General features: G+C 42.3%; 3 non-coding genes across 3 annotated transcripts; all 3 read left to right on the forward strand.

Moving 5' to 3' along the window:
* Positions 1-35,224: 35,224 nt before the first annotated feature.
* LOC136511620 (small nucleolar RNA R71) lies at positions 35,225-35,331 on the forward strand. Its single transcript, XR_010772775.1, has one exon. It is a non-coding gene; the product is annotated as a small nucleolar RNA R71 (small nucleolar RNA).
* Positions 35,332-44,952: 9,621 nt separating this feature from the next.
* Positions 44,953-45,059, forward strand: LOC136511630 (small nucleolar RNA R71). The gene has a single exon (XR_010772780.1). It is a non-coding gene; the product is annotated as a small nucleolar RNA R71 (small nucleolar RNA).
* A 6,571-nt stretch (positions 45,060-51,630) lies between these two features.
* On the forward strand, positions 51,631-51,739 carry LOC136511451 (small nucleolar RNA R71). The gene has a single exon (XR_010772712.1). It is a non-coding gene; the product is annotated as a small nucleolar RNA R71 (small nucleolar RNA).
* The last annotated feature ends 20,350 nt before the right edge of the window (positions 51,740-72,089 follow it).

A 72,089-nucleotide genomic window follows, 5' to 3' on the forward strand; every position in this document is an offset into this window, starting at 1 on the left:
GTGCCATTTTGACATCACCTTCCAATGCATGGAGGGCCTTGTCCATCATGGCCTTCTCCGCGTCCAGACCTCGGCCTAGGAGTGGTTGCTGCCCGGCGACGAGGATTCACTGTCGCCGCCCCACAGCTAGATGGTGTCATTCGCCCACTTCCATGAACATGGGCTCACAACCCCACCCACAAATTCCTCTAGGGGCTACTGCACTTCTACAAGATTGAGCTATAGCATCTCAATCCCAATGGGATCTAGCACATGGCAGCATTCGTCACGCTATGCGAAGGATTTCTAGGGATCAGCCCCCACTTTGACTTATGGAGGTATTTCTTTGCTGTCAATCTCTAGAAGAAGAGGGAAAAAGGCGGTAGGGAGGAGCTGCACATGCCGATGGGGAGTGCTGACATCCAACTTTAGAACAATTAGGTCAGTGAGTACCCATCCATTCAGCTCATGACATCCAACAAGGGGTGGTACTCATAGTGGTTCTACCTCTAGAATGCCGGAGTTCACTGGGCGCCTGATCAAAGAGGCCTCGGAGCAGTGGAGGAAGTGGGGCATCCCGAAGAAGAACAAGAAGAAGATCTGAGACCACATCACTGCCATCCACATCTTGAAGGATAATGGACTAAAAGGGTCATGCATCATCAGGGCTTACCACATGAGGAGGGTGGCACCATTGATGATGCACGCGCTCCTGCTATATGTGATGGCACCCGAGGCGTCGTTCAACGAAACGGTGCTCACCGAGGGAATGCTCCCCAACTTCGAGATCACACAACGCATCAAGGAGGTGATGGAGCCTTTACAGGATGACATGGGTGCCACCCTTGACTTCGTCTACCTAGAGCCGAGGCATCCTCCGATGCGGCTGGAGCCAGGCTACGTTGTCTTTGTAAGTTTCCCTTTCTCTTGCCCTCTCTTCAATTGATTTCTTGACCCTATGAGACTAACTTTGAGAGGGGTAGGACCAATCGAGGGACCTCATCCTCATGGATCATTCAGCTCCACTACCGAGGGGTACAACCATGAGGGCAGTGAATCGCACCAAGGGCGAGCGGCTAAAGAAGGCAAAGGAGGACAAGAAGAGGAAGAAGTAGCAAAAGCTATGAGCGCGGGAACGATGGGAGGACACTAACAATAATGATAATGATGACAATGGTGACGACGATGAGGAGATGGAGGAAGAAGAAATGGTAGTCGACGATATCAAGTGGGACAACCTAGAGAACGAGGATGCCTGACAGGGATCGGTTCATCCTTGCAAGCGCCGAGACCTTTTCCATTCCATGGAGGAGAGGGTATGTCAAGAGAGCCAGCAGAGGCAAGACGTATCATCAGCCTACCCTAGGAGCCAATAGAGATGGGTGGCTCAGCCATCGCACCTGCAGTGCCAGTAGAGGTAGGCAGCTCCTTTGTCATGCCCCAAGAGCTAAGGGGAGCAGGGTATTCTGCCAACGTGCCCCAGGAGCTACCCGGGGTGAGCCCCTCTGCCCAAGAGCAGGGGGTGGGCTCAAAATAGCCTCATTCCAATGAGGCAGAGCAAGGGTCAAGGGGTTCATCCCCCAAATGCATATGCCGCCCGAGGCACTTAGGTGGATTATCAATTCCTCTATTTTTCCTGTTTTAGTCGGATTTCATCATGACTTATGTTTTTTGTCCCTTGCAGCGTTGGCAGGCAGCGGAATCCTATGGTGCTAGCATCAAAGAAGAGCATCACCCTCCAATCGATGTGGAGGCCATCAGCTGGTGTCGCGCCCATTTTGGGTGCGAGCGGTGCCAGTGTGACCATGTCGTTGGCCGATTAGGCACCGCCCATGGTGGCGCCTATGCCCTCGGTAGGATGGGCGGACGCAGGCATTCAAGGGGCACCTTCAAGGGTCATGGAGCAGCAGGTGATGGCCACGATACTGCTACCGGCGATGGGGCAGATGGGGCTACCGATCGTGCTCATGGCACCGACTATGGCAGGCGCGATGCAGCTGGTCATGACCCCACCAATGTAGGTGGAGGTGGTGGCAGCGGCTATGATAGATGGGTCACATCTGAGTGCAAAAGCAGTGTCACCTGAGGCATTGGCATGACCCATGCCATCGACGGCCCAAGCGATGGTGCCTGGCATGGGCTTGACGGAGGTGGACATGGCCGAGGGATCCCTGGGAGTTGTTGTGCTAGGAGAGAGGCTCATGTCTGCATCGTTGACCCCTTCCATCGCCGGAGGGGGTGTCCTAGTGGGGACATCATGGTGAGAGGGGTCGGGGTGCTTGGGGCCAGTGAGGAGTCATCCCTGACCTTGACATTGGTGGGCAGTGGCTCGCTCGTGCAGGGTGAGACCCTACTCTAGTGGATGGATCCACAGGATCTGATGTCGATGCTTTTTAACCTTGACGACGCCATAGAGAGCATGGAGTGGGAGAGCCTCGACGTAGGGACCATGTCCATGCTCAAGGCCCTGGACCATGCCACGGGCACATTACGCGACGTTGTTGTTCCCTCCGGTTGGGTATTGTTTGGTCCTGTGTCTTGCCCTTTTCTTCCTCTATATACTTTTTGTATCCTGACCATCATTAATAGAAGGAAACCTAGGTCTGCCTCATCAAGGAGGCATAGCTACATGGGGAGGTGATAGCTCATCTCGTTGCCGCCTAGTAGAGGGTGGTTGAGCTAACTCCCCTCATCAAGGAGGTGGCAAATTTTCTATCATGGGTGGCTAAGGCCTGTCTGGATGCTGATGAGGCGGAGAAGGTTTCGAGGCCTTGTCAATGAGGTTGTGGAAGGATGATGAAGAAGCTGCTAGTGTTTGGAAGGAGAGGGATGAGTTGCTCCAAAAGGATGCCAAAACCCACCAGTGGATCCTTGACCTTTTGGGAAGGTTGAGAAAGAAAGGGATCTGAGGTTGGGGGCTGAGAAGAAGCTTGTGGCCCTAGAGAAAAGAGCAAGCCTAGATGCCGCGACAGTTGCTCAACTGCGCAAGGAGCGGGATGAGCTGATCCAAACCATGGAGAGGCTCTGCTCAAAATGTGGCGTGGCTCATGAGGAGCACAACTAGTCTTTTCGAGAGCTTGACCAGGCCTGCCAAGAGAGCAATAATGCCTAGCAGTAGGTCGGCTCTCTAGGTCGAGCTCAAAAGGGAGATGACCTAAAAGCTAGAGGCTGAGGGCATTTCTGCTAGGCTAGCAATGGATCTTGTCAAGGAAAGGAGAAATCTTTAGGCAGAGAGTGATGAGCTCAGTATCCTAAGCGTGGCCCTCATAGTGGTCTGCGATCACCTTGAGGTGGAGCGGTCGGAGGGGACCAGCTCGCTCGTGGTTTGTGCCATCGAGATCATGGCTCAGGTGCACTAGCTCGAGAGGATTGCCCTTTGCACTAGGGTCAATCAGTCCTTCATGATTGCTCATTCTCATTATGGGGACAACATCAATCTAAAGGCGATGAGCCATGGCTACGCGCTTGGTTATGAAGTCTAGGAGCTAGAGGAGATGGAAATGGTGGTGGCTCCCCTTTTGTAGGACCTGGCAGATAGGATAGAAGGCATAGTTCTCCCCTAGAGGGGCTAGTTAGTTAAATAGGTTGGGCTGTTATTTTTGTAATAAGCAGACAAGTTCCAACCCTTGTGTTTCATTTAAACAAGCATCTTATTTCATTTGAACAAATTTGTGCTTTCTTCCTTTTTATGTGTAAAAAGGGGTTAATGCGTTCTGAGCTTTCTTGTTGTTAAGACCGTGGAGCTTGAGGTGTGGGCAGAAAACTCTGGTCATGCTAGTAAGAAAGAGTGCCGTAGCCGCTGGGGCATGGGTTTCTTGCAGTCTGACTAGTTTTTTTCGGCGTTCATTTCCGAAAAACCTTGCCTCTAGTTTTTTAACATGAGAAAGGGTCGGGCGCAATGGCTTTTTTAGAAATGGTGTATACATTCCTTATCATCCCTCGAGCGAGACCCAACCCCTTGCTGTTGCTGGGGTCAGGTTTCACTAAAGATTGAGGGGACGATAGTGAAAACTAGTAGGAGAAAGCGTCTCTTGTTTTAAAAATGTTATGCTTAGTTTTCGTACGTACCCCCTCCCTAGGATCCAAGCCATCATTCTATGACCGCACATTCGGTCTCCTTTCGAGTCCAACTTTCCTCGATCTCCTATGCATAGTGGGGGTCCAGTCAAGGGTTGGCTCATCTTTGTGATCATCACCCCGTCTGCGGTTTTCACAACCGGAGGAGTTGAGCTAACGTCACTTGCCTCGATGGCTTGAGTGTCACGCTCGGTGAGCTTGCTAATAGGCATGTTCGAGTGGAATCTGGGTCTATCATTTGTAACAGGGTTGGCATAGCCCTCATGTGGTATTCCACTGCTCCTTAACCCACCTCCCAGCAGATGCCTGAGTCATTCCAGACACCAATTTAGGTGGCCCGCTAGCCTCTCCTCGATGGAGATTCTGTGGGCATGGCTTGAGGTTAGGATCGAACAAGAAGGTCAAGATGACCATGTCTGCTTCTAAGCGGGTTAGGCGAAGGCCGCTGAGGCTTATGTGCGTTTTCTCCCCTAGCTCTTTGACGTGAGGTGGCTTGGAGCCCTTCACGGGTTGGCCTTTGAATCCCGGTCGGTTGTCGCTCATGTTGAATGAGATGACTGTCGCATCATGTCACGATGTGAAGCGTCGTGATGCAATAATTTCATATGCAATGCTTGGATGTATGAGAATAGATGCAAGCTCATGCACTAGAAAAGTAAAGTGGGGGTTGGTAAAGTTTGGGGAGCTCTTACTGGCTATGTCTGAGTGAAATCTGGGTCTGTCATTTAGGATGGAGTCAGCATAACCCACATGGGGCATTCTACTGCTCCTTACCTTTCTCTCGGCAGTGGCCCGAGCCATTTGATCGACTTGGGTGACCCGTTGGCCTCTCCTTGATGGAGATTTCACTGGTGGGCCCCTCCAAACTCTTCCTGGGAAGGCAGAGGCTAAAGCTCAGGGTGCGGGCAACAAACTCTGATCACGCTGGTGAGCAAAAATGTCATAGCCACTGGGGCGTAGGTTTCTTGCGGTCTGACCAGTTTTACTCAGCATTAGCATAGGTTTCTTGCAGTTTGACTAGTTTTACTCAGCATTTGTTTCCACAAACCTTGCCTTTAGGTTTTTTAACATGATAAAGGGTCAGGCATAGAGAATGTCTACCGAAGAGACACTCTTACCAGCCCCCAAGTGAGGCCGAAGCCCTTGCTGTTGCTAGGGTCGGGTGTCACTTAGAGATCGAGGAGTCGATAGCGAAACTAATAAGAGAAAACATGCATAAATTAAGGGTGACCCACTAGCATCGGACTTACCTTGATGGCACGAGTGACTAGTTTAGGTAGCTCTTACCGGCTATGTCCGAGTAAAATCTGGGTTCGTCGTTCGTGATGGAATCGGTATAACCCACATGGGGCATCTTACTGCTCCTTACATGTCTCTCGTCAGTGGCCCAAGCCATCCGATCGACTTGGGTGACCTGCTAGCATAGGACTTACCTACAGCATAGAGGATGAGATCATCCTCCCTAAGAAATTAGTTAGGCAGATAAGCCAGGTGGTGAACTTGTATTAAGTGGACAAGCTCTTAAATTTTGTTATGGCCAAACAAATTTTAGCCCTTCTCCCCTTTTTATCATTAAGTGGATAAGCCAGGTTAGTGCGTTCTGACCCTTTCTATCATTAAGGTTGTAAAGCTTGGGGTATGGGTGAACAAACTCTGATCACGCTAGTGAGCAAAAATGTCATAGCTGTTGGGTCATATGTTTCTTGCAGTTCGACTAGTTTTACTCAGCGTTCATTTCTGCAACCCTTGCTTCTCGGTCTTAATGTGAGAGAGGGTCGGGCACAGAGAATGTTCGTCAGGTGGATATACTCTTAAATGTGCTCCAACTCTTTTCATAGTTAAGACTTAAGCAGCTCAGGGTGCGGGAAAAACTCTAATGATGATGGTGAGCAAAAATGCCATAGCCGCTAGGGCGTAGGTTTCTTGCAGTCCGACCAGTTTTACCCAGCGTTTGTTTCTATGACCCTCGCTTCTAGGTCTTAACGTAAGAAGGGGTCGGGCATAGAGAATGTCCACTAGATAGATATGCTTGTATCAGCCCTTGAGTGAGGCCCAACCCCCTGCCATTACTAGGGTCAAGTGTCACTAAAGATCAAGGAATTGATAGCAAAACTGATAAGAGAAAGCGTGCGTATATTAAGGGTAAAAGTGACGTAGCTGTTCGATGTTCTAGGTATTAATGAAGACTTCACTGTCGATGGTTTTGAGCTTGTAGGTGCCTAGTTGGAGCACCTCTATGACCATGTATGGTCCCTCCCATGGCAGAGAGAGAGCTTGTGGTGGTTCTTGTGGCTCAGGATGAGGTGGAGCACTAGGTCCCCAACGTTGAAGGCCTGACCCCGCACTCGACGGCTATGGTTTCGGTGCAACACTTGCTGGTACATGGCTAAGCAGAGGAGGGCAACATCATGTGCTTCATCTAGCTAGTCCATGGCATCCTTGAGGGATGCCTCAGCTCCCTGTTCATTGTATGCCCTGACCCTTAGCACTCCATAGTCGAGGTCAGTTGGGAGGATAGCATCGGAACCATAGACCATGAAGAATGGTGTGTAGCCGGTGGCCTAGCTAGGGGTTGTCCTCAAGCTCTAGAGCACCGTGGGAAGCTCCATGACCCATCGTCCGCCAAACTTGATCAACTGGTTGAAGATCCTAGGCTTGAGGCCTTATAGGACCATGCCGTTTGCATGCTCGACTTGCCCATTCATGTGGGGGTGCGCCACAGTGGCCCAATTGACACAGATGTGGTATTCATCGTAGAATTGGATGAACTTCCTTCCTATGAACTATGTGTCGTTGTCCATGATAATAGAGTTTAGGACTCCAAAGCGATGGACTATATCAAGGAAGAACAGCATGGCTTGCTTAGACTTGATCGTAGAGATCAGTTGAGCCTCTATCCACTTTGTAAACTTGTCTATGGTGACAAGCAAGTGCATATAGCCCTGGGTGCCCTCTTGAGAGGTCTGACCAGATTGAGCCCCTGGACTACGAATGGCCATGTGATGGGGATTGTTTGGAGTGCTTGGGCCGGTAGGTGGGTCTGCCGAGCATAGTATTGACACCCTTCGTAGGTGTGCATAATATGTTCAACGTCGGCTACCGTAGTCGGTCAATAGAAGCCTTGTCGAAACTTGTTTCCAACTAGGGTTCTAGGCGCGACATGGTGACCATAGACCCCACCGTGGATATCGCTTAGCAACTGCTTCCCTTGTTCGATAGGGATGCAGCGCTATAGGATCCTAGTGTGGCTTCGCCTATAGAGCTCGCCCTCAATAAGGACAAAGGACTTGGCATGACGTGCGAGCCGCCAAGCCTCTATTTTATCCATTGGTAGCGCCTCATGGAGGAGGTAGTCGAGGTAAGGCGTCCTTTAGTCGGCCAGAGGGTCGGGCTCTGTCACTAGATCCTCGTCAAGCTCCTTGACTTTGGGGTTAGATGGAGCCGATGGTTGGTTAGCCCCTTAGCCCAGGGCAGGTGGCCCATCACTGGCTTGTTCTGACTCCTTGTAGTGGAACAAGGGCTTGTACTGATCATTGGCAAAGATGCTTCTCGGCATCGGCTCTCAGTCGGACACCATTTTGGCTAGGGCGCCGGCCACCTCATTGAGACACCTTGGAATATGATTGAGCTCGAGACCATCAAACTTGTCCTCTAGCTGGCGGACTTCTCGGCAATAAGCAGCCATCTCAGTGTTGTGGTTGCTTGACTCCTTCATGACTTGGTCGATGCCCAGCTTGGAGTCACCCCGAACATCAAGCCGTCGGATACCCAACTCAATGGTGATGCGTAGGCCATTGATGAGTGCCTCATATTCGGCCACATTTTTGGAGAAGGGGAAATGGATGCGAACCATGTACCTCATGCATACCCCGAGGGGGAAACAAAGACCAGCCCCACACCGGTGCCTTTCTTCATCAGCGATCCATTAAAGTACATTGTCTAGTACTCTTGGTCGATGACTGCTGGCGGCATTTGGATCTCGGTCCACGCTGCAACGAAATCAGCCAGCACTTGGGACTTGATGGCCATCCTAGGGGCATATGAAATGCCTTGGCCCATCAGCTCAAGTGCTCACTTCGCGATTCTTCCCATGGCATCCTAGTTTTGGATGACCTCACCGAGAGGGAAGGACGTCATGACCGTCATCGGATGTGACTCGAAGTAGTGATGCAACTTCCTCTTGGCAATAAGGATGGCATATAGGAGCTTCTGGATTTGGGGGTAGCGGGTCTTGGAGTCAGACAAGACCTCGCTAATGAAGTACATAGGACACTACACTTTGAGGGCATGTCGCTCTTCTTCTTGCTCTATCACTAGGGCGGCGCTGACCACTTGCGTGGTGGCTATGATGTAGAGCAGAAGTGGTTCCCTGGCAGTCGGGGGGACTAGAATTGGGGCCTTTGTCAGAAGCTGCTTGACCATATCAAGTGCCTTCTAGGTCTCGAGCGTCCATTCAAAATGGTTGGCCTTCTTCAGGAGCCAATAGAGGGGGAGACCTCATTCACTGAGGCATGAGATAAAGCGGCTGAGCGTAGCGAGGCACCCTGTAACTCACTATACCCCCTTTATGTTCTAAATCGAGCCCATCCTAGCGATGGCTGAGATCTTCTCTGGGTTGGCTTTGATGCCATGCTCGGAGAAGATAAAGCCCAATAGCAAACCCCTTGGGACCCCAAAAATGCACTTCTTGGGGTTGAGCTTAATGTTGCATGCTTAAAGGTTCGCAAAGGTCTACTCTAGGTCGGCTATGACCTAGTCATCCCGTTTGGACTTGACTACGATGTCATCCACGTAGGACTCAACAGTTCGCCCGATGAGGTCCCTAAAACACTTGAGCATACAATGTTGGTTCATAGCCCTGTGTTCTTAGACCAAACAACATTGTGACATAGCAGAATGATCCGAATGGGGTGATGAAAAATGTCGTGAGCTGGTCGGACACTTTCATCGTGACTTGATGGTACCCAAAGTACGTATCAAGGAAGCAAAGGGTTTTGCACCCTGAGGTCGAGTCAACTAATTGGTTTATGCGTGGCAAAGGAAACAGATCCTTTGGACCCTCTTTGTGGAAATGTGGGAGAGTAATTACTACCAAATGATGCTAAGGTGTATAGAGTAAACCTTTGAAGTGTGATACCAATCGAAGTTGCACCTTTAAGTTCATCCTTAGCACCATGGTTAGCTAGATTACACTTGGAAATAAAAAGCACTAGATACCTTGTGAGATCAACATTAAAAGCAAGGTACTAGCATTACTTGAAAAGCATACCAAGTGTCTAGCTATCATCCTATGCATGCTAGTTTTCATTTCATTAATCAAATTCTACAACTAGCATACATCACACAAGCATGCATATTGAATTTAAGAACTTATGCAATGCAAGCAAGCACATGAATATGCACATATCAAATGCAATCAGTCAAAGTTCATGAGCTTGCTCCCCCTACTTGTGTGCTTCTCTTGTCCAAGAATTTTGATCCATCTCTTTTCTTCAATGTTGCTCCCTCTTTGTCCATGTCCACGTCCAACCTCTACTTCTTTGTCTCAATCCTCTCCCAAGGCTTTCATATTTATCTCTCCCCCTTGTACAATCTCAATCTCAAGGCTTTCATATCTTTGTACAATCTCTCCCCATTTGTCATCAATTTCCATAAAAGGTGTGCTTCTCATTGATGCAAAGGTATGCATTTTGGGATACATGGTTGAGGCTTGAATCTTGCATTTTTGATGGACATCACTTGATTGTTGGAATGACACCACTTGTAGATACCACTTGTAACTACTACTTGTATCTTGTGTAGGGCTTCTTGAGATACCACACATAGAATCTTTGATCTTGATATCAATTTGTGTGACACCTCCCCCTATGTGATAGCATGGGTCATCCATTTGATACACTTGAGCTCTTGTAGGTGAGGGATGCATTCTTCATTTGATGATCACTTAAATTTGAGGATCACATGTGGAACCATCGCCTTACATGATTGATACCACGTGTAGATGTGATACCACATGAAAGCATTTTCGAGTATGGAACCACTTGTTGGATTTATCAATAAAAGCCATTTCTTAAACATTTGCTATCTTTATGAGTACCACTTATAGGATATCACTTGTGAGTTGATCTAGACATCACTTGTGAATTTGATGAAATACTTGAGTCTAGATACTTCTTGAAACAAACAAACTAGATATCCATTTGCATTGTTGTTTTGTGCTTGTACTCTTATCATTATCATGAGCTTCTAATGTTGACTTGAACTAAATTGATTTGCCTAAGCTTCCAAGTCTGGTTTGAACCAATGACAAGCTTCTTCACACCTCTTGCAAGGGTTATCTTGCCAATGTTGTGCTTGTCACTTGTTAGCAATCCAAATTAAGTTAAGTAGTTGGGTTCACTAGCTCATGAACAAATTCATATACTAACCACTAGATCAAGTAATCATTCAAGCAATAGTGATAGGCTATGAATTTAAACATTTCATCTGTTATGCATGATCCTATGAAGCATATACTATATGCACTAACCACATACTAGTAAGGGATGAAATGATCATGCACATTACAATGATACCTTTGTTATGTTGGAGTAGAGGATAGTCACATAGATTCTAATTCATTACTCCAATAGCAATGTGAAGTCCAATTATAAGCTTGGTGAAGACCAATAGACACCATTTTGAATTCCACTCTTCACCCATATGAAATGAATACCACTTATGATCAAGTACACTTCCTTGTTGTAGTTGACTTGCTTCATCTTTTCATCTTTATTTGCATTAGAGCATCAATTTGAGAATACCACTTGAAATATCATGACTAGATCTCTTTTGGGTGTTGCTTGATTTTCTTGGTCAACCCTTTTGATTGCTTCAACTAAGCATCTCAAATATTTCTTGGATCACCACTTCCATGTTAGCCTTCTAAGTACCACACTTGGTTTACCTACTCATAGGCGGTAAGCCCCTGCACTAGGGAGAAGTGACCTCTCTCCAGGAACCATTCTTGATACTCACTTGAAATAACTTGATTGATTGATCCAAGTCATGGACTTAACTTGATGAGTAACCTCGATTACTTCTTTAAGTCCTTTTCTTTCTACTTGTTTAAGCCATTTTCTTTCTACCAAATGATTTTCCAATAGTCACTAGAACTTAAACTTCATCTTCATCTTGAGTTTGATCTTGATCTTCCAATTTGAGTACCGAATGTGTGCAAAGTACACTCCACAATCAAATGGCTTTGTACTCTTTGCTTCTCATGCTTAAAGATCATCTCAAAACCAAACTTAGGTACCTCAAACACTTGTAAACATGTTTCCAACTTGAGGACCTTTCAATCAAAGTGACTCTAGATCAATCCAATATTTGTCACTTTTCTAGCAGATTTTGTACCCTTCAAAGAAATAAGCATATCTCCCAAAGTACAAATCCAAATATCACTAAATTTGGTGGAGATGTGCTTCACTAAGTTATCTAGCAGGTGTAAATTTTTTAGCTTTGTTTGACTTCTAGATTGCTACCAGATTTCAATTCTTCCACCGCTGCTACATGCTGAAAACTGCTGCACTATAGCTGACAAGATCCACTCCAAAATAGAAGCATTTCTTATCCAATTCTCATGAAAATTGTACAGCATCTTATATCATAAGTCTAGAGCATGTAAATCAATTTTTATGTCAATTTAATAAGTTTTGATCACTCAAACATGGCTAAGATCACAGCTAGCTCAGATTTTGCAATATAGGACAGATTTCAACAATTGAGCTATACTTCATCAAATATGAATCAAACTTAAAACTAACTTGTTTGAATACTTTCACAAGACATATATCCATTCAATCACTCACTAAAAGTCATCTCATGAATTTATCCAACAAATCAATCCAAACTTGACTACTAATCAATTTATACATTCAAATATCTTATAGCAAGCAACATTGTATATTTATCCAATTCAATCAACTCATATGCACCCAAATGGAATGATCAACAAGAGATATACCTTGGCTAGCTCATGATCATCCAACTTTCCCGGCATGAGTACCACTTTCTCTTTGATTGAGCCTTCTCTTCCTTGCTCATGTGATGCTTCTCATTGCCTTACCTCTCATGGATTGCTTGAGCCTTCTTCTCAAGCTTGGTAGGACACTTAGAGGCAAAGTGTCACATACTTCTACACTTGAAGCACTTGATGTGAGCGTAATCTTTATTCTCATCTTCATTCTTGCTCATCATCTTGATATCTTGAGTTTGCATTGTATGCCTTGCCTTTCCACCCCTTCTTGTTTTCTTCTTCTTTATCATCAAATCACCACTATCTTCATGGTTGATCTTGATTTTCTCTTGGGGTGTCTTCTCTTGCTCAACTTGTGGATTTGGTTGAGTCTCTTCTAGTTGCTTCACCAATTGCTTGGATGGGCACATTGAGGTAAGGTGACCCTAAGTGTGGCACTTGAAGCACTTCACATGCTTGAGCCTCTCTTCTTTTATCTTCTTGAGCTTCTCAATGTTAGGGCAACCATTTGCAAGGTGTCCTGCTTCATGACACCGGTAGCACATGGTATGAGAGAGCTTTCTTTGTTGTAGCTTCTTCATCTTTCTTTCTCTCTTTCTTTCACCCTTTGTCATTTCCCTCTTGAAGCCAAGGCCACACTTGTCACCATAGTTTCTTTGAGTCATCAACATGTGCTCAAAGGTCACTTTTGAGTTGTAGCACCTCTCTAACTTGTTGCTCAATTTTTTCACTTCATTTTTGAGCTCATTGTTCTCCTTCAAAAGGTTAGTCTCACAAGACATAGAAGTAGGACAAGCATCTATTTGTCAAGAACATGACATTTCTAATAAATCATCATAAGAGGTGGATACATGCTTCTTGCCTACATCACAAGGGTTAGCAACAATTTGTGATTGATCAATTGACCCATGTGATGAGCTCTCACTAGTTTTAGTTTTTCCATTAGAAATCTCCTTAGTGAGAAAAGCATGGTCTTGTACCAAGTTATCATGAGCAACACTAAGTTCCTCATGAGCCAATTTTAGCTCCTCATGTGAACAAGTAGTAACATAAAGTAGATGCTTTTGTTGTTCACATGTGTTCTTTAGAAAAGAGTTTTCATTTTTCAATTTCTCGGTTTTAGCCATCTCTTTTTCTAAAGCTTTGATCATGGAACCATATCTATCTAGAAGCTCCTCATATGAATCAAGATCAATCACATTTGCATTAGATACCTTAGTGTCACCTTGTGACATGAAGCAATGTGATGTAGTTGGAGAGCTTGAAGAAACATCACTCTCATACCCTGAGCATGATTGTGGGGGTATGGCCCCCGGTATCCACAAGATAAGACATGGGCCGCACCATCAGAGGTGGCCCAGCTCACAAGATCAAGGCATGCACGGCACTGCTCGGCGTGCACTGCAAGACATTGTATAGTACCAAATAGGATACTTACCTTGTAACCTTGCTCCTCCAGAGTATATAAGGAGAGGCAGGGGTCCCCTAGTGTACTGATCTATCTACTACATCTCAATACAATACACCAAAGACATAGGATGTAGGGTATTACGTCGATCAGACGGCCCGAACCTATCTAAATTGCTGTCTCTGCGCCTTGTGTCACCATCCAGTTCCTGATCACATGCATCCCCATCGACAAATCTACCATCGCGGGATGCCCCTCGGTGGACTGCCGATGATATTCTGTCAACACGCTTCGTGCCGATGATCGTGTCAACCATGAGCAGATATCTTCCTGGCTGTGGGATGCTTTCTAGGTGGTCAGTCCGATCAAAGGTTATGGTGGACTCCAACCATCAGAGGAAGGCATGGCCGGCTCAATCGTATAGACCTTACGGCGCACAAGCTTCTTGCGACGCTTGGAGTCATAGGCCGCCGACCCTCTGAAGATCATGAGGCAACCATCCAGTGTTGGAAATCTATCGTCCTTTCCCTTGGAATCGTCTGCGGCTGGCTTGGGGTCCCCCTGATGCTTGTTGGAGCCTTTGGACAAGAACCGCTTCATGAGGACACAGTCCTTGTATAGGTGTTTGACAGGGAAAGCATGGTTCGGACATGGTCCTTCGAGCAGCTTCTTGAAGTGGTTCGGGGTGCCCTCAGTGGGCTTCCAACCCCCTTTGCAGTCGGCGGTGGCCACGAGCGAGCTCTCACGCCGCTGCTTGTTCTTATTCTTGTTGGGACGGTTGGAGGCTCCTTCACCGATGTCCTCATCCCGCTTCACTTTGCTTCTGAGGTGGTCAAAAATCGCCCAGACTGCCGCCTCATCTAAGGCATGGCTAGTAGCAATTTCGAGGAGCTCCTTGGTGGTTCATAGGCCCTTATGTCCTAGCTTGTGAACCAAGGACTCATAGGTGGTACTAGAAAGGAAGGCTCCTATAATGTTGGCATCGGCGGCGTTGGGCAGCTCATTGCACTACTAGGAAAAGCACTAGATGTACCCATGAAGAGTTTCCCTAGCCTTTTGTCGATAGTTTTTGAGATCCCATGGGTTCTCAGGGCACGTGTATGTGCCCTAGAAGTTTCCCACGAAGATCTCTTTTAGGTCCACCTAGCTTTGGATTTAGTTGGGCAGAAGGTGTTCCAACCACGTTCATGTCGAATCGGCCATGAACAATGGAAGGTTGTGGATAATGAAATCATCATTATCTACTCCACTGGCTTGGCAAGCAAGCCAATAATCCTCGAGCCATAGTCTAGGGTTCATTTCCCTAGAGTATTTCAGGATGTTGGTCAGTGGTTGGTACCATGGTGGGATGATGGCGTTGAGGATGTGTCGGCCGAAGGCCTAAGGTCCTAGCAAGTTAGGGCTCAGGCTTTGGTCCTTGCCATTGTCATAGTGTCCACCATGATGTGGGCGGTAGCTACGGCTAGCGCCTCCCTTGCGTCACCTATGGGTACACCTATGGGCATCAAGGGTGTCACGTGCATATCGTGTGGAGGCTGAGACGCTCATGCACTAGGACCATGGTGTGCGGCCTATTGCCTTGCTATGTCTGGTGGACTGACACGTCCATGTTGGGTCGCTCTGAGGGTGCACACTAGTTGGTGTCGAGCTCGTGTCATCAGGACAGCGAGCTCTCGGCCTATTGCACCACCGCACACTTGAGTATCGTGTGAATCTCACAATGGGCCTGATGATCCTCGGGCGTCATGGGCCCAAAAAGCCCCCCAAGCAAGGCTACTATGGTGGTGATGTTCTAGCTTGCCTAGGTGAAGTGTGGGAGGGCTTCATCTTCCTCGATGATCCTCCAGTTCATGTCACAAGCCACAGCACGTGCATGCTCACCGTCTCTGTGGCACCCAATCTCTTGCTCGAGCTCCACACATTCCTGCTCGAGCTGAACTCATGCTTCCTCGAGCTCTTGGTGCTAGGCCTTCAACTACTCTACCCACAGGTGAGGTGGGGCCCCTACATCCCTCTCGACCTCATCATTGAATTTGTTCGTTGGGGTAGCCTCTCCCTTGTGGATGCTTTCGATATGTCCCTCGGGGGTACCTGCCATGAAACATTCATGAGAGGGGTCATGACTCCCCTTGCTGGAGTCAGAGTCGGAGGACGACACTAATTCTCCCACTAGGAGGTTGTGGAAAGATTCCATGACATATTCGGTCATCCCTACGAACTCATCGTTCATAGGGGATGGAGGCATGCGTTGGTCTGCAAGGTGACCAATGGTCTTGGTGGCATTGCATAGACTGGATGGGAGCACTGTCGGGGCACTTTGGATGAGGTATTCTAGGGACAGCAGCTCTCCTCCAGCAAGCTATGTCATGACATTGGCGAACGAGAAGGTGAGATGGCGTAGGTCCTCCCAGGAAGGTCGGGGTTCCAAGAAGGTGCCAAGCTGGCGCTCTAGCCTCCCATAATCGAAGCCAAGGAGTTGGTCACTCCTAGGGGCATGGGCCTCCGATGCATGCAGCTGTAGCTCCTCAAGTACCTCGGTGATCATGTCAAGGCCAGTGGAGTGGAGAAGTTGGACGGTGATAGATGCCTGCACCAATTGTCTCCCCGTCATGACGATGAAGTCTAGTTTCTCGAAGCACATGTGCATGTCTAGGACACAGCTGATGCCATGACTAGCCATCCGAGGCCTGATGTGGATGTCGAGACACGCAAAAAGCCCCTACCTGGTGCACCAACAGTTGGTGTTTCGAGTTATCACCGATGAGTAAATTTCTAGCATTGCGCGTCTGGCTCGAATGGTGTGCTTAGAGGAATGAGGTTTATACTAGTTTGGAGAAAAGTCCATACATCTAGTTCATCGCTGCTGCTCATGTTACTAGCACTAAAAGTTTGTAGTAGGGGTTACAAACAAGCAAGAGAGGGATAGGTCCCAAGTCTCTGATGTGCGTGTGCTCCTAAGGCATTTTAGGGTGTGTGTTTTGATGTCTACAACCATGTAGAGTGGAGAATCGCCGCTTCCTAGGATGTCATGCTTCCCCTTTTATAGACGAAGGGGAAGAGTAGGTTACATAGAGGGAAAGAGAGAGAAGAGGCTAGGAGAGGATGGTTTCTAGGACCACCGGGCCTTTCTCTTCCTTTATGCGGGTCTCACCAACACTGCAGATGGTGATAGGGATGACTCCATGTCGGGCGCCTGTTCGCCACTAATGCCACGCCCTAGCATTGTCAGTGGGTCGTGACATCCCATTCCATCTTGGTGGGTGATACGATGAATCCGCATGCTAGTTAGGGGCCGTACAGGGAGTAGGCAGCATAGTGATCATGCGTCCATCACTGTTGGTGATGTGAGTTCCCTGGAGTGACATGTCATGGGCACGAGTCATGTGGAGATGTGCCCGCTCCCTACATGATGCCAGAAGTTTGACTTTGGGTTGTACTTTCTGGCCCATAGTGGTTGGCGGTGGTACTGGCTTCTGTCAGGAGCCATGGCTAAGGGGTCGGGCAAGGCAGAGCCCTCGACCTAGAGGACGGGCAAGGCAGAGCCCTCCCCTAGAGGTCAAGTGAGGCAGAGCCCGCCCCCAGACGGTGGGCGAGGCAGAGCCCCCGACCTAGAGGGTGGGCGAGGTGGGCCCCCCAACCCAAAGGCCAGGCGATGTGGAGCTAGCCCCTAGAGGTCAGGTGAGGTGGAGCCCCCAACCTAGAGATTGGGTTAGGCAGGGCCACCGACCTAGAGGTCGGGCGAGGCGGAGCCCACAACCTAGAGGTTGGAAGAGGTGGGCCCCTGACCTAGAGGTCGAGCGAGGCAGAGCCCGCTCCTTAGGGGTTGAGCGAGGCAGAGCCCGTGCACCTAGGGGTTGCTTGGAGCTATAGTCATGCTCTTGACCACTCGGATGAATCAATGTTGATGACCATTAGCTCCTCCTCTTCCGGTACCCTAGTATTGGTCCCCAACAAGTATATATATGCATATGCTTGTAATCATGTATGACCAATGTATGAAATGGTTGTGAGATCATTAAAGCACCTTACACACATCTAGGATGGTAAATGGAACAATTTTTGTATTCATGACATGAACCAATTTTGCTTCTAAGTGTTGGTTTACTTTGAAATGTCATTTTCATCATGCTAGTTTGACTAAAGTTGAACAGTGGTTTAGAGAGCTTGAATGGTTGTGTGACCTAAGTAAAAGTTGTAGTTCTTGTCATGGATAACAAACTTTATTTAAGGGCCATGAGCTGAATCAGTGCCTAACATGGTAAAAAATAGCTCAAAAGTAGCAATAAAATGCTGATTCTAGACTTGGAAATTTTACTAAGTCCCGAATGCTGATTTTCATTTCGAGGTACCTCACTTTAGAGCTTTGTAGTTTGTAGACCATTGAGAATTATACAAAACTCCTTTAAGCAATCTTGTAGTACTAATGTAGCTCTACAATTTTTATTAAGAAAGTTTTTGCTAAATCACCCCGACTGATCGCTTGAACTTGCTTTGTTAGTCGGGTTCAGTGGTGTCTAAACTGGCGCCACGCGCACATCATGGCCGACCAGCGTCAAGCCACGACCGCCATGAGGAGGTCATCCACTGGCGTCGAGCCCCCGTGTCAAGCCACGGCAGGCAGCAAAACCATGCGACGCTGCTGCTCTCTATCACTCGCGCTCACTCTCTCTGCCTTGCCCTCGCTCCCACTCTTGCCGCTCTAGAGCAGAACCATAGTGCCGTGCCATCGCCACCACACCTCCGCCAAGCTCGCTCGCTGCCACCACCATGCCATTGTCTAATTGCTCACGTGGATCGCATGGCCATCACCTCCTTGACCTTCCCGACTAGTTAGCCATGCCAATCGAGCCAAAGTAAACGCCTAAGGGCAAGTTTGCCATAGCCATGCCCTCACCAAAGTGCCACCGAGCTTGCACTCACCATGGTCATGCTCGTTGGAGCCCCCACATTCTCTCTCTTCCGGTGTTAGGGTTAGCCTAGGTCAAGTCTAGGTCACTCTACTGGCCGTTGAGCTAATGCCAGCACATCGACATCGAAACACGGCTACGCACTACCGTGCTTGTGCCATCGTGCTGCCACGCACATGGCCAAGCTTCGCTGCTGCTCCATCGAAGCCCCAACTTAATCCTAGATCTCTACTACACCACTAGGAAGCCATAGTCGTGCTCATCAGAGCTTACCATGGCTGGAAACGACCGATGTGCCATTGCAGCACCACCGCCATCTGCCATTAGCGTTGCTGCCATAGCCAACCACCATCAGGGGTTCACTCACTTAGCTCACTAGGTGCGGAACGAGGAAGGGAACACCCTACATCTGTCTCACTGTCATGTGGGGCTAGGTTGTGTAACACCTTTGGTGTTTTGACCTAGCACTAAAATTTGACATGTCATCATATGCATTGCAAGGCATTCATAAAGTAGAAAATTTTGAATGCATTCACTAAATAAGGTTTATTTCATAATGTTGTTATTTCATGTGATGTGATTCAAAACCCTAAATTAAGATCATGACCACAAGGGTCAAATTTCATGTGATCATGTGAGGTCATGTGTTATTTGACTCAAATAACCCTAATGGGCCATGTTACTGGTCAAAGATCAAAGTTAAAGTAAAAGGAAAACAAATCAAATTTGAATTCACATTTAAATCATAAAAGTCTTTTTTGCCCCTTTTGTCTAATTCAAAATCCATTTGGAATTTGGGGTTGAGGCAAAAAGCAAAGTTGAAGATTATTGTATGAGGATCAACTTTGGTATTCAAAGTTTTTCAAGTTTACATATAAATTTTGGAGTAATTTTGAAATGATTCAAATGCTCATATGTACCCCAAATTCAAATTTCAAAATGGAGGCAGAATTTGAAAATATTTCTTGAAGCAAAGTTGTAGAGTTTGAAAAGTTGAGCAACTTTCATTTTTGGAGATTTTCAACTTCTTTAGAAAATTTGGGAGTAATTTGAAAAATAGATGCAGTGGCAAATCTGTAAATACTTCAAAAATCCAGATAAACACAGGACGTCACCACCCCACCACCGGCGTCCTTTCTCTGGCCTTCCAGGTGCGCCTGCGACTGCCCTTGCCTTTGCGCTAGCGTGGGGAGCATGCTGCGTGTTGAGTCCGCGCGCTCCTGGCCGAGCTATAAGACCGAGACGACGCCGTTCACTTTTCTTCCTTCCCTTTGTTTTCCCGACACCGCCGTCTCAACTCCGACGAGCTTCTCTCGTCTCCTCAGCACGAGCAAGCCCCATAAAAGCTGTGTTCTAGTTCTGCCTGCTCCTCACACATCCGGCCAAGCTGTTGCTACCGCCTAATTTCGTCGAGAGCTCGCTGTCCACGTTCATCTTCCTCGCGGCCGGCGACCTCAACGGAAACTCCGATTCACGTGGCCAGCCTCATTCGGTGAGCCGTTGCCCTTGCTTGTTGACTCTATGGCTTTGTCTCGATGCTGTAGTGCTTATTCCACTCTTGCCTACTCGTTTTGCCCACTGCAGTCGCCAGAACGCTGTCGTCGATGTGGTCCGCTCCGCCGTGATCCCGGTCACCGTCAAAACGCGTCGCCTTAGCTTCTCCGGTCTCGCTTGTTGCTGCAACATGATCGGGGTGAGCCACTAATGCTTCCTAAACTCTCTGTTTCACCATTACCGGTCTTGTTTCGCCGGTGTAACGCTATCGTACCACCGCATCCGCCATGGCCGGTGTCAGCCTTGTTCCATGTCGTAATCACCCTCCAAAGTACCATTGATCGATTCGCCTAGCTCTTATGGATATGTTAGTGCTTTGGCCGTCGCTGTTGGGCTCATCGACGGCGAGTTAGCGCCGGTCAGCACCGTCGAAGCCATGGTCAATGCCCGAGGTTGGGGATGATAGGTGGGGGCCGGCTGTCAGTGAGAGCAAGAGAGAGAATAGTGAGTTTTGTTATTTTCTGATTTTGAATAGTGCTAGATCTTTGGAAATTTGTAGGAAAATTATCATAGCTCCAAAAATTCTAAAATTTTGTGTGTAGCCTCTGTACATGCTCTAGTATGGTTTAAAATTTTGAAACTTGAAATTTGAATAAAATTTTAATGTTCAAATATTCAGTCCATTAATTGATAAATGTAATTTCCATGATTTTTGTAGGCCACTGTATAATTCCAAAAATTATGAAATTTGTTTTGGTACACTAATTTGTCATGAGGAAGCTTACATAAAATTTTGAGGTCATTTGGAACAAGTTCATTTTTGGGCTTATTTCCAAATTAATTCAAAAACAAACAAAGCAAACCTAAGTGTTTGATTAGTGTTTGATCTTGTTTTGATCATGTTCTGTGACTAGTAGGGTTTCAAGATTAGTTTGGTCAAGTCACATGTGTGATCCTTGATGGTAGATTTACAAGTTGCTTTTGTTGGCTTGCAACTGTACCGTGAAAGACAGTTGTATTCGAAGTGTTGTTATATTTCATGTATCATGACGGCATCATGTTTACATTATCATCATGTTAAAGCATATGTTATCGTTTCGTGTAGAATTCGAGAGTGAAACAATTCTAGTTGAACAAGTTCTGGAAGAATCCCCAGTTGTCATGGGATTCGATAATTGTGGTACTGATCCGGAACCTAAGATCGTCAACGAAGGCAAGCTCCGGTTTATGCATTAAACCCTTACCTTGTTACTTTGAAAAGTTTATCACCTATGTTACTTATTGCATTAAGTTGATTAATTCAAATGTTACCTACTTGATGCATTGCCTACCTTGTTAATTGTTTACCATCCTTGAAGATGTTTTCATTTACAAAGGCGTAGTATACTTAGTATGCTTATGGTAGGTTTTCAAAGTAAAAGTTTTGATACAATCAAAGATGGCATGCTGGCCAAAGAAAGAAAGAAGCTAGAAATGAACTAGAGACTAGTCGGGTGACTTATCTTGAATTTTGGAATCCCCAGCTAGGACTTGAATCAATTCGAATTGCCGGTGCTCCGTGGATATGGAGACTTGATTCATTACAGAAGCAATGTAGGACTGGTGAATTACTAAAATATGAGAAAAGAATGGAATGAGAAGGAATGGAATATGGGAAATGTACATTTAGTGGAGATAATGAACTAAAAGAACTTAGGGGTAAAACTTGAAAATAGAATAAGAATAGTAAGCTTTTGGCAAAGAACTTTTGAATCTTGCTGCATCCTTACCTTGTCCCAACACCTGCATCTTTAAAGTCTTTCACCCCCTGTTACATCAGGTTAGTCTTGTTGAGTACCTTTGTACTCAGGGTTTGTTAACCCTTGTTGCAGGTGAGTCGCATGCGCATGCTTGTTTTGGTCCCTGCTGCATGTCAGTGTTTGAAGTCAATGACGATGAGGAATGATGAATGGCCTTTGGACAAGGCACTAGTTTGTATGATAAATAATGTTACTGTAATATTATCCCACTACTATAGTTGTATGACACTTATGGTATTGTAAGTTTGAAAACAACTAGTTTGTAAACTATGTTATCTTAAGACTTCCGCTATCTTTTACTCTGATGTATATATTTGAATAAACTATTGTAATCTGTAATGTCTGTGACTGGGATCCTGTTTGAAAAGAGAATCATGGATGATTCGGGTTTCCCAAGGACACCCGACAGACCTGTTGAGTTGTTGGGAACTCGTGAATGCTATCCGAGGTCTGTCAAGACAGCAATAGGTGCATGTGGGCCCAATTTCTTAGGAGGTTCTGCCATAGTTGGTATCAGAGCAGTTCCCATCTAAGATCATTGTAGGTTACTTTGGAAAAATCTTCAAATTGATTTGGATCAAAGAAAGTAAACTTGATATTTTAGAGTTCAAATTTCTTTCTTCTTATCTTTGATCTAGTCTCAATCTTAACTTATTTGAAAGTTCATGGCGGATAATATGATTAGGTTTGTCCTATGTACTAAAAATCTAGTACTTATGATTATATAAATCTTTTGTACCTAGATTCGTAAGATCGATTCATGCATCATGCTTGAGCACCTTCCATAATAAATCCCCTTAATAGTGGTTGGGTAAGTAATGTCAATCCCATTCTTGCTAACCTCCATTATCCTCAAGCTACTCTTATAGTTCTACCTTAAATTCTATAGGCTATGGCAAAGACCAAGGTAACCGCACGCAAGTCCACCGGACCTCATGGAGTCCCTCATCACCAGTTGACACCAAGAAATCATGAGCTTGGTGAAGGAAGTGCCAAGAACCTAGGAGATGAAAGATCTTCAAGCAATCCCGCCAACATCGAGAACCTTACCAAGGAGCTCAACACTCTTCATCGAGCTCATGCCAAAGATCAAGAGGAGCTAGCGGAAATGCAAAGGGGCATCACCATGACCATGGAGCTACAGAATGAAGCCTAGACACGAGAGGATGCGGCCAATGAACGCGTCCATGAGCTGGAGTTCTACGTAGAGGACCTAGAGATGGACAATGCCATTCTTCATGAGAATGTCCACATGCTGTATGCTCAACTTCATCCTCCTCATGGGGATGGTGAAGTTACAGATGAAGAAATGATTGTAGATCCAGGAGAAGTCGAGAATGAAGAAGAGGAGGAGGATCCTGAGGAGTTAGTGTACTTCTCAGATGAAGATGAGGTTTTGTCTGGTATGGGCACGGACGCCGATGACTGAGAGCTCGGAGTAGTAATACTTCCTTTACTACCTTCCTAGTAAACCAGGGTTGTCTTGTGGGATACAAGACATGTAATTTAAATAAGTAACCCTTTGTAGCATGGAACCTTTTAAATGCTTTCAATAAAGAATAATGTAAGTAAACATGTTTCTCTAACAGATGCCTCGTCCTATCACCCAAACTGGTGCTAGTGGCTCGCATGACGATGATGAGTGCCCAAATCCTCCACCAATGCCTTCGACTATGGCAGATGCCATAGCCGCACTCATCAATGCAACGGCAGAGAATGTTAGGTTGTTAAGGGAATTGGCGCAGAATCAACAGGCACCATATCCTAATCGTGGCCATCGTAATAATGGAAATGACGAGTCAACCTATGTTGATTTTACTGACACACGTCCACCTGTGTTCTCTAAGGCAGAAGAGCCTTTAGAAGCTGACGATTGGCTTAGGACAATAGAGCAAAAGTTTGAGCTAATTCACTGTACCGAGATTTAGAAACCAAGGTTTGTGGCACAACAACTCCGAGGAGCTGCTGGTGCCTGGTGGGCAAATTTGGTAGCAGTACAGCCCGCTGGTCACCAAATCACCTCGAGGGAGTTTAAGGATGCCTTCAGGGCACACTATATTCCAGACGGTGTGATGACCATGAAGTTAGAAGAGTTCTTGGCTCTTAAGCAAGGGGAGCACCCGGTGATGCATTATGTTGGGCGCTTCAATCACCTGTCGCAGTATGCTATAGAGTATGTGAATACTGACAGGAAGAGGAAGAATCATTTTCTTAGAGGTCTGAACACTAAACTTCAGATCATGATGGCAACTTGTGGTAACGCAACTTATCACGAGACAATCAACATTGCTATCGCTTCGGAGGAGAATTACCACCGACACAAGGAGGCAAAGAAGAAGAAAATATCTGCTTCTGGATTATCGAGTGGAAAACATCAAAAGATAATCTATCATCCTCAGAATCATGGTTGTGCACCATTCTGCCCACAACAAGGCCAAGGTAGGCAACAAATCTTTATTTGCCCTACAACTAATACGCCTTATCCTCATCAAGCACCGCAGCAGCAAAATAATACAAATAATGCAAACCGCAATGCTACTCCCTAGAATCACAATTATCCATGCTATAATTGCGGTAAACCCAAACACTTTTCCCGAGAATGTCCATATCCTAGGAAGAATAATCCTGATGCACCCAAAGCCCCTGTTACTCAAGCTCAGAATCAGTATAAGGGCAATGCTCAGAATAGTCAGAAGGGTCAGGCTAAAAAGAAAACTAGAAGGGTATTCTATACTTAGGTGGAATCTATTCTAGAAGGAGAACCAGTAATGATGGGTATGTTTCCCATTGCTAAGCATCCTACAACTACCTTATTTGATTCTGGTGCATCCCATACATTCATCAATCGTACATTTATTGTGAAGCATGGGATAGCTATTGGGGAAACAAAAGAACCATATCATATATATAGTCGCTCGGGGGATGAATCTGTACAAGGGAGGTAGTTCAGCATGTACCTATTGATTTAGGAGGTTATGAGTTCCCTACCAATATGTTGGTATTAAAGAATCAAGATATAGATGTGATCCTTGGTATGAACTGGTTAACCCAACATGGGGCTATCATAGATGTCCTGCATAGAACCATAAGGGTAAATGCACCTCAACATGGGGCTATCATAGATGTCCTGCGTAGAACCATAAGGGTAAATGCACCTGACAGCAAAACCCAACTTCTCATCCAACTTCCCTTTCCTAAGAGTACAGTGGAAACAGTCTGTGAAACTATTATTGAAGAAGCCAAAAAAATTTCAGTGGTATGTGAGTTTACGGATGTCTTTCCTGATGATCTGCCTGGTCTGCCGCCAGACTGAGATGTAGAGTTTAGGATTGATCTGAAACTAGGAACGGCACCTGTGTCCAGAAGAGCATATAGGATGCCACCCAAAGAACTAGCAGAATTAAAAATGCAACTACAAGAGTTGTTAGACAAGGGTTTCATTCAACCCAGTTCATCACCTTGGGGATGCCCTGCTATCTTCGTGAAGAAGAAGGACCAAACCTTAAGGTTATGTGTTGACTATCGGCCGTTAAATGAAGTCACCATAAAGAACAAATACCCCTTACCCCGAATTGATTTGCTTTTTGATCAACTTGCGGGAGCTAAGGTGTTCTCGAAGATAGACTTGAGATCAGGCTATCACCAAATTAAGATCAGACGAGAAGATGTGTCGAAGACAACATTTACTACCCGATATGGTCTATATGAGTATCTAGTCATGTCTTTTGGGCTGACCAATGCCCCGGCTCATTTCATGTACCTAATGAACTCAGTTTTCATGCCCGAGTTGGATAAGTTTGTCGTGGTGTTTATTGATGATATTCTTATCTATTCTAAGAGCAAAGAGGAACATGCGGAACATCTCCGCATTGTTCTACAAAGATTAAGAGATCACCAACTATATGCCAAATTCAGTAAATGTGCATTTTGGTTGGAGGAAGTACAATTTCTGGGTCATGTGTTATCTGTTGAAGGTATAGCAGCTGATCTGAGCAAGGTAGAAGAAGTCCTTAACTGGAAAGCACCTACAACTGTTCATCAAGTTCATAGTTTTCTGGGGTTGGCAGGGTATTATCGTCGGTTCATCCCTGACTTCTCCAGAATTGCAAAGCCAATTACTAGATTGTTGAAAAATCAAACTAAGTTTGTATGGTCAACAGAATGTTAGAAGGCCTTTCAGACATTGAAGAAGTTGTTGACAACTACACCAGTATTAGCACAACCTGATATCGAGAGGCCATTTGATATCTATTGTGATGCATCCGAAATTGGTATTGGCTGTGTTCTGATGCAAGAAGGCAGAGTCATAGCATACGCTTCCAGACAACTCAAGAAACATGAAGAACATTATCTCACCCATGATCTTGAATTAGCCGCTGTTGTTCATGCACTCAAGATTTGGCGACATTATTTATTGGGCAATATCTGTCATATCTATACGGATTACAAAAGCTTGAAATACATCTTCACTCAGTCATAGTTGAATATGAGGCAAAGAACATGGTTAGAACTTATCAAAGATTATGACTTAGAAGTGCATTATCACCCGAGCAAGGCTAATATGGTTGCCGATGCCCTGAGTCACAAGAGGCATTGCCATTGTCTGATTGTAGAACCTATGCAATGAACATTGTGTCAAGAGATGGAGCATCTGAATTTACAAATCATAGAACAAGGTTCCCTATCCAATATTGCAGTAGAGTCCACTATCAAAGATCAGATCATTGCTACTCAATAGAAAAGTAAGGGCATGGCCCATATCAAAGATAAAGTCCAATCTGGAAAACCAACATGTTTCAAGGTTGATGAATCAGATGTTGTATGGTTCAAAGATAGATTGGTAGTACCCAAAAGTCCGGAGCTGTGAAAGTAGATTCTTGATGAAGCTCATTCTACAAGATACTCCATTCATCCAAGTAGCAACAAAATGTATCATGATCTAAGAAAGAGATATTGGTGGACCAAAATGAAAATAGAAATAGCTCAATATGTAGCCAAGTGTGATATTTGTTAGAGAGTCAAAGCGGTTCATATGAAGACTACAGGTCCATTACATTCATTGCCAGTTCCATCTTGGAAGTGGGAAGATATCTGTATGGACTTCATCGTGGGATTGCCTAGGACATCTGCAGGCTACAATTCAATATGGGTTATTGTTGATCGCCTAACCAAGATAGCTCATTTCTTACCAGTTAGAGATAAATATCGAGCGGAACAATATGCAAAGCTTTACCTTGATAGAATCTTCAGTCTGCATGGGGCACCTAAGACCATTGTCTCTGACAGAGGGTCATTGTTCATATCCAAGTTTTGGAAAAGTCTACATGAGTCTTTGGGAACCAAACTTATCCATAGTTCTGCTTATCATCCGCAAACAGATGGACAGACTGAGAGGGTAAATCAAATTCTTGAAGATATGCTAAGAGCATGTGTCCTTTCCTATGGTGCTAAATGGGATGAATGCCTTCCCTTGGCTGAATTCTCATATAACAATAGCCATCAAGAGAGCATTAAAATGGCACCATTCGAAGCATTGTATGGCTGTAGATGCTAGACACCTTTAAATTGGTCAGAAGCTGGAGAACGTTGGTTCTTTGGACCAGATGTGGTCAAGGAAGCTGAAGAGAAAGTTAAACTCATACAAGCCAATATGAAGATAGCTCAATCCCGATAGAAAAGCTATGCTGATAAGAGGAGACGACCGCTAGAATTAAAAGTGGGAGATTATGTCTACCTCAATGTATCACCGATGAAAGGAGTCCATCGTTTTGGGATTTGGGGAAAGTTGGCACCCCGTTATGTCGGTCCTTTTCAAATCCAACAACGGTGTGGATCGGTCGCCTATCGCATCAAGCTACCAGATCACATGTCAGCGGTGCATGATATTTTCCATGTATCCTAGTTAAAGAAGTGTCTTCAAGTACCTGACCAAGTGGTTGACTTTGGTGATGTAGAACTAGAACCTAACTTGACTTATGCTGAGTACCCCATTAGAGTCTTAGATCAGAAAGATCGAGTCACTAGAAGACGTACAATCAAGTTCTACAAAGTACAATGGAATCAACACTCTGAAGATGAAGCTACTTGGGAGTCTGAGGATTACTTAGAAGAAAACTTTCCTGACTTCTTCGCTTCTATCTAGTTGCAATACCTTGTCTATATTGTAACTTGTCTCATTTGTCAACAGAATGGAAAACCCCCTCACTAACCTTTTGAATAAAGTTGTAATGTGTTAGCTTGACACATTTCCTTTTCCATTACTCAGCCTTAGGTTTTAAATCTCAGGACAAGATTTCTTTAAGGGGGAAGGGTTGTAACACCTCTGGTGTTTTGACCTAGCACTAAAATTTGACATGTCATCATATGCATTGCAAGGCATTCATAAAGTAGAAAATTTTGAATGCATTCACTAAATAAGGTTATTTCATAATGTTGTTATTTCATGTGATGTGATTCAAAACCCTAAATAAAGATCATGACCACAAGGGTCAAATTTCATGTGATCATGTGAGGTCATGTGTCATTTGACTCAAATAACCCTAATGGGCCATGTTACTGGTCAAAGATCAAAGTTAAAGTAAAAGGAAAACAAATCAAATTTGAATTCACATTTAAATCATAAAAGTCCTTTTTGACCCTTTTGTCTAATTCAAAATCCATTTGGAATTTGGGGTTGAGGCAAAAAGCAAAGTTGAAGATTATTGTATGAGGATCAACTTTGGTATTCAAAGTTTTTCAAGTTTACATATAAATTTTGGAGTAATTTTGAAATGATTCAAATGCTCATATGTACCCCAAATTCAAATTTCAAAATGGAGGTAGAATTTGAAAATATTTCTTGAAGCAAAGTTGTAGAGTTTGAAAAGTTGAGCAACTTTCATTTTTGGAGATTTTCAACTTCTTTAGAAAATTTGGGAGTAATTTGAAAAATAGATGCAGTGGCAAATCTGTAAATACTTCAAACATCCAGATAAACACAGGACGTCACCGCCCCACCGCCGGCGTCCTCTCTCCAGCTTTCCAGGTGCACCTACGACCACCCTTGGCTTCACGCTGGTGTGGGGAGCACGCTGCGTGTCGAGTCCGCGCGCTCCTGGCTGAGCTATAAGACCCAGACGACGCCATTCACTTTTCTTCCTTCCCTTTGTTTTCCCGACACCACCGTCTCAACTCCGATGAGCTTCTCTCGTCTCCTCAGCACGAGCAAGCCCCGTAAAAGCCGTGTTCCAGTTCTGCCTACTCCTCACACATCCGACCGAGCTGTTGCTATCGCCTGATTTCGCCGAGAGCTTGCTGTCCACGTTCATCTTCCTCGCGGCCGGCGACCTCAACGGAAACTCCGATTCATCGTGGCCAGCCTCATCCAGTGAGCCGTTGCCCTTGCTTGTTGACTCTATGGCTTCGTCTCGATGCTGTAGTTCTTATTCCACTCTTGCCTGCTCGTTTTGCCCACTGCAGTCGCCAGAATGCTGTCATCGATGAGGTCTGCTCCGCCGTGATCCTGGTCACCATCAAAACGCGTCGCCTTAGCTTCTTTGGTCTCGCTTGTTGCTGCAACACGATCGGAGTGAGCTACTGATGCTTCCTGAACTCTCTGTTTCACCATTATCGGTCTTGTTTCGCCGATGTAACGTTGTCGTACCACCGTGTGCACCATGGCCGGTGTCAGCCTTGTTCCATGTCGTAATCACCCGCCAAAGTACTACTGATCGATTCGCCTAGCTCTTGTGGATATGTTAGTGCTTTGGCCGTCGCTGTTGGGCTCACCGACGGCGAGTTAGCGCCGGTCAGTGCCATTGAAGCCACGGTCAATGCTCGAGGTTGGGGATGACAGGTGGGGGCCTGCTGTCAGTGAGAGCAAGAGAGAGAATAGTGAGTTTTGTTATTTTTCTGATTTTGAATAGTGCTAGATCTTTAGAAATTTGTAGGAAAATTATCATAGCTCCAAAAATTTTGAAATTTTGTGTGTAGCCTCTGTACATGCTCTAGTATGGTTTAAAATTTTGAAACTTGAAATTTGAATAAAAGTTTAATGTTCAAATATTCAGTCCATTAATTGATAAATGCAATTTCCATGATTTTTGTAGGCCACTGTATAATTCCAAAAATTATGAAATTTGTTTTGGTGCACTAATTTGTCATGAGGAAGATTACATAAAATTTTGAGGTCATTTGGAACAAGTTCATTTTTGGGCTTATTTCCAAATTAATTCAAAAACAAACAAAGCAAACCCTAAGTGTTTGATTAGTGTTTGATCTTGTTTTGATCATGTTCTATGACTAGTAGGGTTTCAAGATTAGTTTGGTCAAGTCACATGTGTGATCCTTGACGGTAGATTTACAAGTTGGTTTTGTTGGCTTGCAACTGTACCGTGAAAGACAGTTGTATTCGAAGTATTATTATATTTCATGTATCATGACGGCATCATGTTTACATTATCATCATGTTAAAGCATATGTTATCATTTCGTATAGAATCTGAGAGTGAAACGATTCTAGTTGAATAAGTTCTGGAAGAATCCCCGGTTGTCACAGGATTCGATAATTGTGGTACTGATCCGGAACCTGAGATCGTCAACGAAGGCAAGCCCCGGTTTATGCATTAAACCCTTACCTTATTACTTTGAAAAGTTTATCACCTATGTTACTTATTACATTAAGTTGATTAATTCAAATGTTACCTACTTGATGCATTGCCTACCTTGTTAATTGTTTACCATCATTGAAGATGTTTTCATTTACAAAGGCATAGTATGCTTAGTATGCTTATGGTAGGTTTTCAAAGTAAAAGTTTTGATACAATCAAAGATGGCATGCTGGCCAAAGAAAGAAAGAAGCTAGAAATGAACTAGAGACTAGTCGGGTGACTTATCTTGAATTTTGGGTAATGTTGCCGACTATGTCGCTTAAAGGCCACTCATTGTGGATCTTCTGAACGAGATACTTTGTAGTACTGGTCACATACTCTGGTAAGCCTACTTCCGCTGATCCGATACTAAGATGAATGCCCACGCACTGGGAGTGGAGAGATGGCGGGAGTAGCGTGTACCCTCATGGCTGAAATATGGCCAGATTTGAGGTGTGCTGTGCTCTCGGGTGGCGTGGAGATGGCTTAGTATAGGAGGATCTGGTAGCGAGGTTGATACATGCAAGATTAAGTTCTACATATGTCATGTGATAAAGAATCCCCAGCTGGGACTTGAATCAATTCGAATTGCCAGTGCTCCATGGATATGGAGTCTCGAATCATTACAGAAGCAATGTAGGACTGGTGAATTACTAAAATATGAGAAAAGAATTGAATGAGAAGGAATGGAATATGGGAAATGTACATTTAGTGGAGATAATGAACTAAAAGAACTTAGGGGTAAAACTTGAAAATAGAATAAGAATAGTAAGCTTTTGGCAAAGAACTTTTGAATCTTGCTACATCCTTACCTTGTCCCAACACCTACATCTTTAAAGTCTTTCACCCCCTGTTACATCAGGTTAGTCTTGTTGAGTACCTTTGTACTCAGGGTTTGTTAACCCTTGTTGCAGGTGAGTCGCATGCGCAGGCTTGTTTTGGTCCCTGCTGCATGTCAGTGTTTGAAGTCAATGACGATGAGGAATGATGAATGGCCTTTGGACAAGGCACTAGTTTGTATGATAAATAATGTTACTGTAATATTATCCCGCTACTATGGTTGTATGACACTTATGGTATTGTAAGTTTGAAAACAACTGGTTTGTAAACTATGTTATCTTAAGACTTCCGCTATCTTTTACTCTGATGTATATATTTGAATAAACTATTGTAATCTGCAATGTCTATGATGGGGATCCTATTTGAAAAGAGAATCGTGGATGATTCGGGTTTCCTGAGGACACCCGACAGACCTGTTGAGTTGTTGGGAACTCGTGAACGCTATCCGAGGTCTGTCAAGACAACGATAAGTGCATGTGGGCCTGATTTCTTAGGAGGTTCTGCCACAGGTTGACTGCAGGACCCATGTGATAGTCACAGCAGGTGTATAGACCGGGTGTACCTAGCACCAGACCCCGAGTGAATTTGATTTTCTTTATTTGTTTTTAGAGATCTTGTAGCAAACTTGCACAAATTATATCTTGAGCTAGTTCTATCCAAATAAGGTGACCCAAATTTTGTTAGATTCATCTTGAAGTGTACTATTTGATAAAAATATGAAATCTACTGCTTAGGGTATTTTTCTAAGAGAATTAAATTGAGCAAACTAAGTGCTTTTAAATTAGTTTATATCTTGTAAAATGCATATCTTGAGCTAGGAAGGTGATAAAATTGTGATTACAATTTTGTTGATCTTGTGTTGACATGCTATAGCTAGGAAAAATACTAAACCTATAGTAGACATACTTGTAGTATGGTCTTCCTATTTAATCTTAATTAATTGCTAGATTCTAGTGAAATTAATTGGGGTAAAAATACATAACCTATGATCATACAAATTTTTACATAGTATTCTCATACTAGAAGGAAAGTAAGAAAAATATTAAATCTGTTGCTTGACACTTTTCATTAGGCTAAACAATTATTACTAAAATAAACCTATATAACTTGTCATCTTTGTAGAGGTTGCTATACTTATCCAAATAGCATGAAATTTGTAAAGTAGACTATTAGGCTCATGTGTAGCCTACTATAATTTTCTAGGAATTTATTGAGCAATGGAAATATTTACTCTGTAAATCACCTTATTATCTAAGGAAATTAATAAATGAATATAAATAAATTAGTTATGTTTAACCATGATGTTTTCTATGATGCTTGTGATGCATATGATCTGTTGATGTTATTAGTTAGGTTTAGAAGTAATTGGTTGTATGCAACTAGTTAATTATTGCTTTACAATTCAACTAGATGGCTGCATGTATAGTTTATGTTGTGGTGATGATTTCATGATGATAGTTATCTTTTCTATAAATATGGTTAATAAAAAAGTTATAGATAACTTACTTATCTACCTTGTGTTAAATTTTTATAGTCATAAGCCTTATATTTTGAGAATTATGGTGGTCGGAAGTCTGCTATCTAAAATGCTTGCTCTCTGGATAGATTTGAAAGATTGAATTGTTTGCCTAGATAGCTGTTGAATCACATTAAGATGATTAAAAGAAAGTTGTAGGCAATTTCATAAGCTTTCTAGAATGTCTATAACCATATTATTTTGATGTGTATAACTCCAGTTATGGTCAAAATAAGTGGTTGCTGTCTTGTAGTCCAGAAAATGATTTACATAAGTGTTTGTTTAAGTTACTGGAGAAGAGATATGCACCTACTCAGTAAAAGAAATTGTAACTTGTTATCACTTTAATGCAATGCTGTTGAGAACACTTATGAGGATGCATTCTTCACATCATATCATATTATACATATCATTATATATGCATCCATGATATCTTATTTCCTGCCCATGCATATAGGATTGGCTGAGGGGATAACTCTATTGGAATTCAATGAAGAGCCAGAGGAACAACAGCAGGCACCTTAGGCCATAGCTCTAGAAGGAGAGGAGCAAACTCTTGAAGACTTACCCGAGTGCCTAGACCATAGGCTAACTTCTTTTATCAAAGGTAAGCCCCAAAGCATTTTAAGCCTCCCATGTTTTATAAAATATCACTTGAGTCCTTTATGTTTGATGCATTAGGTTATAAGAGTTGAATTGGAAACACTTGATGCATAGAAATACCTTGTCCAGATAAATATACCTTTAACCCTATGTAGGTCCATGATTGAATATATGCTTAGCCATGCTTAGGTCGGTAGAAGTCAGGTGATTTCCTGTCACCTACGAGATATAGGTGGATACCAGAGCATGGTTGGCTATATTTGCTATCGTGGAAAAGAACCATGGGATAATGTAACTAGAGGTCAAATGGAGTCTATGCGTAGGTTGGCTCATGTGATTCCGTCTATGCCGATTAAGGACCATACCATTGTTGGAACTTCTATTGAGATTGAACACATGCCTCTCACTTAGCTGGCCAGATTACTCATTTCGACCACGAAGCCGAGTAGCTCAACTCAGGCCAGGCCCTATTCTGTAAGAGTGTGCACTCTGGATGGTAGTAAGGATATGCGGAGAGCTAGATGTGAGCCCAAGGGTAGGCCGGGCCTGAACATTATGGTAGCTGGTCATCCCTGATTGTGCGGCGCTGATCGAACCCGTGAAATGTGGACCAAAGTTGTACAAAATGTGACCTGAGGTGACCATTGATCTAGTCTACCTAGGTTTGTGTTAGAAATAAATTCCCAGCTAGTTGAAATCGATTTGAATCACCATCTCTCCCAGACAGTGAGAAACTTGGCTAGCTCCAACATCGTAGTAAGTGTATTATGGAATGATGGTTATGAAGAACATGGAATTACTACACCAACTATGGTTAATATTATTATGCTACTAAATGATATACCACATGTTTGGCATAGGTTAGTTGCTAATCTAGAGATGAATAGTTATAATGAACTTGATGACTAAATTATAAAAGGTATAGTTGAATTAGTGGCTTTTTATGCAAAATGTTGTCAAGCTAGCTCCACTTATAAAGCCTTGCATGATCCTTGGAGTCACTTTATTTTGGTTTATGACATGTATGTCTAGTTGGGTACCTTCTTGTACTCAGGGTTTATTTTCCATTGTTGCAGATAATATGATGTATCATGGCTACTGTAAGAACTGCTTCTATCCTAACGTGGACGAGGAGTAGGGCCCTAGGCAAGGCGTTTCTTGTTAATCCCTCTCTTATGCTTTTGTGGGATTGTGATCATGAGCTGGCATAGTATTTGAACAACGATGGAGATGTTAGTTTCAAACTTTAATTGCTTTTGCTACTATTTTACCTAAACTTGGTTTGTAATAACTTTTAATCATACTCTGATGTACGGAACTATATTTGTGAATTTTATGTAATGTGTAACATGTATGTTGAATCATGTACGATCTTGGTTGTATGTTGGTTGAATCAAGACCCTTCGTGGTACTCAATGGACTATCAGGTTTATATGGGCTCAAGTATGATAGTGCGATCGCTTGTGGGCTACTATTATACTTGTGCTCTTATAAATTAGATGGTTCTGCTATAGTTTGGCCTCTGTTGTTGGTTCCATCCTTGATTCTATTGAGGACGATAGTAGTTGTTGTTGCTGACAAAGTTCACATCCTCTTGGGTTTCAGGACATCTATTCTGTGAATGCCTAGTGTTTCCACATACTTCACATGTCAAGCGGGAATCATGAATGTGCATGTCTTCTTGCTTCTCATTAGCTCGGTCTTCAAGCTTCTTCATTAGTAGGTCCATCTTGGTAGATAGCATGTCCACCTTTTTGAGTTCATGCATACATCCACCTCTCTTGTGGGTCCAAACATGTTATTCATTCCAACCATGGTTGGAGGCCATCTTCACCACAAGAGTAGTCACAACTAGAAGTGTAAGTGACAAGAATGCACCTCCAACAGTAGCATCCATAGTCTCATGGGTACTGTTGGTTAACACATGGTAGAACATCTGCATGAGTAGTCAATTCTCCATCCCATAATGAGAACATTCTGATATATAGTCTTGAAAGCATTCCCATGCCTTAGGGATAGATTCATCATGTTGCTGTTGAAAACTTGAAATTCTCCCATGGAGAGCATTAGTCTTGCCTATGGGAAAGAACTTTGCTAGGAAGGCAGTAGAGCAGTTATCCCATGTAGTGTTTCTATCTTTGTTGGCATAGAACCACTGCTTCACCATCCCCAAAAGTGAAAATGGAAAGAGGCGAAGTAATATGGTGTCCTTGGTTACTCCCTTGATGGTGAAAGTGCTGCAGATCTCCAGGAAGTGTTGGAGATTAGCACTAGCATCTTCATGTGCCTTTCCACAAAATTGGCTCGCTTGCACCATGTTGATGAGAGACGGCTTGAGCTTGAATCCATTGTCTCCCACATTGACTGTGGGTCTAGTTCAGATGTTGGCAGTGGTTGGAGCAGAAAATTTGCGAAGAGTCCTGTCAGCCATGGCTTCAAATTCTGCTATTAAGCTTTGCCTTATATGGTTGCCTTCTGACTCTACAGCTGAAACTTTTTTGAGTTTAGCCTTAGTCCTCTTAAGTAGTGCTTCTAGATTTTCAACATAGTTTGTCGGAAGGTCAAAACTGGTCATACATTACACTGCATAAGATACACAAGTAGACAAAATAAGGGTAAGCATATTTGAGCAGAGGTCAATGGTTATTTCGATCACATCAATAAGTATAAGTTTATCAATACTTCCTTTGTCAAGCTACCTTCCCCGACAATGGTGCTATAAATGCTTATTGGTATTTATTAACTTGTCACTTGTTTTAATAGCCACCTATTAATTACCTACATCTCCTAACATTACTTTACTAGGTTGTCATCCTTAGTGATGGTGCCAGAGATGCTTGTTGGTGCTGCCTAGCATCACTACTAGAATGATACTAAGTAGTTCTTTATCATCTTATGTGACTAGAAAGAATATATAGATATGAATGAAAAAGGATCTACAAGCGCACAGATAATATACCATTGTAGCACTTCACCTAAGAGTATTCCAGGTATCATTATTTATATTTTTACAACAGGGAAGGTCTAGCATGGACAAGTATTGATAACTTATACTATTGAGGGAGAAGTAAACCATAACCAATATTGTACTCATAACAGGGGTAAGTCATAGGATAAGATATATAATAAGTATTGATCAATGATAATGATAAATCACTCAGAGTACTTCTTTCTATGGCATTAGCATGGTTAGGTAGAATACTAGAGGAATAATTCCTAAGTCATCATTAATTACAAGTCAAAGCATACATTGATTAGTGCAATTACACCTAGTAATCATGGCTAAGATCATCTTCATATCTACACATAAGGGATATTACCAGGGAAGAGTAAGAACAAAGCTTATCTTCATTCGTAATGAGATCCTACGTGCTACCTATATTGGGGAGTGGACTACAAAGGACTCAACGGGAGTGTCACGTCCATGATCTACCACATGACCCACAATATAGGGTGTATTCATAGGTAAACAATGTATAAGCACCACGCTTACACAATGTCGACCACCCACCCATGGTACCTTAGAGTGAGCGCTATACGAACTTATGCGTGAACATGATGAGAATCCAACCATACTAAGCATATAATCAAAGTAGACAATGAATATTATAATGAAGAACATGAATAAGATGAATCCTAATGTTGTCATAACAATTGTAGCAAGCATATAAAAATAATGGAGGTACAAAAGAGAGAGGGGTACAAAGATTATACCGAACCACGCTATTGACACGGTCGGGAATCCAAGCGAACCCTACTTGCATCCCTCTAGACCTAGCCTAACTAGCTATGCCCTAGAATATGCTGGAGCTCTGAGGATGATTAGGCTTTCTTTCTTCTCAAATGACTTGATGCTCAGGGGGCAGGGGCTAATATATATAGGTCAGAGCATCCAACATGAGCCCTTGGATCAAACTGACTTAAGGATTGACGTAGATGCAACCTACGAGGTGGTGGAGAACTGACATTGCGACAAGGCTGATAGGTGGGACCCTAGGGGTGGATGACCTCTAGGTTGTGCTGGTCAGCCCCATGTGGTGGTGTCTCAGCCCCAGCTTCGGTGTGGAATTCTCTCGATTCTTCTAGAGCCTTCTAGTGTCCGCTTCGATGTGGATAAGCGCGATTAAATCTGACATGTAGGTCCACCTTGATGGTTTTCTAGATAAACCCTGCAAGAATCATAGATTCACCAAAACTCATGGAATTTGTTAGTTTAAACCCCTAGTCCTTTGTTGGTGATCTCAATTGTGCCCTTATACATGTTTTATTGACAGTTTTTAATGGTTGTTAACTACCGTCAACAAGTTCCCCCAAGCCTAGCCTTTGCTAGTCCCTTAGCAAAACTAAACTCAGCAATTTGGATCAGGAGTTGCTGCGATGCTTTCACTCCTCATAAGTACACATGCGTTCAAACAAGAATTTTTCAAACTGATCTGACTTTCAAACTTACCCATAACACCTTCAACTATGGGGCTCCTTTGCCTTCACCTGGGTCTTGAGCAATTGAAAGACATAATGATCAAGTCAAGCACTATGTCTCAAGTTCTTTGCTCAACCATTATTCTAGAGTTTTTATAGGTTTTCAAAATAAAACTCAGAGCTTCCATTGTATGACACTCTCAAGTCTCTCAATATATGTGGTATTTATGAATCCTCACCAAGGCAATAATAATGTTATGCCTTTCTCTTCCTACAACTAAGGCTTATGTGGAGCTCATAGGAGTGGAAAAAGCATGAAAGAGCATACTTGCAATGCATGTATTGTAAAGTCAAACCTCGGATCCAAAGAGAGTTAAGTCATACAATCAAATTAAGATGTGCATGTGTGTGGATATATATGGTGGATATATATGGTGGCCAACCTAATTCTACTTTGTTCCTTGAAAACATATCTCTCTTTTGAAACTTGGAAACAACTTTGCAAGAAAACATGGGCTACCTTATTCATCTCTTCTTTTTCTTTTCTTTTTTAGGCGGGCATCTAAGTACCCATTGTTTTCAATATCTTGGACACTGGTCCTTTTTTTCATTCTTTCTTTTTTATGAATAACTTTTGCATAGCTTCATGTCTCTTTTGACTGCAACAAAACTTTTGAGAGATAGCAACAAGAATTTGGAGCATTTATTTGGTGGATATCCTATAGGGCATATTTTTCGTGTTCACTCCCAGTGTAAGAGTAAAATATTTTTGGGTGAATCTAGATGGATGGAATATTGTTGCATCTACCCCTAGTGTAGGTGTAGTGCATATGTGGGTGGTGTGTACATGATCTTGATTTTGAGAGCATGACAAACCTCTCATAAGGGTCAACAAAGCTTGACTAAACTCAATGCAATGCAAGCAGCATATATGAGTGAAAGTTTTCCAAATCTAAATATCATATATGGCTCTGGTAGGAATTCAAGCTTTGTCATACGGGAACTCATCGTGTAACATTTTTATGTTTTTGAAAAGATAAATCTCTAGAACTTTAGTATCACTTGGAACAAGATAAACAACAGCTCAGACCTTCGCATATCATATCCATCAATTACCTAGACTTGGATCAAGCATATGCTACCCATGAGTTTCTAGTCAGAGGAAATTCTTATATCAAAAAAGTCATATCCAAAACTCGAGAGAATTCAAGGCTGAAAACTAGGTACTTGAAAGGAATTACAATAGAGTAGCTATTCATCATTCCCATTTCAAGAGATTATCTTAGAGTCTTTTATTTATTGAGCTCTTAAAAACAAAAAACGAGACACACACTTTTTATTTTGTTTTCAAGTTTTAAGATCACAACTTACTAATATATATATAATTGGCTAGGACACAATTTTATTTTGTTATGCATCTTTTTCATTTCTTTAGCTAATATAAAGCAAACTAAAAAATAGTAAAACTAAAGGAAAGAAATACTTAGCTAGATACACGGGGATGCTCCTCCCCAGTGCCATTGAAGCCACGGTCAATGCTCGAGGTTGGGGATGACAGGTGGGGGCCTGCTGTCAGTGAGAGCAAGAGAGAGAATAGTGAGTTTTGTTATTTTTCTGATTTTGAATAGTGCTAGATCTTTAGAAATTTGTAGGAAAATTATCATAGCTCCAAAAATTTTGAAATTTTGTGTGTAGCCTCTGTACATGCTCTAGTATGGTTTAAAATTTTGAAACTTGAAATTTGAATAAAAGTTTAATGTTCAAATATTCAGTCCATTAATTGATAAATGCAATTTCCATGATTTTTGTAGGCCACTGTATAATTCCAAAAATTATGAAATTTGTTTTGGTGCACTAATTTGTCATGAGGAAGATTACATAAAATTTTGAGGTCATTTGGAACAAGTTCATTTTTGGGCTTATTTCCAAATTAATTCAAAAACAAACAAAGCAAACCCTAAGTGTTTGATTAGTGTTTGATCTTGTTTTGATCATGTTCTATGACTAGTAGGGTTTCAAGATTAGTTTGGTCAAGTCACATGTGTGATCCTTGACGGTAGATTTACAAGTTGGTTTTGTTGGCTTGCAACTGTACCGTGAAAGACAGTTGTATTCGAAGTATTATTATATTTCATGTATCATGACGGCATCATGTTTACATTATCATCATGTTAAAGCATATGTTATCATTTCGTATAGAATCTGAGAGTGAAACGATTCTAGTTGAATAAGTTCTGGAAGAATCCCCGGTTGTCACAGGATTCGATAATTGTGGTACTGATCCGGAACCTGAGATCGTCAACGAAGGCAAGCCCCGGTTTATGCATTAAACCCTTACCTTATTACTTTGAAAAGTTTATCACCTATGTTACTTATTACATTAAGTTGATTAATTCAAATGTTACCTACTTGATGCATTGCCTACCTTGTTAATTGTTTACCATCATTGAAGATGTTTTCATTTACAAAGGCATAGTATGCTTAGTATGCTTATGGTAGGTTTTCAAAGTAAAAGTTTTGATACAATCAAAGATGGCATGCTGGCCAAAGAAAGAAAGAAGCTAGAAATGAACTAGAGACTAGTCGGGTGACTTATCTTGAATTTTGGGTAATGTTGCCGACTATGTCGCTTAAAGGCCACTCATTGTGGATCTTCTGAACGAGATACTTTGTAGTACTGGTCACATACTCTGGTAAGCCTACTTCCGCTGATCCGATACTAAGATGAATGCCCACGCACTGGGAGTGGAGAGATGGCGGGAGTAGCGTGTACCCTCATGGCTGAAATATGGCCAGATTTGAGGTGTGCTGTGCTCTCGGGTGGCGTGGAGATGGCTTAGTATAGGAGGATCTGGTAGCGAGGTTGATACATGCAAGATTAAGTTCTACATATGTCATGTGATAAAGAATCCCCAGCTGGGACTTGAATCAATTCGAATTGCCAGTGCTCCATGGATATGGAGTCTCGAATCATTACAGAAGCAATGTAGGACTGGTGAATTACTAAAATATGAGAAAAGAATTGAATGAGAAGGAATGGAATATGGGAAATGTACATTTAGTGGAGATAATGAACTAAAAGAACTTAGGGGTAAAACTTGAAAATAGAATAAGAATAGTAAGCTTTTGGCAAAGAACTTTTGAATCTTGCTACATCCTTACCTTGTCCCAACACCTACATCTTTAAAGTCTTTCACCCCCTGTTACATCAGGTTAGTCTTGTTGAGTACCTTTGTACTCAGGGTTTGTTAACCCTTGTTGCAGGTGAGTCGCATGCGCAGGCTTGTTTTGGTCCCTGCTGCATGTCAGTGTTTGAAGTCAATGACGATGAGGAATGATGAATGGCCTTTGGACAAGGCACTAGTTTGTATGATAAATAATGTTACTGTAATATTATCCCGCTACTATGGTTGTATGACACTTATGGTATTGTAAGTTTGAAAACAACTGGTTTGTAAACTATGTTATCTTAAGACTTCCGCTATCTTTTACTCTGATGTATATATTTGAATAAACTATTGTAATCTGCAATGTCTATGATGGGGATCCTATTTGAAAAGAGAATCGTGGATGATTCGGGTTTCCTGAGGACACCCGACAGACCTGTTGAGTTGTTGGGAACTCGTGAACGCTATCCGAGGTCTGTCAAGACAACGATAAGTGCATGTGGGCCTGATTTCTTAGGAGGTTCTGCCACAGGTTGACTGCAGGACCCATGTGATAGTCACAGCAGGTGTATAGACCGGGTGTACCTAGCACCAGACCCCGAGTGAATTTGATTTTCTTTATTTGTTTTTAGAGATCTTGTAGCAAACTTGCACAAATTATATCTTGAGCTAGTTCTATCCAAATAAGGTGACCCAAATTTTGTTAGATTCATCTTGAAGTGTACTATTTGATAAAAATATGAAATCTACTGCTTAGGGTATTTTTCTAAGAGAATTAAATTGAGCAAACTAAGTGCTTTTAAATTAGTTTATATCTTGTAAAATGCATATCTTGAGCTAGGAAGGTGATAAAATTGTGATTACAATTTTGTTGATCTTGTGTTGACATGCTATAGCTAGGAAAAATACTAAACCTATAGTAGACATACTTGTAGTATGGTCTTCCTATTTAATCTTAATTAATTGCTAGATTCTAGTGAAATTAATTGGGGTAAAAATACATAACCTATGATCATACAAATTTTTACATAGTATTCTCATACTAGAAGGAAAGTAAGAAAAATATTAAATCTGTTGCTTGACACTTTTCATTAGGCTAAACAATTATTACTAAAATAAACCTATATAACTTGTCATCTTTGTAGAGGTTGCTATACTTATCCAAATAGCATGAAATTTGTAAAGTAGACTATTAGGCTCATGTGTAGCCTACTATAATTTTCTAGGAATTTATTGAGCAATGGAAATATTTACTCTGTAAATCACCTTATTATCTAAGGAAATTAATAAATGAATATAAATAAATTAGTTATGTTTAACCATGATGTTTTCTATGATGCTTGTGATGCATATGATCTGTTGATGTTATTAGTTAGGTTTAGAAGTAATTGGTTGTATGCAACTAGTTAATTATTGCTTTACAATTCAACTAGATGGCTGCATGTATAGTTTATGTTGTGGTGATGATTTCATGATGATAGTTATCTTTTCTATAAATATGGTTAATAAAAAAGTTATAGATAACTTACTTATCTACCTTGTGTTAAATTTTTATAGTCATAAGCCTTATATTTTGAGAATTATGGTGGTCGGAAGTCTGCTATCTAAAATGCTTGCTCTCTGGATAGATTTGAAAGATTGAATTGTTTGCCTAGATAGCTGTTGAATCACATTAAGATGATTAAAAGAAAGTTGTAGGCAATTTCATAAGCTTTCTAGAATGTCTATAACCATATTATTTTGATGTGTATAACTCCAGTTATGGTCAAAATAAGTGGTTGCTGTCTTGTAGTCCAGAAAATGATTTACATAAGTGTTTGTTTAAGTTACTGGAGAAGAGATATGCACCTACTCAGTAAAAGAAATTGTAACTTGTTATCACTTTAATGCAATGCTGTTGAGAACACTTATGAGGATGCATTCTTCACATCATATCATATTATACATATCATTATATATGCATCCATGATATCTTATTTCCTGCCCATGCATATAGGATTGGCTGAGGGGATAACTCTATTGGAATTCAATGAAGAGCCAGAGGAACAACAGCAGGCACCTTAGGCCATAGCTCTAGAAGGAGAGGAGCAAACTCTTGAAGACTTACCCGAGTGCCTAGACCATAGGCTAACTTCTTTTATCAAAGGTAAGCCCCAAAGCATTTTAAGCCTCCCATGTTTTATAAAATATCACTTGAGTCCTTTATGTTTGATGCATTAGGTTATAAGAGTTGAATTGGAAACACTTGATGCATAGAAATACCTTGTCCAGATAAATATACCTTTAACCCTATGTAGGTCCATGATTGAATATATGCTTAGCCATGCTTAGGTCGGTAGAAGTCAGGTGATTTCCTGTCACCTACGAGATATAGGTGGATACCAGAGCATGGTTGGCTATATTTGCTATCGTGGAAAAGAACCATGGGATAATGTAACTAGAGGTCAAATGGAGTCTATGCGTAGGTTGGCTCATGTGATTCCGTCTATGCCGATTAAGGACCATACCATTGTTGGAACTTCTATTGAGATTGAACACATGCCTCTCACTTAGCTGGCCAGATTACTCATTTCGACCACGAAGCCGAGTAGCTCAACTCAGGCCAGGCCCTATTCTGTAAGAGTGTGCACTCTGGATGGTAGTAAGGATATGCGGAGAGCTAGATGTGAGCCCAAGGGTAGGCCGGGCCTGAACATTATGGTAGCTGGTCATCCCTGATTGTGCGGCGCTGATCGAACCCGTGAAATGTGGACCAAAGTTGTACAAAATGTGACCTGAGGTGACCATTGATCTAGTCTACCTAGGTTTGTGTTAGAAATAAATTCCCAGCTAGTTGAAATCGATTTGAATCACCATCTCTCCCAGACAGTGAGAAACTTGGCTAGCTCCAACATCGTAGTAAGTGTATTATGGAATGATGGTTATGAAGAACATGGAATTACTACACCAACTATGGTTAATATTATTATGCTACTAAATGATATACCACATGTTTGGCATAGGTTAGTTGCTAATCTAGAGATGAATAGTTATAATGAACTTGATGACTAAATTATAAAAGGTATAGTTGAATTAGTGGCTTTTTATGCAAAATGTTGTCAAGCTAGCTCCACTTATAAAGCCTTGCATGATCCTTGGAGTCACTTTATTTTGGTTTATGACATGTATGTCTAGTTGGGTACCTTCTTGTACTCAGGGTTTATTTTCCATTGTTGCAGATAATATGATGTATCATGGCTACTGTAAGAACTGCTTCTATCCTAACGTGGACGAGGAGTAGGGCCCTAGGCAAGGCGTTTCTTGTTAATCCCTCTCTTATGCTTTTGTGGGATTGTGATCATGAGCTGGCATAGTATTTGAACAACGATGGAGATGTTAGTTTCAAACTTTAATTGCTTTTGCTACTATTTTACCTAAACTTGGTTTGTAATAACTTTTAATCATACTCTGATGTACGGAACTATATTTGTGAATTTTATGTAATGTGTAACATGTATGTTGAATCATGTACGATCTTGGTTGTATGTTGGTTGAATCAAGACCCTTCGTGGTACTCAATGGACTATCAGGTTTATATGGGCTCAAGTATGATAGTGCGATCGCTTGTGGGCTACTATTATACTTGTGCTCTTATAAATTAGATGGTTCTGCTATAGTTTGGCCTCTGTTGTTGGTTCCATCCTTGATTCTATTGAGGACGATAGTAGTTGTTGTTGCTGACAAAGTTCACATCCTCTTGGGTTTCAGGACATCTATTCTGTGAATGCCTAGTGTTTCCACATACTTCACATGTCAAGCGGGAATCATGAATGTGCATGTCTTCTTGCTTCTCATTAGCTCGGTCTTCAAGCTTCTTCATTAGTAGGTCCATCTTGGTAGATAGCATGTCCACCTTTTTGAGTTCATGCATACATCCACCTCTCTTGTGGGTCCAAACATGTTATTCATTCCAACCATGGTTGGAGGCCATCTTCACCACAAGAGTAGTCACAACTAGAAGTGTAAGTGACAAGAATGCACCTCCAACAGTAGCATCCATAGTCTCATGGGTACTGTTGGTTAACACATGGTAGAACATCTGCATGAGTAGTCAATTCTCCATCCCATAATGAGAACATTCTGATATATAGTCTTGAAAGCATTCCCATGCCTTAGGGATAGATTCATCATGTTGCTGTTGAAAACTTGAAATTCTCCCATGGAGAGCATTAGTCTTGCCTATGGGAAAGAACTTTGCTAGGAAGGCAGTAGAGCAGTTATCCCATGTAGTGTTTCTATCTTTGTTGGCATAGAACCACTGCTTCACCATCCCCAAAAGTGAAAATGGAAAGAGGCGAAGTAATATGGTGTCCTTGGTTACTCCCTTGATGGTGAAAGTGCTGCAGATCTCCAGGAAGTGTTGGAGATTAGCACTAGCATCTTCATGTGCCTTTCCACAAAATTGGCTCGCTTGCACCATGTTGATGAGAGACGGCTTGAGCTTGAATCCATTGTCTCCCACATTGACTGTGGGTCTAGTTCAGATGTTGGCAGTGGTTGGAGCAGAAAATTTGCGAAGAGTCCTGTCAGCCATGGCTTCAAATTCTGCTATTAAGCTTTGCCTTATATGGTTGCCTTCTGACTCTACAGCTGAAACTTTTTTGAGTTTAGCCTTAGTCCTCTTAAGTAGTGCTTCTAGATTTTCAACATAGTTTGTCGGAAGGTCAAAACTGGTCATACATTACACTGCATAAGATACACAAGTAGACAAAATAAGGGTAAGCATATTTGAGCAGAGGTCAATGGTTATTTCGATCACATCAATAAGTATAAGTTTATCAATACTTCCTTTGTCAAGCTACCTTCCCCGACAATGGTGCTATAAATGCTTATTGGTATTTATTAACTTGTCACTTGTTTTAATAGCCACCTATTAATTACCTACATCTCCTAACATTACTTTACTAGGTTGTCATCCTTAGTGATGGTGCCAGAGATGCTTGTTGGTGCTGCCTAGCATCACTACTAGAATGATACTAAGTAGTTCTTTATCATCTTATGTGACTAGAAAGAATATATAGATATGAATGAAAAAGGATCTACAAGCGCACAGATAATATACCATTGTAGCACTTCACCTAAGAGTATTCCAGGTATCATTATTTATATTTTTACAACAGGGAAGGTCTAGCATGGACAAGTATTGATAACTTATACTATTGAGGGAGAAGTAAACCATAACCAATATTGTACTCATAACAGGGGTAAGTCATAGGATAAGATATATAATAAGTATTGATCAATGATAATGATAAATCACTCAGAGTACTTCTTTCTATGGCATTAGCATGGTTAGGTAGAATACTAGAGGAATAATTCCTAAGTCATCATTAATTACAAGTCAAAGCATACATTGATTAGTGCAATTACACCTAGTAATCATGGCTAAGATCATCTTCATATCTACACATAAGGGATATTACCAGGGAAGAGTAAGAACAAAGCTTATCTTCATTCGTAATGAGATCCTACGTGCTACCTATATTGGGGAGTGGACTACAAAGGACTCAACGGGAGTGTCACGTCCATGATCTACCACATGACCCACAATATAGGGTGTATTCATAGGTAAACAATGTATAAGCACCACGCTTACACAATGTCGACCACCCACCCATGGTACCTTAGAGTGAGCGCTATACGAACTTATGCGTGAACATGATGAGAATCCAACCATACTAAGCATATAATCAAAGTAGACAATGAATATTATAATGAAGAACATGAATAAGATGAATCCTAATGTTGTCATAACAATTGTAGCAAGCATATAAAAATAATGGAGGTACAAAAGAGAGAGGGGTACAAAGATTATACCGAACCACGCTATTGACACGGTCGGGAATCCAAGCGAACCCTACTTGCATCCCTCTAGACCTAGCCTAACTAGCTATGCCCTAGAATATGCTGGAGCTCTGAGGATGATTAGGCTTTCTTTCTTCTCAAATGACTTGATGCTCAGGGGGCAGGGGCTAATATATATAGGTCAGAGCATCCAACATGAGCCCTTGGATCAAACTGACTTAAGGATTGACGTAGATGCAACCTACGAGGTGGTGGAGAACTGACATTGCGACAAGGCTGATAGGTGGGACCCTAGGGGGTGGATGACCTCTAGGTTGTGCTGGTCAGCCCCATGTGGTGGTGTCTCAGCCCCAGCTTCGGTGTGGAATTCTCTCGATTCTTCTAGAGCCTTCTAGTGTCCGCTTCGATGTGGATAAGCGCGATTAAATCTGACATGTAGGTCCACCTTGATGGTTTTCTAGATAAACCCTGCAAGAATCATAGATTCACCAAAACTCATGGAATTTGTTAGTTTAAACCCCTAGTCCTTTGTTGGTGATCTCAATTGTGCCCTTATACATGTTTTATTGACAGTTTTTAATGGTTGTTAACTACCGTCAACAAGTTCCCCCAAGCCTAGCCTTTGCTAGTCCCTTAGCAAAACTAAACTCAGCAATTTGGATCAGGAGTTGCTGCGATGCTTTCACTCCTCATAAGTACACATGCGTTCAAACAAGAATTTTTCAAACTGATCTGACTTTCAAACTTACCCATAACACCTTCAACTATGGGGCTCCTTTGCCTTCACCTGGGTCTTGAGCAATTGAAAGACATAATGATCAAGTCAAGCACTATGTCTCAAGTTCTTTGCTCAACCATTATTCTAGAGTTTTTATAGGTTTTCAAAATAAAACTCAGAGCTTCCATTGTATGACACTCTCAAGTCTCTCAATATATGTGGTATTTATGAATCCTCACCAAGGCAATAATAATGTTATGCCTTTCTCTTCCTACAACTAAGGCTTATGTGGAGCTCATAGGAGTGGAAAAAGCATGAAAGAGCATACTTGCAATGCATGTATTGTAAAGTCAAACCTCGGATCCAAAGAGAGTTAAGTCATACAATCAAATTAAGATGTGCATGTGTGTGGATATATATGGTGGATATATATGGTGGCCAACCTAATTCTACTTTGTTCCTTGAAAACATATCTCTCTTTTGAAACTTGGAAACAACTTTGCAAGAAAACATGGGCTACCTTATTCATCTCTTCTTTTTCTTTTCTTTTTTAGGCGGGCATCTAAGTACCCATTGTTTTCAATATCTTGGACACTGGTCCTTTTTTTCATTCTTTCTTTTTTTATGAATAACTTTTGCATAGCTTCATGTCTCTTTTGACTGCAACAAAACTTTTGAGAGATAGCAACAAGAATTTGGAGCATTTATTTGGTGGATATCCTATAGGGCATATTTTTCGTGTTCACTCCCAGTGTAAGAGTAAAATATTTTTGGGTGAATCTAGATGGATGGAATATTGTTGCATCTACCCCTAGTGTAGGTGTAGTGCATATGTGGGTGGTGTGTACATGATCTTGATTTTGAGAGCATGACAAACCTCTCATAAGGGTCAACAAAGCTTGACTAAACTCAATGCAATGCAAGCAGCATATATGAGTGAAAGTTTTCCAAATCTAAATATCATATATGGCTCTGGTAGGAATTCAAGCTTTGTCATACGGGAACTCATCGTGTAACATTTTTATGTTTTTGAAAAGATAAATCTCTAGAACTTTAGTATCACTTGGAACAAGATAAACAACAGCTCAGACCTTCGCATATCATATCCATCAATTACCTAGACTTGGATCAAGCATATGCTACCCATGAGTTTCTAGTCAGAGGAAATTCTTATATCAAAAAAGTCATATCCAAAACTCGAGAGAATTCAAGGCTGAAAACTAGGTACTTGAAAGGAATTACAATAGAGTAGCTATTCATCATTCCCATTTCAAGAGATTATCTTAGAGTCTTTTATTTATTGAGCTCTTAAAAACAAAAAACGAGACACACACTTTTTATTTTGTTTTCAAGTTTTAAGATCACAACTTACTAATATATATATAATTGGCTAGGACACAATTTTATTTTGTTATGCATCTTTTCATTTCTTTAGCTAATATAAAGCAAACTAAAAAATAGTAAAACTAAAGGAAAGAAATACTTAGCTAGATACACGGGGGATGCTCCTCCCCCAAGCTGGATGTTGTTGTGATCGATTGTTGAATGTTGAGTGATCCTTCTCGGAGTGGGTTTGCCAGATGATGTCCTTCTCATTCATCCAGAAGTTGGGTTCCTCATGTGTAGCGAGTACAACAGTGGTTTAGGAAGATGTACTTTGGGTGGATGAAAATAGCCGGGTAAACTTGCTCTTGATCTTCTGTGTAATCATGCAGAATACTCCAACAAGAACACCAAAACTCGTGGCACAGATTAGGATAAGGGGTTAGCGGTTAGCCATTCAAAGATTTGTTGTCCTTGTGGGTTTAGATAGATTTTCTTTTGGCAGAATTTTAGCATGATGTCCATTTAGTATTTTTAGATTTTCTATTTTATGATATGCAGAACAAAAAACATGTATGCATAGTATTTTTAATTTTTATGCCACCACAGTGAATATTCCCATGGGTTTTTACACACCGTAGATTTATTCACATGGGGTTTTATGATGCAATGATGGAATGTAGTCCTGAAACTTTTTATCTTTCTTCTATTAACATAATGTAAATGCAGAGAAGTAAATATGCTAAAGTGAAAAATAATTTATGCAATGCTAGAAAGTAAATATGGATAACTACCGTTGTTACCTCATGGCGAGGGTTCGGATTTTTAAGTCCTTCAGACGGGACTTGACTGGGGAGAAGTCCTTCATTCCTTAGGTGCATCATCTGGTCTCAGCGGTGGAGACCCAGATGACTGCACATCTTATTATGGTGATTCCGATGATGATGTAACATTTTCTTTCCACACCTGCCTAGACTGTGGACTTGTCTTAGGCGGAGTAGGTTCATCTTTCACAGGCGCTTTAGGTTCTTCATCTTCCCATTCATTCCATCAGGGTTGGCTCCTTTGATGTCAGGATGATCGATGTCTCCTTCTAGAGCGGCTCTTCACTGGTTATTCATATGTGGTATAACTATTGAAATAATAGCGTACCTTTTCTCCAGAGAATTGGAAGTGTACTTGTCTAGATCTGACGTAGAAGATCACATTGGTGGTGTTAAGGAATGGTGTTCCAAGGATGATGGGTGTATCGTCTTCTTCTTCTCCCATGTCTAGGACAATGAAATTGGCAGGAGCATAGTGATATTGTATTCTTACCATAACGTCCCTCGCTATTCCCTCAGGGAATTAGATTCATTAGTCCACCATCTGCAACTGCATATATGTAGGGATCAAAGGTTTGTTACTGAATAAATATTCATACATTACCTTGGACATTATGTTGACTCCTGATCCAATGTTGCAGAAGGTCTTGTGGAAGATTCTTTTTCCAATGGTACACTTGATCGTCGGTACGCCAGGATCATCCTTCTTAGCAAGGAATGGTGAAGCGAGGAGGTGGTCGTACTTAGATCGGAGTGAGTTTATCATGTTGACAGTTTCTTCTTATAGCTGACTGGTCTTGTTCTTACTCCTTCGGTTGTTCTTCTTCTTGGTTATTGTTGTCTCTTCGGGCAGGTACGCCTTTTGTCGATGACTAGGAGATTGCAAGATGCGGTTCTTGAAAGAGAACTTCTCCTTTTTATCCTTGATCATGAAACAGATCTTGGCAATGTCTGCGTAGATGATGGATTTTGTGGTGCTCAAGAAGTGTCAGCCTAGGATGATGGGTGCCCTTTCATCTCCACCTATTTCCAAAACCACAAACAATGGCATCTTCAAGAACTCCCTTGGGGTAGCAGAGTGACTGATCTACAAGTTGCAAACGCATATTTGTGTACAACAAAAGATCCCCCAAAAAATTTCATAGATTACCTTAGGCATGATGTTGACACTTGCTCCGAAGTCATAGATAGCTTATTGGAAAATATAAGGTCCAATGGTGATGGGGATGATCGGTCTCCCTGGATCACCTTTCTTGTCAGGCAAGGTGCAATATGTCCACCTTCCTGTCGATGGCTCCGTGTAGTAGTAAGATGCATTGTGAATATCAACAAGATTTCTAGTTTCTAGATCTTTTGGCTGCCCAGGAATCTTACCTTTATTAGACGGAGGAACAGCAGCCACCAGCTGAGCTATATGTGATTCTATCACTTTATTAAAGCTATGATGGTTCTTAATGGTAGAAGCAAAGCTATCCATTCTATTATTTGTGTTTTCTAATATTTTATCATTGGTAGCTACCTTCTTAGATAATCCTTCCATAAGTCTAGATTGGCCAGCAGTTAATTCTCTCAAGGGTGGTTTTTTGAAGTTATTATAATTATTACCTTGAGGGTTACCTTGGTAGTTCGGCCTCTATTGTTGGTTCCATCCTTGATTCTATTGAGGACAATAGTAGTTGTTGTTGCTGACAAAGTTTACATCCTCTTGGGTTCTAGGACAGCTATTCCCTAAATGCCTAGTGTTTCCACATACTTCACTTGACATGCAGGAATCATGAATGTGCATGACTTCTTGCTTTTCATTAGCTCGGTCTTTGAGCTTCTTCATTAGTAGTACCATCTTGGTAGATAGCATGTCTACCTCCTTGAGCTGATGCATACCTCCACCTCACTTGTGGGTCTAAACACGTTCTTCATTCCAACCTTGGTTGGAGGCCATCTTCTCCACAAGAGTGGTCATAGCTAAAAGTGTAAGTGACAAGAATGCACCTCCAGCAGCAGCATCTATACTCTCACAGGTACTATTGGTTAACCCATGGTAGAACGTCTGCATGAGTAGCCAATTCTCCATCCCATGATGAGGACATTCTGATATATTGTCTTGAAACCATTCCCATACCTCAGGGACAGATTCATCATGTTGCTGTTGAAAACTTGAAATTCTCCCACGTAGAGCATTGGTCTTGCTCGTGGGAAAGAACTTTGCTAGGAAGGTAGTGGAGCAGTTATCCCATGTAGTGTTTCTATCTTTGTTGGCATAGAACCACTGCTTTGCCTTCCCCAAAAGTGAAAATGGAAAGATGCAAAGTAATATGGCGTCCTTGGTTACTCCCTTGATGGTGAAAGTGTTGTAGATCTCTAGGAAGTCTTGGAGATGAGCACTAGCATCTTCATGTGCCTTTCCACAAAATTGGCTCGCTTGCACCATGTTGATGAGAGCTGGCTTAAGCTCGAATCCATTGTGTCCCATATTAACTATGGGTCTAGTCTAGATGTTGGCAGTGGCTGGAGCAGAGAATTCACGAAGAGTCCTGTCAGCCATGTCTTCAAATTATGGTGTTAAGCTTTGGCTTATATGGTTGTGTTCCGAGTCTATAGCTAAAACTTTTTTGAGTTTAGCCTTAGTCCTCTTAAGTAGTGCTTCTAGATTTTCAACGTAGTTTGTCGGAAGGTCAAAACCGGTTATACATTACACTACATAAGATACACAAGTAGACAAAACAAGGGTAAGCCTATTTGGGCAGAGGTCAATGGTTATTTCGATCACATCAATAAGTATAAGTTTATCAATACTTCCTTTGTCTAGCTATCTTCCCCGGCAATGGTGCTAGAAATGCTTGTTGCTATTTATTAACTTGTCACTTGTTTTAGTAGCCACCTATTAATTACCTACATCTCCTAACATTACTTTACTAGGTTGTCATCCCTATTGATGGTGCCAGAGATGCTTGTTGGTGCTGCCTAGCATCACTACTAGAATGATACTGAGTAGTTCTTTTATCATCTTAGGTGACTAGAAAGAATATATAGATATAAATGAAAAAAGATCTTCAAGCGCACAGATAATATACCATTGTAGTACTTCACCCGAGAGTATTCTAGGTATCGTTATTTATATTTTTACCACAGGGAAGGTCTAGCATGGACAAGTATTGATAACTTATACTATTGATGGAGAAGTAAACCATAACCAATATTCTACTCATAATAGGGGTAAGTCATAGGATAAGATATATATATATATATATATAATATGTATTGATCAATGATAATGATAAATCACTCAGAGTACTCCTTTCTATGGCATTAGCATGGTTAGGTAGATATATTAGAGGAATAATTTCTAAGTCATCCTTAATTGCAAGTCAAAGCATACATTGATTAGTGTAATTACACCTAGTAATCATGGCTAAGATCATCTTCATATCTACACATAAGAGATATTACTAGGGAAGAGGAACAACATAGCTTATCTTCCTTTGTAATCAGATCCTATGTGCTACCTACATCGGGGAGTGGACTACAAAGGACTCAATGGGAATGTCACGTCCATGATCTACCACATGACCCATAATATAGGGTGTATTCGTAGGTAACAATGTATAAGCACCACACTTACACAATGTCGACCACCCACCCATGGTACCTTAGAGTGAGCGCTATATGAACTTATGCATGAACATGATGATAATCCAACTATACTAAGCATATAATCAAAGTAGACGATGAACATTATAACAAAGAACATGAATAAGATGAATACTAATGTTGTCATAACAATTGTAGCAAGCATATAAAAATAATGGAGATACAAAAGAGCGAGGGGGTACAAAGATTATACTGAACCATTCTCTTGACACGATCGGGAATCCAAGCAAAGCTTGCTTGCCTCCCTCTAGACCTAGCCTAACTAGCTATGCCCTAGAATATGCTAGAGTTCTAAGGATGATTAGGGTTTCTATCTTCTCAAATGACTTGATGCTCAGAGGGCAGGGGCTGATATATATAGGCCGGAGCATCCAACGTGAGCCCTTGGATCAAACCGACTTAAGGAACGGCGTTATCTATGAAATATGCCCACGGTAGTAGATGAATTGGTGGAGGTGCATGTAATAGGAGTTGGATGGTGGCACAAGTGCAGAGACAAGTGATTTAGATAGGTTTAGGCCATCTAATTGATGTAGTACCCTAAGTCCTGTGTCTTTGATGGATTGTATTGAATATGAGATGCCTTCGAGGGGGTCCCTATCCGTCTTATATAGCCTAGAGGGTAGGGTTATAGGTCGATTTGGGTCTAGATCTATTCGACTATATGGTAAGTATTTACAAGGAATATGATATCTACCATAAACAAATAGATCTTCCATCATCACCAAGATGTCTTCTGATTGCCTTGCGGTGCACGCCGACCAGAGCCGAGCACCGTAGGCCTTGATCTTATGGGCTGGACCTCCCCTGGTGGTGTGGCCCATGTCCATTATCATGGGTACCTGAGGTTATACCCCCCATAGCTAGTCCTCGAGCGCCTTGTATCCGTTGAGCAACGCTGTCTTGAGCATGTCTGAGCAGTTTGACATGAAGCCGATCAATTTAACTAGTGATCCGAGTGGTGGAAGTCAAAGCCGACCAGTTTAACTGGTACGCAGATCTCAGACTTAGCCAATTAAGGCCTCCCAGAAGGATGTAAGGGGCTCAAGATAAAAATTTGAAAATTCTCCACCTTGGGCGAAGTGTAGCCACTTAGACTCTGTTTGCAAGGAATCATCCATGATTTAGTCAATAAGGAGGGTAAATCAAGAAAAGAGCACTACATTCACTACTAGGTGAAGTGTAGCCACTTAGTCCCTGAGCCTGCTAGAAGATGAAGAATGAATCTTGTAGCAGGGTCAAAGAAAATAAATCTAAAAGCTTGTCGACATCATCTAACATGTGTGTATCAAGACCCAAACGTGCTGCCCAAGATCAGCACCCTGATACAAATAGCATGGAGCAAGCTGATAGCACACTGATGAGACATAGCAAGATCCAACCGCCAAGGGAGTCCCTAGCTTAGCTGGCAACTCTTGCATGAAGAATCTAAACGCTGAGTCCCTAGCTTAGCTAGCGATGAAGCGACGAACAATCCAAATGCCGAGGAGTCTCTAGCTTAGCTGGCGAGCCCCCAATGTAGCTGACGATGAAGCGATGGACAATCTAACTAGTTGGTTCACAAAGTGAGCGCCAAGTATAAGTGAGCGCCAAACAGTCTGACGAGTTGGTTAGCGACGAAGGTTATGAACCTAGTGGTCCGACCAGTTGATCGGTAAAGAAAACTGTGGTGGAGCTTGCCAAACACATCGACCTTAGGTGAAGTGTACACACTTAGGCTTCGTTGGCGAAGTTAGATGATCATCATCCATGACTTAGTCAAAGCGGATGTTAGTATTGATACATGCATGGTAAGGTGCAATGTATACATTGTAGTCCCCGAGCCCAATAGTAGATGAAGAAAACACCTGATGTCAGGATCAAAGAATATCAACGACTGAGAAAGAAAACAGGAACTTAGCCAACCGTTAAATTTGATACAAGCACTGCAAGGTGCAATGTATACATTATAGTCGCCGAGCCTGATAGTAGGTGAAGAATGCACTTGGTGTTAGGATCAAAGAATTACAACAATCACTTAGCCAGAATAACTGAGTCCCAGCTTAGTCGAGCACAAAGCCAGTCCCCAGCTTAGCTGAAGGCTAGTAAGAGGAAAACTAGTACACTCACTGCTAGGTGAAGTGTACACACTTAGTCCCCGAGACTACTATAAGATTGAGCAGCATCTTGTAGCAGGATCAAAGAAAATAAGCCTGAAAGCTTGGCAATGTCATCTATCATGTGCGTATCAATACCCCAGACGTGCTACCCAAGATCAGCACCCTGATTCGAACAGCATGGAGCAAGTTGATAGCACATCGATGAGACATAGCAAGATCCGACCACCAAGGGAGTCCCAAGCTTAGCTGGCGACTCTTGCATGAGGAATCTGAACACCAAGGAATCCCTAGCTTAGTTGGCGATGCTTGCACGAAGAATTCGAATGCAGAGGAGTCCCTAGCTTAGCTAGCGAGCCCCTAGCGTGGCTGATAATGAAGCGATGAACAATCCAAACACCGAGGAGTCCATAGCTTAGCAGATGAGCCCCCAGTGTAGCTGACGATGAAGCGATGGACAATTCGACTAGTTGGTTGGTAAAGAATCGAGCATCGAGCAGCCCAACCAATTGGTCAGTGGCGAAGTGAGCACCAAGTAGAAGTGAACGCCGAACAGTCCAACCAACTGGTCGGCGACAAAGTCATAAACCTAGCGGTCTGGCCAGTTGATCGGCGGAGAAATCCGATGGCCAGGCGGTGTGACCACCCAGATGATGATCCTGCAATAGAGATATGTAGGATGGGTAGTACATGATTTGAAATATATGAACTTCGTGATGAAGAAAACAGAGCGTTGTTTATTAGGAGCAATGTATCGGTGAATTTTATATCCTGTAGAGCATTTTATGTTTATTTGGAGTTTGTTCATATTTGTAAAAAAGATGAAATTCCCATGCTTAGCACTGGACATTGGAGTAAAATTTGAAGAGTGCTGAGCACTTAAAAATGGAGAAAAAATAGAGAGTTCTTAGCACTTTACCATGGCGAACATGGAGAGTGCTTAGCACTATACCATGGAGAAATTAGAGAGTGCTTAGCACTATACCATGGAGAAACTTGGAGAACATGGGGAGTGCTTAGCACTATATCGTGGCAAAATTGGAGAACATGGAGAGTGCTTAGCACTATACCGTGGTGAAATTTGGAGAACATGGAGAGTGCTTAGTACTATACCGTGGCAAAATTTGGAGAACATGGAGAGTGCTTAGCACTATACCATAGCGAAATTTGGAGAACATGGAGAGTGCTTAGCACTATACCATGGTGAAATTGAAGAACATGGAGAGTGCTTAGCACTATACCGTGGCAAAATTTGGAGAAGTAAATCGACGAGATGTGGGGGGCATTCTATCCCAAGATTCTTGTGCACGCTTAGGAATATGGGCATCATCGAGGAGCCATTACCGCCCACTCATGACGCAGGACGCTACTGCTCGTGCACATTTAGGTGCTAAGTCGAGGACAGGGCTACTTCTGGATAACGCAAATGAAAACATGACTAGTCGGCGGCGATGAAATTGCCTAGCCCTCAAGCGTTTTTGGCCTGTCGTCATGACAGCAGTCGCTTGTGTCACAACGCCGTTCTTCACGGCAGTCATCATCACAGCGTGGTGCGGATTACTTACGACTAAGGTGGCTCACTTAGCAGCTCGATTGGTGGCTCCGATAGCTCAGGCGGCTTGCTTGGTGGCTTGGCAGCTACGCAGAGTCATAGGCAAATGGGCGTAATCGGAGGCTGATGGAGTCAATTCGCGTTGGGAGGCGAAGCCCTTGAACGTGTCCGACTAAGGCGAGGGCATAGTCCGATTTGAATGGTGATAGTACGCATCATCTTAAAGATGTTTAGCATGGAGAAAAACAAAAGATAATTGGAGGAAAATTATGGAGAAAACAACAAATGGAGAAAACATCATGGAGAAAATTATTATTGAAATGCATAAATACATAAGGAGTACATATCTTAGTAGGACATCTCAAGGATAGAAACGCCTAAGGTGTTCAATGTGCCATGAACTATGGATGTCGACACCGTCTTGATAACAGAGCCTATATGACCCTGGTCGGGTCACAGCCTTTACGATGTATGGACCTTCTTGGAGCCGGTGATGCAAGCCTCCATTCTGGCTAAGAGGTCCATCGCTTTGGTGATGGCGAGTCCTTCTCTTTCGCAGTCGTAGGTGGTAGAGACATTGGCACACAAGGTTAGGACGCCCTACTCTGTTGAGATCTTCAACACTAGGTAGACATAATGGGGTATGGCCATGAACTTGGCGAGAGCTGGTCGCCCAACAAAGCTAGCCTTAGCATCCCCCGTGCGCCCCTAGACTCGTTCATCCGTAGTTTTGGGGCGCGGTGAAGCGGACGTTGGACAAGGGCCTTTGCAAGGCCATGCTAGTGCTAAACTTGGCCGACAGGGACATGGCCGTAGGAGGAGGAAGCGTAGCCGGCCATGCCCGTAGCTGGTGAATTGCTTGCCTGTTCGGCCAGTGGATGGTCGTGTCCCCGCCCACCAACATCTCGGCCGCTATGGACGGGTCTTCGCCCCCATCACTGATAGGTGGAATGAGATCCTCCCCCAGCAAGTGATAGGATCTGCTGCTGCCTTGATGGAGCCTCGCCCTAGCCAAAAGCAGCTTTCGTAGGTCAAGAAGATCCTGGTAGATACTTCAACTGCCTCTCCTACTCGCACCGAGTAGTGACTTTCCGGTTGCCATGGCGTTGTCTGTGCTGTCGTGGATTCGGACACCTTGCCAAGGACTGTAGGTGAAGGAGTGCTTCAACCTCAGCGGCGGTGGGTGCCAACCTGCCATGGTACTCTGTTCGTGAGGATCCCCCGACCCACGTGGCGGTGTAGAGAGTGATGTACTAGGGGCCGTGGGGGCGCTGGTGGGAGACGAGGATGACGTTGGCGACATAAGACTAAGCCAAAGGACATCGGCATGGGTGCGCCTGCTAACCACGCTGACAAGGCACATACTTCTACTGCTGCACTATGCTTCCTCGAGCCAGATCCGTTGGTGCTGGTGCTGTGCCTAAGTGCGGAGCCTCCCACATTGGTCGTCTCTTTCAACCCAATGCTGGAGGAGCTCATCGCCTCATTCATCATGAGTTGAGCTCTAGAGTTTGCCTCTCTAGGGATTGAGGAAACATCTTCGGCACTGGCTGCTCTGTCACCTCAATTACCGCTGGTGCAGGAGCTGCCATAGCTCACGCCTACTCGGGTGAGACTCGATGTCGAGGATGATGTCGAGATGCCCATGCCACATGAGGTCACTCGACGTCTCGCAAGGTTCACCGAGCAGGTGCAGTGCAAGAGAAAGTTGCCATTGATCGCTAGTACTCCAAGGCAGATGGTAGTAACAAAGCGCCCCCTACCAATCAGAAGTAGGCGAATTGCCACTCAGCCGTTGTCGCGTGTACCCACCTCCAAGCGGGGCGAGTGTGGCAGAACCTCCTAAGTTATAGGACCCACATGCACCTGTCACTATCTGATGACCTTTGACATTTATGCATATGTTTCCATTAACTTAAAAAGACTGTTGGGTGTCCTCGGGGAACCCCGAATCATCCACAATTTCCGAGTAGGATCACGTTACAGAGTCATTGCAGTATTACAACATTTATTCAAATATCAATACCAGAGTAAAAACAGTGGAACTCTTACAATAACATAATTTACAAAACAGTAGTTTCAAACCTCGCAACTAGGTTCGATGTTTAATACAAAACGAAATAGTGGAGTGGCATTATAATATAATACAAAACACACAATGAAACTGCCCTGCCCAAGGGCCACACATTTACTTCTCATCATCATCACAAGGAACAACTGTCATGCAGCACGATCCAAAATAGATCTGCTCATGAGGCTCACCTGCAACAAGGGGTCAACGAAACATGAGTACAAAAGTACTCAACAAGACTTAGCCAAAATAAAACTGATAGAACTCAGGAATGCCGGCTCATGGGATTCAAGGTATGGCTTTAACAATAATCAAAGTTCTTTTGCGTAAAAGCTTCTTTAACAAAATTCTTTAATTTAAAGGTAAAACTTTATAAGTACCACATATGAATCTGCCATGATCCGTAATGAGATCATGAACTTCATATCAATCTCTTTCGCAAACCTTTCTCAAGTTCCAGTTATTAATACGATGATGAACAGTGAGTTGAGTCTCCATAACCAAGGAGCAACGATGATTCGAACCGATTAAACTAAGCTAGGAATTCTAGACCACACGACATATGCAGGTCCCCGACCTACATATACCAACCTGCACTTAGATCCTCTAAAACAAGAACGGGTCCGCGCCACCCGAGAATATAGTACTCCACCATTCCAGCCCATGGCCATGTGGGTACATGCTATTCCCACTATCTCTCCACTCCCAGTGCGCGGGTAGCCATTCTCATAATAGAATAACCGAGCAAAGGCTTACCGGAGTATGTGGTTAGTACTACAAATTCTCACCTCATGCAATTCAACAACGGACGTGCCTTAATCGACACAGGCGGAAAGAACCCGCTCACAAGACCTCCATGTCTTATGGCTCACACACATCGAGTCTGCCCGGTCTAGATTTATTACTCCACATTCCCATATCACATGATAACATAAGTAACCAAGGTTCCATTTGAAACTTGCAGGTGGCAGGTAATCACTCGACTTTCATCGTTCTAAGCATAGCTAAGCAAAAACTAGGCATATACGAATTTAAAACTAGTAATCTGGTAAATATAGAATAACAAGGTTGGTAATGTACCAATTTGACTTGTACTTGACTCCTAATCACTTAATGCAGTAAAAAGAAGTAAAAACAAAATCAATTTGTAAAATACAAGGTAGGGTTGTATGCATCCGGGGCTTGCCTTCGTTGAGGGAAAAGTCTGGTTCCTGCGACGTTTCACAAGTATTCGATCCGACCTCAATAGACGGATTAACCTCTTCCACAACTTGATTAACTACCATGTGTTCACCTTCGTTCACTACACATAGTAACAATGCCATGTTTAACATGATGCAGAATACGAAACATGATGCTCGATGATGGATGCAAAAATTAACAATTTGAATACAACTTTCCTTCACGGTACAGCGGCAAGTCAAACTAATCAAACCTTTTTCGCAACACCCAAATCAATTGCCAAGGATCATTATCAACTAATGACCCAAGGACATCACTCAATCAAAAATTCAAACAAAACCGAATTCATTAAAGGTTACTATTTGCTTTTATGAATTAATTATTTAATTCAAAATTATGAAATAAATCAACTTATTCTAATTGAGCTCAAAATTTTTGTAAATATTCATTACATAATAAGTAAGTGGCAAAACAAATTTCATAATTTTTGGACAATTAAATAAGCCTAGAAAAATCATGGAAATCCATTTATTAATAAATTGAGCAATTTTTATCGCATTCAAAAAGTACTTAAAAACATTATTTCATATTTTTTTAAATACTATACATCACAGAGAAGTCACACAAAAATTTTCATAATTTTTGGAGCTCTAAATAAATCTACACAAAAATAACAAAAATAGACACTATTCATTCAAATCTGAAAATAGAAAAATTCTATTTGAACGTTGAGTCACTGACAACCCGACCCCACCAGTCATCCCTAACCTCGCGCGCTGACCACGGCAACGACGGCGCTGACCGGCGATATCTCGCTAACGGCGAGACCAACGGCGATGGCCAAAGCACCAAAACACTCCCCACACTACCCCGCATCGATTGACGGCACAACCTTGAGCAATTACAGCGAGGCACGAGCTTAACGTCGACCATGGCGGATGTGGTGGCACGGCTATGCTACGCCAGCGATAGGAGCACGATAGAGGTTAAACATGTAGCACAGAAGGGTTCAGCACCTCACCCTGAACACGACTGAGCAACGAGCAGGGTCGGAGGAGCAACGGAGAGGTGGGTCGACGTTCCAAGCAAGCACGGCGGAGCAGATCGTTGTCGGTGGTGATGTTCCGGGAGCTGTGGTGATCAAAATGAGAAATCAATGGGTCATGGAGTACTACAGCATCGTGGCGAAGCTGAAACAAGACTTGGCAGGGGCAGAGGATCACCGTAACACGCTGGCCACGGCGAAGCGCTCGCGACGGGGATGCTGCCGGCCGCGAGGAAGAAGAGCGCGCACCGCGAGTTTCCAATGAAGACAAGGCACAAGGACTAGTTTGCTGGATGCGCAAGGAACTAGAAGAGCTAGGACACACTTTGCTACGATGGCACGGGCGCTAGTTTGACGGCAAAAGCTCAACGGAGCTATGGCAACGGCGGCGGTGGAAACAGAGGAAAGGAGCGGGGGCAAACAGCGATGGCCAGGGCTAAATAGAGCGGCTCAAAAGCACAAGGAAGCCACACAGGAGACTTCTCCATGCCAGCGCGAAGCCGAGGACGTCCATGCGCGCGCCTGGAAGCGAACCGAAGGTCGCCGGCGGTGTAGCTACGGCGGTGAACACTGTTCACAATAATTACATGTTTGCCATTCGCCAAAATTCACAAATTACTCTCAAATTTTCATAACAACTCAAAAATCTCCAAAAACAAAAGTTGTTCAAAATCAAAAGTTCTACAACTTTGCTTTTATAACCAACTCCTAATTCGGTCTAGATTTTGAAATGAACTTTTGAATTCAAATGGGGAAATTTAACGAATTACGTCTTTTTGAATTACTCCAAATTTTACTAAACAACTTGAAAAACTCCAAAAACAAACTTTGTATAACTTGTCAAGCTCTACACTTTTGCTTTTGGGCTCAACCCCAAAATATGCTTAGATTTTGAAATGGATTTTTAGGGTAGGGTTTAAATACTAAAAATCAGGGTTTTCTGGAAAATTCAAATCCAACCCAAATTTTGACATGGTTCACACAATTCAATTCAACACTCATAACACAAATGTAAACTTGTTTTAGTGAATGCATATCAAAGTTTGCAATTTGACCAAATGTCTTGCAATGCATATGATGACATGTCATGTTTTTAATATTTAAACACCCGGGGTGTTACAATCCTTCCCCCTAAAAGAAATATCGCCCCGAGATTCAAATCCATAGAGTAAGTAATGGAAAAGGAAATGTGTCAGTCCAAAAACATCCAAAACTTGTCCATAAAATAGCTGAGATTCCTTTTCAAAACACAACTTGTAGCAACCGAGCTCAACTAACATTATTCTATTCTATATTGACGCTAGAAACTCTGGAAACTTTTCTAACAAGTAATCTTCTGATTCCCAAGTAGCTTCCTCTTCTGAATGTTGATTCCATTGTATTTTATAGAACTTGATTGTCCATCTTTGAGTAACACGATCTTTTTGATCTAACACTCGGATAGGATATTCGGAATAAGTTAAATTCGGTTCTAGTTCCACTCCTTCAACTTCAACATTTTGTTCAGGCACTCGGAGACACTTCTTCAATTGAGAAACATGGAACACATCATGCACAGCTGCGAGATGTTCAGGTAATTTCAAGTGATATGCCACTTTTCCATACCTCTCCAAAATTTGATATGGTCCAATATATCGAGGTGCTAACTTTCCTTTAACACCAAAACGGGTAACTCCCTTCATTGGTGATACTTTCAGATATACAAAATCTCCTTTGTTAAATACCAATGGTCTCCATCTTCTATCCGCATAACTCTTTTGGTGGGACTGAGCTATTTTCAAATTACTCTGTATTTGCCTAACCTTGTCTTCAGTTTCTTTCACAAGGTCAACTCCAAAGAATCTTCTTTCTCCAGGCTCAGACCAACTCAATGATGTTCTACATCTACGACCATAGAGTGCTTCAAATGGAGCCATTCTAATGCTTTACTGATAACTATTGTTGTATGAGAACTCGGCCAAAGGTAGACATTCATCCCACTTATTGGAATAGTTAAGGACACAACACCTTAACATATCTTCAAGTACTTGATTGACTCTTTCAGTCTGTCCATCAGTTTGCAGATGATAAGCTATACTATACAGAAGTTTGATACCTAATGAAGCATGTAAGTGTTTCCAAAAGCTAGAGACAAACTGTGTACCCCTATCTGACACTATGGTCTTTGGTACTCCATGTAAGCTCATGATTCTTGCTAAGTACATCTTGGCATATTGGATCATAGGATATATTGTCTTGACAGGAAGAAAATGTGCTAACTTAGTGAGTCGATCTACAATAACCCATACTGAGTCAAATCCCTTTGATGTCTTGGGTAGACCAACAATAAAGTCCATACTTATGTCCTCCCACTTCCAAGATGGAATAGGTAATGGTTGTAATTCACTAGCAGACCTCAAATGTATAGCTTTCACCTTTTGACAAGTATCACACTTTGCTATATATCTAGCAATCTCTATTTTCATTTTAGTCCACCAGAATCTTTGCTTCAAGTCATGGTACATCTTGTTGCTTCCCGGATAGATAGATAACCTAGTAGCATGTGCCTCATCTAGAATTGACTGCTGCAACTCAGGAACTTTTGGTACCACCAGGCGATCCTTGAACCATAGCACACCTTCATCATCTATGCTAAAACATTCCGCTTTTCCATTCCTGACTCTTTCCTTGATATGGGCTATACCCTTGTTTTCCTTCTAAGCAGCAATAACTTGACCTCGAATAGTAGCTTCAACAATTATGTTGGTCAAACTTCCTTGTTGAATTACTTCTACATTCAACTTCTCCATTTCTTGACATAAATTCAAACCCATTGTTCTCACTGTCAGACAATTGCAATAACTTTTGCGACTGAGGGCATCTGCAACCACATTTGCTTTACCCGGGTGATAATGTACTTCCAAATCATAATCCTTAATCAGTTCTAACCATATTCTTTGTCGCATGTTCAATTCTGACTGAGTAAAGATATACTTTAAGCACTTATGGTCTGTATACATATGGCACGTATTACCAAGCAGGTAATGCCACCAAATCTTCAGAGCATGAACCACAGCTGCTAACTCTAGGTCATGAGTTGGATAGTGTTCTTCATGTTGCTTAAGTTGCCTAGACGCATAGGCAATGACTCGGCCTTCTTGCATCAACACACATCCAATACCAATACCTGAAGCATCACAATACACATCAAATGGCTTTTCGATATCAAGTTGGGCTAGCACTGGTGCAGTAGTCAACAATCTCTTCAAAGTCTGAAAAGCCTCTTCACAATCAGATGACCAGACAAACTTGACTTGGTTTTTCAACAATTCAGTTATGGACTTTGATATTTTAGAGAAATCTAGAATAAACCGACGGTAATACCCTGCCAAACCCAGAAAACTCTGAACTTGATGAACTGTGGTTGGTGGTTTCCAATCAAGCACATCCTTCACTTTACTAGGATCAACTGCAACTCCTTCGGCTGACAAGACATGTCCAAGAAATTGCACTTCCTTAAGCCAGAAATCACATTTGCTAAACTTGGCATATAGTTGATGTTCTCTCAAGCGGGTCAGAACAATTCTGAGATGTTCCGCATGTTCTTTCTTATTCTTGGAATATACTAGAATGTCATCAATAAACACTACTACAAACTTGTCTAGCTCAGGCATGAATACTGAGTTCATCAGATACATGAAATGAACGGGAGCATTTGTCAAACCAAAAGACATTACCAAGTATTCATATAATCCATATCTTGTGGTAAATGCCATTTTGGGAATATCTTCAGGCTTTATCTTGATTTGGTGATATCCTGATCTCAAATCTATCTTGGAGAAAACTTTGGCTCCGACCAATTGATCGAAAAGCAAATCTATCCGAGGTAATGGATACTTATTCTTGATGGTCACTTCATTCAATGGACGATAGTCAACACATAACCTCAGGGTCTCATCTTTCTTTTTCACAAAAATTGCCGGACATCCCCAAGGTGAGGAACTAGGTTGGATAAACCCCTTCTCAATTAATTCTTGTAACTGAGTCTTCAACTCGGCCAATTCCTTAGGTGGCATCCTATAAGCTCTCCGAGAATCGGAGCTGTTCTAGGTTGTAGCTCTATGTTAAACTGTACATCCCTATCAGGTGGTAGACCGGGTAAATCTTTAGGAAACACGTCCAGAGATTCACACACTACTGGAATATCTCTAATCTCTTTGACAGCAGTTGCACAAATCTTGCCCACTGATCTTCTTAGGGTTGGAAGTTGGATGAGAAGTTGAGAATTACTATCAGGCAAACTTACCCTTAATGTCCTATTCAAAGCATCTATAACAACCTTATGCTGATACATCCAATTCATTCCCAAGATTACATCTATATCCTAATCCTTAAGGATAATCATGGTAGTGGGAAAAATATGCCCACCTAGGTTTATGGGTACCTGGTATATCATTTCCTTAGTACACAGACATCCCCCAGGCGACTGTATAAAGAAACTTTCCTTTGTTGCCCCAATTAAAATTTCATACTTCACAACAAATGTTCTATTGATGAATGAATGTAATGCGCCAGAATCAAAAAGTATAACTGCAGGGTGATTGGCAATAGGAAACATACCCATCATCACTGGCTCCCCTTCCGAAATTTCTCTAGCTTGAATATAGAACACCCGTCCTATCTTCCTCTCATCTTTGCCCTTCTAAGCATTCTGATTGGGGTTCTTGTTTGGTGTCTGACCCTGTTGTTGATTTGTAGGGGCCTTCGAATAATTTTGATTAGCCTGCCTAGGATATGGACATTCCCTGGAGAAATGACCAGTCCTTCCACAATTGTAACATGGATAGTTGTGACCCTAGGACGTTGGAGCATTGCCACCAGGAGCATTGGTCGACTGTGAGTTCGGATAGGTTATAGCAGGATGGACATTTGACTGTTGCCTGGCTTGAGACTGTGGTAGACGGTAAGGAGGACGATTATGATGTACTAGATGATAAATCACCCTCTACATCTTCTAATTTCCCCCAAAAGATCCAGACGGCATACTCTTTTTCTTTTTGAGCTCCTTATGCTGCCAATACTTTGACTCGAAAGCAATTGCAATATTTATGGCCTCATGATAAGTGACATTGGTGCAAGTTGTCATCATTGTTTGTAGCTTGGTATTCAATCCTCTCATAAACCACCTCTTCTTCTTTGCATCAGTATTGACATGTTCTGATGCATATTGTGACAAGTGATTAAATCTTCCCACATACTGCATCATGGTTTGATCTCCTTACTTCAAAGCAAGGAATTCATCTAGCTTCATTGCCATCACTCCTTTAGGGATATAATGGGCTCTGAAGGCAGTACGGAACTCAGCCCAAGTTATTGGAATGCCAGCTGGTTGCATAGCCACTAAGTTCGCCCACCAAGCACTTGCTGCTCCTCTAAGTTGTTGGGTGGCAAACGCATGTTTCTGATATTCCGTGCATGGAATAAGATCAAATTTTTGCTCCATGGTCCGAAGCCAGTCATCAGCCTCCAATGGTTCATCTGCCTTGGTGAACACCGGTGGTCTTGTGTCTGTAAAATCAACATATGTAGCCTCCTGTCTATTGTGGTGGCGACCACGGTTTTCGTGTATCTGATTCTGATTACTCTGAGCTATCTCATGAAGCAAACAAGAATTTTTGGCCATCACATTGACAAGTGCGGTTATAGCATCAGCCAGATTTGTTGGAACTGGTGGCGGATCTGGAATACCATCCTCATCTTGTGAAGTTCCAGGAATATACGAACCCCGCGTACGACGCATCTGCTCATAACAAACCAAACTTTATTCACAAGCCTTTATTGAATTGCACAAAAGCTTACTCCAGACACATTACATAGGGTTTACTAATATAAACACCAGAACCTGTAAGTACCAAAACAAAGATACATAGCTTAACTATAACTAACTATTATACAACTCTACTCTTTTCCGTGATTACTTCAAACTTCAGGCTTGGTATCCATTCCGGAATTATTACCGCCTTCATCATCACTTTCATTGATCATTACTAATTCTTTAGGATCTTCTTCTTCTTCCTCTTCCGATTCGTTATCATCGGCAAGGATGACACCGGGGTCCATGGCATCAGCTTGAGGCTCATAATTAGGATTTAGTAGATTGCTAAGCCTATGAACTTCCTCATGTAGATAGGTATTATGTTCTTCTAAATCTTCTACATAGAATTCTAGCTCATGAGTTCTAGCTCTAGCTACATTTTCCTTATGCCAAGCCTCATTTCGTCCCTCCACCGTACGAACTAACATGCTTTCGCAGTTCCTGTGTGCGGTGGTGAGACGCCTCAATTGATCCTGTAATTCTCCTACCTATATAGCATCCAAAGCCCTATCTCTAGTAGCTTGTGCTAATTCTACAGAAATCCTCTGTATCTCTGCTTGGGGATCAGGCCTAGAACTGCTAATGCTAGCACCATCATTTCTAGGGGCAAGTTGGTGACGAGGAACTCCTTTGGGTCTAGTGGACTTACGGGGCATCATCTTGGCACGAGCCATACTATAGGAAGCTAATTTAATCCAATTAAGACCATTTGATCAAAGTCAAGTAACGAGTGAATTAATAATGATGCATGAATCGTTCTTATGAACAAAACATCAAAGTTTATAATGCACATAAACAACATTTATTTTTATAGAGGGCATAGTAAGATTACTACTCCACCACACAAAACCTTTTTAATTAAATATGGAATGGTGAGAAAGAAATAAGATAAGTCAGAAGCAATTTAGACCAAACTATCAAGTTAAATTTAGTCATCCCAAATCATTTTGAAGTTTTTGTAAAACAATACAACAAAAACCTTGTAATGATCGCTCTAATACCATTCTGTGGCAGAACCTCCTAAGTTATAGGGCCCACATGCACCTGTCACTGTCCGACGACCTTTGACATTTATGCATATGTTTCCATTAACTTAAAAAGACTGTCGGGTGTCCTCGGGGAACCCCGAATCATCCACAATTTCCGAGTAGGATCACGTTACAGAGTCATTGCAGTATTACAACATTTATTCAAATATCAATACTAGAGTAAAAACAGCGGAAGTCTTACAATAACATAATTTACAAAACAGTAGTTTCAAACCTCGCAACTAGGTTCGATGTTTAATACAAAACAAAATAGTGGAGTGGCATTATAATATAATACAAAACACATAATGAAACTTCCCTGCCCAAGGGCCACACATTTACTTCTCATCGTCATCACAAGGAACAACTGTCATGCAGCACGATCCAAAATAGATCTTCTCATGAGGCTCACCTGCAACAAGGGGTCAACGAACCATGAGTACAAAAGTACTCAACAAGACTTAACCGAAATAAAACTGATAGAACTCAGGAATGCTGGCTCATGGGATTCAAGGTATGGCTTTAACAATAATCAAAGTTCTTTTGCATAAAAGCTTCTTTAACAAAATTCTTTAATTCAAAGGTAAAACTTTATAAGTACCACATATGAATCTGCCATGATCCATAATGAGATCATGAACTTCATATCAATCTCTTTCGCAAACCTTTCTCAAGTTCCAGTTATTAATACTATGATGATGAACAGTGAGTTGAGTCTCCATAACCGAGGAGTAACGACGATTTGAACCGATTAAACCCAGCTGGGAATTCCAGACCACACGACATATGCAGGTCCCCGACCTACATATACCAACCTGCACTCAGATCCTCTAAAATAAGAATGGGTCCGTGCCACTCGAGAATATAGTACTCCACCATTCCAGCCCATGGCCACGTGGATACATGCTATTCCCGCCATCTCTCCAGTCCTAGTGCGTGGGTAGCCATTCTCATAATAGAATAGCCGAGTAAAGGCTTACCGGAGTATGTGGTTAGTACTACAAATTCTCACCTCATGCAATTCAACAATGGACGTACCTTAATCGACACAGGTGGAAAGAACCCGCTCACAAGACATCCATGTCTTATGGCTCACACACACCGAGTCCGCCCGGTCTAGATTTATTACTCCACATTCCCATATCACATGATAACATAAGTAACCAATGTTCCATTTGAAACTTGCAGGTGGCAGGTAATCACCCGACTTTCATCGTTCTAAGCATAGTTAAGCAAAACTAGGCATATACGAATTTAAAACTAGTAATATGGTAAATATGGAATAACAAGGTTGGTAATGTACCAATTTGACTTGTACTTGACTCCTAATCACTTAATGCAGTAAAAAGAAGCAAAAGCAAAATCAATTTGTAAAATACAAGGTAGGGTTGTATGCATCCGGGGCTTGCCTTCGTTGACGGAAAAGTCTGGTTCCTGCGACGTTTCACAAGTATTCGATCCGACCTCAACAGACAGATTAACCTCTTCCACAACTTGATTAACTACCATGTGTTCACCTTCGTTCACTACATGTAGTAACAATGCCATGTTTAACATGATGCAGAATATGAAACATGATGCTCGATGATGGATGCAAAAATTAACAATTTGAATACAACTTTCCTTCGCGGTACAGTGGCAAGTCAAACTAATCAAACCTTTTTCGCAACACCCAAATCAATTGCCAAGGATCATTATCAACTAATGACCCAAGGACATCACTCAATCAAAAATACAAACAAAACCTAATTCCTTAAAGGTTACTATTTGCTTTTATGAATTAATTATTTAATTCAAAATTATGAAATAAATCAACTTATTCTAATTGAGCTCAAAATTTTTGAAAATATTCATTACATAATAAGTAAGTGGCAAAACAAATTTCATAATTTTTGGACAATTAAATAAGCCTAAAAAATCATGGAAATCCATTTATTAATAAATTGAGCAATTTTTTATCACATTAAAAAAGTACTGAAAAACATTATTTCATATTTTTGTTAAATACTATACATCATAGAGAAGTCACACAAAAATTTTTATAATTTTTGGAGCTCTAAATAAATCTACACAAAAATAACAAAAATAGACACTATTTATTCAAATCTGAAAATAGAAAAATTCCATTTGAACGTTGAGTCGCTGACAACCCGACCTCACCTGTCATCCCTAACCTCGCGCGCTGACCACGGCAACGACGGCGCTGACCGGCGATATCTCGCCGACGGCGAGACCAACGGCGACGGCCAAAGCACCAAAACACTCCCCACACTACCCCGCATCGATTGACGATGCAACCTTGAGCAATTATAGCGAGGCACGAGCTTAACGTCGACCATGGCGGATGTGGTGGCACGGTTGTGCTATGTCAGCGATAGGAGCATGGTAGAGGTTAAACACGTAGCACAGAAGGGTTCAGCACCTCATCTCGAACACGACTGAGCAACGAGCAGGGTCGGAGGAGCAACGGAGAGGTGGGTCGACGTTCCGAGCAAGCAAGGCGGAGCAGATCGTCATCGGTGGCGATGTTCCAGGAGCTGTGGTGGTCAAAATGAGGAATCAATGGGTCATGGAGTACTACAGCATCGTGGCGAAGCTGAAACAAGACTCAACAGGGGTAGAGGATCACCGTAACACGCTGGCCACGGCGAAGCGCTCGCGACGGGGACGCTGCCAGCCGCGAGGAAGAAGAGCGCGCACCGCGAGTTTCCGGTGAAGACAAGCCACAAGGACTGGTTTGCTAGACACGCAAGGAACTAGCGGAGCTAGGACACGCTTTGCTGCGATGGCGCAGGCGCTGGTTTGACAGCAAAAGCTCAACGGAGCTATGGTAACGGCGGCGGTGGAAACAGAGGAAAGGAGCGGGGGCAAACGGCGATGGCCAGGGCTAAATAGAGCGGCTCAGAAGCACAAGGAAGCCACGCAGGAGACTTCTCCGTGCCAGCGCGAAGCCGAGGACGTCCACGCGCGCGCCTGGAAGCGAACCGAAGGTCGCCGACGGTGTAGCTACGGCGGTGAACACTGTTCATAGTAATTACAAGTTTGTCATTCGCCAAAATTCACAAATTACTCTCAAATTTTCATAACAACTCAAAAATCTCTAAAAACAAAAGTTGTTCAAAATCAAAAGTTCTACAACTTTGCTTTTATAACCAACTCCTAATTCGGTCTAGATTTTGAAATGAACTTTTGAATTCAAATGGAGAAATTTAACGAATTATGCCTTTTTGAATTACTCCAAATTTTACTGAACAACTTGAAAAACTCCAAAAACAAACTTTGTATAACTTGTCAAGCTCTACACTTTTGCTTTTGGGCTCAACCCCAAAATATGCTTAGATTTTGAAATGGATTTTCAGGGTAGGGTTTAAATACTGAAAATAAGGGTTTTCTGGAAAATTCAAATCCAACCCAAATTTTGACATGGTTCACACAATTCAATTCAACACTCATAACACAAATGTAAACTTGTTTTAGTGAATGCATATCAAAGTTTGCAATTTGACCAAATGACTTGCAATGCATATGATGACATGTCATGTTTTTAATATTTAAACACCCGGGGTGTTACAGCGAGGTACTACTCATGCAGAGGATGGGCATCGCGCCACCGGCGGCACTAGTTTCTTCATCGTCTATGGGAGCATACGATGCCATTTTCACTGGGAACTTGACGTCGAGCCAAGTTGAAGCCCTAGACGAGTTATTTCCAACTGCCAACACCAGGACATGTAGAAAGTTCTTCTCGGACGCCGAAGTAGGACCGCGCAGCCAGCAGCGGAAGTGCCCGGTTTCGTAGGTTGCAACGCTGCCCTTAGCTCGGTTGTAGACCTTTTATGTAATATCGAAGCTTCGAACGGTTTGCTAGGACAGTCCAGTCTATGGCTGTAAGACCTCCAAGGGCGCTCCTCTGAAGCGCGTCGTTTGTATGATTAAACTCTTCTTCTTAATTACAATGATACGTAAATCTTTTTGCGTATTCGAGAAAAAAAAAAAGAAATGAACCTAGTGGTTGCTGAACCTGCTAATATGCTTAAGAATGAATTGACCAA

Source organism: Miscanthus floridulus, chromosome 1 (assembly GCF_019320115.1).
Source record: "Miscanthus floridulus cultivar M001 chromosome 1, ASM1932011v1, whole genome shotgun sequence".
Lineage (NCBI taxonomy): Eukaryota > Viridiplantae > Streptophyta > Magnoliopsida > Poales > Poaceae > Miscanthus > Miscanthus floridulus.